Below are 71489 nucleotides of genomic sequence, written 5' to 3'. Positions count from 1 at the left end.
CTTAAAAGCTTGAGAATAAAATTCCATTTCCTATCGACTTTGCCCTTCTCTAGACAGCAAACATTGTATTTTGCTGTAGTTTTAGTGCACCTCTACCCGAAATATGTCACTCTCCTCTTTATTTGCTTCTTTTGAGCACTGGCCTGTATCATCATCATCAGTTCCCAACGAAGCATCTGCACAGATCTGGCAACAGAGGCAGGAGTCACTTTAGCCAAGCATCTCATCCAAGGACTACAGGAGCAAAGGGCTAACACAGAGGGAAAGCTACACTCAGGGCACCACGCTGCAAAGGTCATGGCTTATTCCACCCCACCAAAGAAGCAAAGAATAACATGCAAAGGGCAGATTTGTATCAGACTTGCTCTGCTGTGGCATCCCTGAGAGGACCACAACCAGCTCCCTCATGCACAAACCCTTCTGCACAAGCAGGACTTCACATGTGTCCCAGTGACCAGGGGTTTGCTGAGCAGCAGTGGTGGCTGGACACTTTTTGGCTGGACAGGATGCTCGGACATCAAGTCTAGGTTATGCTTTGCCAAGAAAGGTTGGACCAGATGATCTTTTGAGGCCCCTTCCAACCTGGGATTCTGGGATTCTATGATGCCTCACTAACAAAGGCAATGGGGACACTTGCAAGAGATGCACTTTTCATCATGCTCTAGAAATGACCAAAGGATGTCTTACATCCTTTCAACATTTCAAACGCTTACATTTAATTAGCATGGCATTTAATTAGCCATCCTTACACGTCCTTGCTGGAACAGCCTCCCCCTCAAGTCTGCTGCCTTACTGAACCAATGACACCTACACTAGTACCTAAAGACTGAAGGTCTGCTCTCCTGGGCACTGTGCAGAAGCTCCGGAAGGGATCACAGTAGCAACTAGGGCAGAAAAGGAATTATTAGCATCTCCATCTCACAGATACTGACTGAAGCACAGAAGAATCATAGAATCAACTCAGTTGGAAAAGACCTTAAAGATTATCATATCCAACCTTGGAAGTCTTGCGTAAATCCTTGCTGTTTTCCCTGATGTCCACAGATTTTGCCTGAAGGACTTTAACCTACCCTTTCCCTTCGCAAACAGCTGGGCAGAGGGGATAATTCTATGTCCTGTTCCAGAGGTTTGTTGCCTAACTCACACGTGTTGTACTGAGCATCAGGAGTAGTCTTGTGGGACATGCTCTAAGCAACACACTCAGTGCCCAGCTGTGATTTTGCAGGCTCTTCCAGCTAGTTTGTGTCAGCACAGTCACAAACAGCACCGTGTCCCTCACCTCTCCTTCTCCCTCCCTCACCTCTGCCCTCCCAAGATGCCACAACAGCATTTTCAATGGTTATGACGTGATGGTTTTGGCATGATACATCTGACAGAACAAAGATTTGAACCCAAGTTACTCGTGGTCCAATCCAGCACCAACTTTCCTCTTATCTAAAGGGAGATGTGTAATTCCTAAGGGCAGAGACCCAGTTTCTGTGAGGATCACAGTACAATTTGGGGCCCTGTAAAAAGGATAACAGCAAAGATTGCAAGGTTATACCTCCTGTGCAGAGGTACAATTCCCTGCAAGCAAATCATAAGGAACCTTGAAAACCCAGCCATGCAGAACTCCTCGTCACAGGGTGGACCCTCACTATCACATTTACTCGGTGGTTAGGCAAAATCAGGGTGATATCTCTTGCCAGTTCTGAAAGCAGAACAAAGTTCCACCTTAACTTCAATACCTCCTTAAATACTAAAACAATTTAGAATGTGCTAAAGCTGTGACAGATTGCACCAAAGCTTTGAATTCCAAATTAATGCCGACTTCCCACCCACTGCCTCCCGGGGCAAAATCCTGGAAGGACAGAAGAAGCAGATTAACATTTCAAAGCTGAGCCCCAGCTACCACTAGGTCTCCAGGGCAAACAGTCACTTCCCTTGTCCAGCATTCAGGAATGCAGATGGCCCGTTCTTGCTGTGGCAAAATCCCTTCAAGGGATACTGGGATCTCAGGGAACAGGAGTCGAATCTGATGTGCTGTAGGAGGGACTCAGTGTGAATCGGAGGTTAAAGGAAATGTCACACACTTGAAATGAAATTTGCAGGCAAATTCAAGAAGGGTCACACTAAGAGGTTTGGGAACATGAGCAGTGTAGTATTACCCACCGCCAATGCTCGAGTCATTGAAAAACAGGTTTTACTGGCATAAATCCCATTTTCTTTCACCTAATCACTCCAAAAATGGTCATCACTGGACCCAAATCCTAAGAATCGCATCTCCATCTACTGCAGTAATGTCACTACTGTATTTCAGATAACCCATACCCCTACCTCCATAAGCCTGACGCCTGGTGAGCACAGAGAACTCCTGCATTTAATTGGTTTTGGCTGCATTTATAATGCATGGAAATGTTCAAACGAACCACGGAGATTCCTCCAGAGGCAATCTCTGCCCTTCATCAACCACAGACAGCTCCCAGCCCTCAACAAGGATGACACCTCCCCTGCCACAAAGTGCTGTCATTACCTCCACAGGCCTGCCCACTGCCTCTGGAATGCAGTTCCATATCTCCTGCCCTGCTCTAGCTCTTCGTACTTCTTTTGCATGGCGCTTTGAAAGATGTAATTACTCCAGAGAATAGCTGATGGAAGTCCTTCATTTCAAACTGTAAACATGCCTCAAAGACTTCTGTCAGCATCCTCTGTCACCACAAAAATGGTTTCAGGAATAGTCTGAAGCCTCTATTTTTAAGTCCTGAGCATATTCAGTATTAAGTTCTGGATGCTTTTGACAGACAAGCCTAATGCTCAGCAAGGTGTGACAAACACATGTAACGTCACAATGCTTGAAATGGAAAACGCCTCTAAAAAAGGGAATATTTGCAAATGTACCTCCCTCCATGTAACACGTCACAGCCAGTCACAAAACCAGCGAGATGGTTTATGTACAAATATTGCTAGGTTATTTGCTGTTATAACTGGTTGCTAATGTAAGAAGCCATTTGGGTATAGAAATATTCATATTAATCAGAGATAATTAGTTATCTGGGAATACCAGAGCAATTTCTTATTAAACCCAGCAAGACACGAGCCTCCAAGGACAGGCAAGAAGAAGGTATCTTCTTTGATGACTAAGAATCATGTAATTTCATCAGGAGAGTATCTGAATAACACACAGACGTTGGTACAGAAAACCAAGGGCTGAGACTGATCTGATAGAGCAACCCTCCAATGAATTGTGCCAAAACTGAGGGCGCAGAGGCTGCGACAGTGACAAACTCAAAGCTCCATTATGAAAGATATGAAAAAGCCAAACAGTTTGACCAGAGACTGCAGAGGAATCACAGACTTCGCACTTCTGGCAGGAACACTACATCAGATCGGTGGAGATGGATCCCTCCGGACCCTTAGGGCTCACAAGCAAACCGTGGTGGCTCTGAACTGTGTAAGCTGAACCATGGTAACTGTGAACGTGCATGCTCTTCTGAGTGGAAAACACTTGGCACATCCACGTCCCAAATAGCAGTGGACAGTTTATCCAGTGGATGGATGGATTAACCATGAGACACATGAAGATGCCAGAGCTGGTGCTGCATAGAGCTGCCTACGACCCTCAGCTCAGGAGCAGCACAAGAGCTTCACCTAACAAACCACGCAAGTCCAAGCCACCTTTGGGCACAGACAGTCCCAGTGTCCATGCACCTGAGCATCCCCGAGAGGCCAGTATGAGCCCCAGCACCCAGCCAACCCCTGCAGCAGCACAGCCATCACCAAGTAGGTGTCAGCCCATTGACCCAAGCCCCATGGACCACACTGGATTTCCAGCCTCAAGCCTCTTTGCCTGCTGTTCCAAGCTGAGTACCCCTGCGTGGTGACAGCATTGGCCAAACTGGTACACAGGCTGGGTGCATCCACCCCACCTGCCTAGCCCAGGTAATAGAGACATGGGTCTCATTCAATTCAGCCTGGCATTATAAAGGCTAACAATGCATTTTAGAAGATGTGGATGGGCTGAAGAGGATCCAGAGAAGGGCCACAAAGATGATCCAAGGGCCGAGAAGATGTATGAGGAAAGGCTTAGAGAGCTGGGTTTGTTCAGCCTTGAGAAAAGAAGACTCAGAGGAGACCTTATAACCACGCTCCAGTATTATAAGGGTAGCTACAAAGAAGACAGCGACCCCCTTTTTACAAAGAGTCACATGGAAAAGATGGTGTGATGGGCACAAGTCACTCCTGTGGAGATTCCGACTGGAAACAAGAGGAAAAAGTTTCCCAACTGGAACAACCAGCCAGTGGAATGATCTCCCCAAGGATGTGGTGGATGCCCCAACATTGGACACCGTTAAGATTCACCTGGACAGGGTGCTGGGATGTGTAGTCTAGATCATGGTTTGCCAAGAAAGGTTGGACCAGATGATCCTTGCTGTCCTTTCCAACTTGGGATACCCACTGCTGCTTGCTGGGACCATGGCAGCACTAGCATGAAAGACTGCAGGCAACCAACAGGGACTTGAGACTGAATATTTTTCCATTGATTTGAATCCAACATTAAGGAATTGTTTTGCAGTTTACAGTATTAGCAGCATTTCCAGTACACATCAATTCATTTATGCGTTTGATTCCTGAAAAAGATGTGTCACAACTAAGTTTCATAAACAAAACCCAATAAACAAAACCCGAACCATTCTATAATCTTATTGTTAAACAGCATTTTTAGCCTCTGAGTATTTCTTAATAGGCCTGCCATGAATGCTTTGAGTGGCCAAATTTAGTTGGCATAATAACATTAAGTTAAGCTTAGTTATCTCTGATAAGGTGTGAACTGCTAAAGTTATTGCAGACTCACCAGCTCAACACGTAAAATGCTTGTGACCCGTACAACAGGACCCACGACTGATTGTAGAATTAGTATGTGGCAGTTTTCATGCACTAAAGAAAGTGCCTGCACCACAGCAGAGTTAAGTGTGAGCAATCCCTAATGGGAGGAGGCAGGGAAGAGGATGTGGATGTGGATGCCTCTCCCATCCTCCCTGTCTGATGAGGATAGACCATTCCGCAAGGCAGGGCAAAACCTCCAGGAAATACATATAATGGGAGTCACTTGTAAGCCTTAGTCTGCTTTGAGAGAGCATTAAGACTTGGCTCATTCTCCTTGTCGTTTTAGTGACTTTGGTGATAAAATTACTCAGCTCTGAACACTTCAAAACACCCTTTTCTGCACCACGCAGGACATTGTCACGTTTTCCCTCAGTGTTTTCCATTCATTTGCACAAATTACCCATTCTTCTTTTAAATGCTAAAATGAACAATGAAAATATACAAAGGAACCTATATTCTCTCATTGAATAATTAGATACCAGCTTTGAATACACAACCAAAGTCTGACATCCAATACATCCAAGACAAAGCTTCAACTAGCCCAGATAATGCCCATAAAGCCAGCAGTGCTTTACAAAGATATGTCAATGTCAGCACCTTTATTTTCCATGGAGAAAATGGAGCACTGAGATCAGACATGGTCAGATCACATCATGTCCAAGAATCCAAATCTCTTTATTCCCAGATGAATTAGCATCTCTGATATCTCACACTAACGTTCAGCTATGCCTTAACATACACCAACAGACAGGAAATAGTACCTCTCATCCTCTGGAAGCTGCTGTGATTTGTCTCTAAAACAAATGAGTAGGCATTCGTTCTTCTTATTTGTAAGTTCTGTGTTAAAATGCTGCTCTTCTAATTAAAATATAAAAATTAAAAAATAATAATTAATAAGATAATTTTCTTAAGGAAAAACCAAATAAATCAAGTTTTGGCCAACAACCAAAACCATTTCAATGACGATCCTCGTGTCCTTACACCACGACACCTTGGCACTCAGAAGTATTCGGAAATCCAAACTTCAATCTAATTTGAAAAATGTAAGTATCATTGATCAACAAAAGTTGCTGAATGTAGCACAAGACACAGAAACTTGTGTTGGGTCCCCAACATGAGAGGGACGTGGAGCTGCTGGAGCGAGGGCAGAGGAGGCCATGGAGCTGCTGCGAGGGCTGGAGCAGCTCTGCTCTGGAGCCAGGCTGAGAGAGCTGGGCTGGGGCAGCCTGGAGAAGAGAAGGCTCCTGAAGGGGAGACCTGAGAGCAGCTCCAGTGCCTAAAGGGGCTGCAGGGAACCTGAACAGGGGCTTTGGACAAAGGCCAACCTGCTCTAGTGGAAGGTGTCCTTGCCCATGGCAGGGGTTGGAGCTGGATGAGCTTTCAGGTCCCTTCAAACAAAACCCTTCCATGATTCTATGATCCTTATGAAACAGCTGGGCTGTAACTGAAGAGTGGTCCAGACATCCAGTGGGTTTTCTGTGTCCTTTGATAACATCATCTGCCCTCATAAAAGGGCAGCACACACAGGTTAAAAAACAGACTACAAGACCAAAACCCTTCTCTTCCTACACCAAAGCAGCCCAATAAGCAGCCATAAAACAGCAAACGCACACCAAAACAGCACGCACACCAAGATTCAGAGGAGGCTTTGGGTTGCTTCATCAGTAACTCATGCTGATCTCTGACAATCTGCCATCCAGCTTCACCCAGGTAGAACTACTGCAGAAATCCAGAGAGAGCAACTGGGCCTCTGCCACACCACAGCACGCAGCAATGACCAAAAATGATCAGTGCAACAGAGGGTGAGTTGAGAAGCACCACAGCACAAGGAGCTGCTCAACAGAAGAATAAACTTGGAAAGAAAAGAAAGTGGTTTGTCATGAGGGATTATAACAGCCCATAATAAACAGCCCCGTTCATCAAATAAACAAAGCAAAACCCCATCCTGCAAGACGCTTGGGGAATTCTTTGGGAGGAAGTGCAAGCTCTCTGCTTTCAGTGCGTTCCATCAGTGGTGAGGAGCTCCAGCTCCCATGAGGGAGTATTAGAATCACAGAATCATAGAACAGTTAGGATTGGAAAGGACCTCAAGATCATCCAGTTCCAACCCCCCTGCCATGGGCAGGGACACCTCTCACTAAACCAGGGCACCCAAGGCTCTGTCCAGCCTGGCCTTACCACTGCCAGGGATGGAGCATTCACAGCTTCCCTGGGCAACCCATTCCAGTGCCTCACCACCCTAACAGGAAAGAATTTCCTCCTTAGATCCAATCTAAACTTCCCCTGTCTAAGTTTTAACCCATTACCCCCTGTCCTGTCACTACAGTCCCTAATGAAGAGTCCCTCCCCAGCATCCCTATAGGCCCCCTTCAGGTACTGGAAGGCTGCTATGAGGTCCCCACGCAGCCTTCTCTTCTCCAGGCTGAAAAACCCCAACTTCCTCAGCCTGTCTTCATACGGGAGGTGCTCCAGCCCCTGATCATCCTCGTGGCCTCCTCTGGACTTGTTCCAGCAGTTCCATGTCCTTTTTATGTTGAGGACACCAGAACTGCACACAGTGCTCCAGGTGAGGTCTCACAAGAGCAGAGTAGAGGGGCAGGATCACCTCCTTCGACCTGCTGGCCACGCTCCTTTTGATGCAGCCCAGGATATGGTTGGCTTTCTGGGCTGCGAGCGCACACTGAAGCCAGTTCATGTTCATAAACATCCTGATGCACCGAAGACAAGCACAGCACATGGTTTACAACCCGGAACACAAACAGCAGGGTGCAGACACTCCTGTCATTCACCAGTGGATCTAGAGAGACTTACAAAAGCCACTTCGAAAAATAAAAGCTCCTTCATGTAACTCTAAGACCTTCCCACCTCCTGTGGCTCAGTAACAAACTGTCAGTGCCTTCTGCTCTGGATTCACAAATGAAAGCTCAGTGCTGCAAGGACTGCATCCTGCAAGGAGTCCCAGTGCAGTACGTTAGGTTCTACAGGAAAAGCCTTTGGACACGGATCTGTGGTTTGAGGAATGTGCCATTAAAATCAACTGCTCCTAAAAGCAGCAGAAGGGTGGAGGCTGACAATGATAAACCGCGAGCTCCGGTAGAGTCATTTAAAGGCAGCATCTTCTCCCCAGCTCTACCAGATACCAAATTAGAAGCAGTTCTGGCAGCATTTTGTCTGCTGCTTGTGAAGCTAAAGGGAAGAGACTCACTAAAACTCAGCTGAAAGGTTTTTGCATCCATCCCAGGTTCAACCACAGCCCTTCATTCACAAAACCACACAAATGTCTCCATTGGGCTGAATGCTGCATGTGATAAGACTCTCAGAGGAATTACCATAAGCAGCTACTGTTGGCAACTGTCAACAGAGAATCAGTGCTGACCTTATCTGGATTATATCTGTGGACGTGCTCAGCACGATGAGCAAGATGCACTGGATAGGAGCAGCCACGTCTGCACCACCATTCCAAGTCCTCCAGTTCCATGCGGCATGCTCAACAGTGCAACTCGCTGCCATGAAATAGTCACATGAAACTCAATCCTATGGCGTCATTAATATCCACAGTTTAGCATAGATTTCCAATTTAAACCCACACTATGTGCCCTTCTCTGGGTTTTCAAACCAGTACAGCTGCACAGAACTGCCATGCAGATTCAGGCCCTTCTGTTTCTAACACCACACAAACTTCTCCAGAGCAAGCAGCTATTTCAGCTCAGCAGCACTAATGCTTTCTCTCTGCATAATGTTGATTACCAAACCAGGACAGACAGGCAGAACAGATCCTGACGGACGCCTAAGGCAGGGAAATTAACCCAAAACTCAGTACAAGCGAACCTCTGTCACATTATGCAGCCTCAGGATACAGACTCATGACTTAACTAAATATACTTTTCCTCCAGACTATCTCCTACAAACTATCGCTCCATGTTAATCATGCTTCTGAAGAGCATCTCAGAGAGCACAGAATTTAATAAGACAAACCAGGAGCTTATGACACCAACCATCACGCAATGCAGTTTGACAGGAAAGGCCCAGAGCCTGCGTCCAGTTAGAATGACCTTTTCCAGGATTTGTATAGATTCTTGCATATATTTACTACAAAACACAACAGCAACAGGATAATGAGATAGCAGAACTGAAGACAGGGCTGATGATACAATGACCAACAAATCGATCCTGCATTAAGAGTTACACGTGAAGATGAGCAGGACTGAAGCTTTGGGCATGCACACTTTGATGATGGCAGAATGGAGAAACCTTCAAAAGAGGAAGAAGTGGAATCAGAATAATAGGAGAATGGTTATGGTTGGAAGGGACCTTAAAGATCATCTACTGCCAACCCCACTGCTCTGGGCAGGGGCACCTTCCACTAGAGCACGTTGCCCAGAGCAAAAGGAGGTGACACAAGCTAAAACAGTCATCAAAACTACAGCTGGAAAAGGAACAGCTTGAAGAGGGACACAGCAGAATTCTTCCTTTAAGAAAGCCCTGGGAGTAGAAAGGCAATTCGGCCAACTTGTTCCAAGATAAAACTATATGGGAAACAAGTGAGACATGGCAGCTTGCAGGATGGACACCGAATGGGTCCTCAAAGTAGGCAGCTGCTCCTCAGCTATCCATTGCTGCAGGGAAGTGGATTCCATGACCCTGAGTGCTCCATCCAGTCCTAAACCACTAATAGCAGGGGTCCCTCCCTATTGCCTAATACTGGATTATGCAAAAGACCATAGAGAACTGCCAAGTCAGGGCTTCCCATTATCATTCCACACCCCTACAGAGACTGCTGCAATAAAGCATTAGCCCCGGACACACCACTCTCATTAACCCCTCCTCCTTCGTGCTCATTCACCATTAAGGCTGAGCTCACAGCCGACAGATCCAGCCTTCTGGTCTCCCTGCACTCACACTGAGGGCAATGACAGGAATTCCAGCCCTCTTTGATCCCCAGTGACTCTGGCACAGCCAGATCTCCTTCACGATGAGCTTTCAGCCTGCAGCAAAGTCATTCTTTTAAGCTAGGGGTCAGCTGAGTCCTGGAGATCCCTTTTGAGATGGTTCTAGCTCTAAGGACACATTTGTGCTCTATAGGAGTGAGCTTTAATGCATTACACTGGACACAGAGCAGCGCATGAAATGAGAAAATTCTATAGGACCCTGCTCCAAAACAAGGGAATACTCTTGTAAACTCAGGACACTTGCATAGAGCATCAAATTCAGGGCACGCTTCCAGTACTGCCTGACCTAATCAACCCTCTTTGAAGAAAACAGGATGCTGTGATATTTGTTTTCTAAGTCGACTGCTGCAAAAGAAACTGCTATGACCCAAAGCAACAGCCCAAAGCAAAGGAACGCTTCCAAAGACACCATTCCAGCCTGAAAATGTGTCTGGTGAACTCTTGGAATGTTTACCACCGCGCTGAATACGTTTTGAAGGTTCCTGGTCGGACATGCAGGAAAATCTGATTCAGAAAAGGTGATTCTGACAATGTGGCCTGCATTTCAGCCCCTGCTGAAGGTGGACTGTAAACCTGTAAGTGGATATGTATTCCTGAGGACCAGCTACATTCACTTGTCACATTAACATTTAAATACCTCTGAAGAGTAGATGAGCCACTGTGGGCCCACTCTCAAGAGTGACAAAACCACAACAAAACAGCCACCTGAAGTGACGGAGCTTGCAAAGAGCTCTTCATGGAGAGAACCATGCATGCACATGGGATCTAATGCAAAGCCCAGGCTGTTCTGGGATAAAACAACCAGCATCTAGCTGAGTGAGTCCCTTGTCCTACAAAGATTCTGCAGGAACACAAATTCCTACCTATACCAACCGATTTGCAAGATAGAGACCTCCAAAACTAGCAGGTTTTGCATGGAATTGCTTTCCTTAGGGCCACTTAGGTCAAGAACCTGTCAGTGCTGCAAAATCTTTCCAAATGGTGATCCAAATAACCCTGCACACTTTCTTTGGTTCTCCATGCTCCAAGCGTTACTTACGGTTGTATGATGAGAGACGCTGCCTCCAATATTGAGGTTCTTGAGAAGCTGCGGAGAGCCTCCATACTGCCCCGAGATCTGCTTCCTGACTTCAGCAGCTACAGTTCTGAAAGGAGACAGGGACAACGTTATCACTGCAAAAGAACTACAGTGAAAAGGGTGTATTAAATATGCTTTACACTGCTGCTGGAATGGAACCAAATGCTTGGTGTGCTGGCTGGTGTAAGTGTCACCAGCCAGTGAGAACAGACCCTGGACATCAAATAACCAGAGAACCACAAAACTCTCACAAGGCTGCTCATACACGTTCTTCACAGCAACTGCATTCTCTTTCCTTCTGTGAACTGCTCTTTCGTGCACATCTGTGGCAGTAAAACGCCTGTGACCCTGAACACAAACAAACTGGTTCCCAGCAGGCTCTTTCCAGTTCCTACCAAGCAAAGCTCTCCTCCAGGGCTCTCCGCATCCCGCAGCAGCTCCAAGCCTGGTCACACATCTGCTCCTGTGCTCCACTCTCTCAGCTGAATCCCCGGGTATTTCCTTTCTGGGTTTTGCAGTCACAGAGATGAGGACCAGCAGACCCTTTTCCACTCAATATCCAACCCCTTCAACACCCAGCTCAGGGTCAGAAGAGCAATTCCAAGCAGGATGGGTTGAAATGTCCAGGGAATGACATACAGAAAACACCCAACTGGGTCAGAACTAAAACCTATTTCCCCTTTCACATAGGAAAGGTAGCAGTGGAACTGCAGTGACAAGCAGAACGCACACACAACACACTGGCTAGCAGGGCACAGGCTTATGGTCTCTGCCAGAGAGGAATCCCACCTCTGGGCAGCTTTCCTCAACAGGAAGGGAAAACATAGATCAACCCTTCCATGCCTGGAGGGTAAAACCCACACTGCACCCCTCTGGGGTCTTCTCTTTTCCTCAGTAAGTCCCATTGTTACTGGTAAGCCTGAAGACACAGCAGTTGGGTACACCCACCAAGGGGTATCTCAGCAAAGGAAGAGCACATCGGAGAGGGAAACGCTGGCTGTCAAAGACCGCTTGAACAAACAGCCACGGGTCAAGCCCTAACACAACCACCCGTCTTGTAACCCAGCAGTGAGCTCCAGCTCAGCGATGGCACTGGGATAACCAAGTTGTTGAGTACGGCAGAAATGGTTTTGTTTCAAAAGCAAACCAAAACCCCAGATCCTTTCCACTAAAAAGAGATCCCATTTTGCTGAAAAGCTGCTGGTTACCCCTGGTCTACAGGACCTCACCAACACAAGAGTGAGAAATCCACTCCCAACTGTTATTCACCACTATGTTGTTACGTGTTATAACGTGTTATGGCAGCACTGCAGCCTGCTCTGTCCCCCAGAACAAAGCCCCAGCTCCAAAGAGATGCTAACCAGTGTGTAAGAGATGCAGAGGGTGCAAGGACATGGGTGATTTTCTTCCTGTGTCAGCAATCTCTGTGGGAACAGCACCATGGTTAACTGACCACACTCGGGGCAACCTGCTGCGCATCAGTGCGGCACGTGAGCTGCTCAAATCATGGAGCCAGTGAATGGTTTGGGTTGGAAGGGACCCTAAAGCTCATCCAGTTCCAATCCCCTGCCATGGGCAGAGACCCCTTCCACTAGACTACTGCCTGTACAGTAAAGATGGTTAAACCTCCCCTGAGCAAAACCTTGGCATCAGGATGGGCTCCTCACTTCAGGACTGCTGTGAGAGTGAACACTGGGGGCAAGTGGAGCCAACTGATGTCAATGGAAGCAAAGGGAACTCTAAAAGGGAACTAGCTGGGACAACTGAGCCTACCATGGAGCGCAGATGTTTCCTCAGGCCAGAGGGTGGGAGTGAGATTAGCCAGAGGAAGCTTTATTTTGTCTTCTAAAGAAGTGGACTGCAGAAGGAAAAACAAAACTAAGAGTTCCGTGTATTCTGGCTGCAAGAAGTCATTTCCTTTGGGTTCGGCTTTATCCACAGGGGACCATGTCTTCTCTTCTAGAGGGTGGCTTCTGAAAGCAGAGCAAACGGCTCCTGCTGGGGATGGACAGCGTTCAGGCTGCCGGAACACCCTGGGGAAACCCATCTTCCTTGCTCCCACCATGTGCAGCATACACTCACACACACACACACGTGAGATCAAACCACACAGGCTGCTGGCAGCGCTAGGAAAATCTGGGATGTATTAAAACGGCTGCTTGGCATGGAAAACACCACGCATCCGTGGCTCAGGAGGTTTAAAAGCTTGGCCCCAGGACACAGGCGATCTCTGCTTTAAACCCGATCTCTTACTCAGTTTGGTGTAATGCCTGACGCGGAAGAGCTTATTGTCAGGGATTCAGCCCCTCACTGCTCGGCTGGCAGGAAAGATCACAGAATCACAGAATCACAGAATCCCAAGGGTTGGAAGGGACCTCAAAAGATCATCTAGTCCAACCCCCCTGCAAGAGCAGGGTAACCTACAGTACATCACACAGGAACTTGTCCAGGCGGGCCTTGAATATCTCCAGTGTAGGAGACTCCACAACCCCCCTGGGCAACCTGTTCCAGTGCTCTGTCACTCTTACAGTAAAGAAGTTCTTCCTGATGTTAACGTGGAACTTCCTATGTTCCAGTTTACACCCATTGCCCCTTGTCCTATCACTGGATATCACTGAAAAAAGCCTAGCTCCATCGTCCTGACACCTACCCTTCACATATTTGTAAACATTGATGAGGTCACCCCTCAGTCTCCTCTTTTGCAAGCTAAAGAGACCCAGCTCCCTCAGCCTCTCCTCATAAGGGAGATGTTCCACTCCCTTAATCATCTTTGTGGCTCTGCGCTGGACTCCTTCAAGCAATTCCCTGTCCTTCTTGAACAGAGGGGCCCAGAACTGGACACAATATTCCAGATGCGGCCTCACCAAGGCTGAGTAGAGGGGGAGGAGAACCTCTCTTGACCTACTAACCACTCCCTTTCTAATGCACCCCAAGATGCCACATTGCACCGTGCAGCGCAACACAGGAGAAACTGAACATCCTTCCCTGTTTTCAAGGCACACACGTAGTTTCCAGATGGGAAGTACAGCCAGAGGAGGAACCTCTCCTCAGCTGTGCAACCACAGGCAATGCCCGGCCATGCTACTCAGCGCCGCTCCTCTTGTATGAACGCGAGATGTGCTTTGTGACAGGCTCCGCAGGGGCTCCCAGTCCCTTCTGTATGCTGGTCTCAGCTGGGCAGCTCTGCAGTGGCTGGGAGCTGTGCTGTGTTTGGGGCACAGCTCATAAATACACCCTTGGCTCCAGCTACAACTCTGCTTTACCCAGCCTGAAGCAGAAGCAGGCTTGGCTGCAATCACAGTCAGGGGCACTGTGAGTAGCATGGAGCAAGCTGCTCTAGTGGAAGGTGTCCCTGCCTGTTGCAGTGGGCTGGGACTGGATGAGCTTTAAGGTCCCTTCCCACACCAACCAGTCTGGGATTCTATGGCCCTGTATTCACCACTGTTTTGAAGACCATCTGCCCTCACAGAAAAGCACTATTCTCCTGACACTTAGAAACCACCTTCCAATGTAATCTAATCACCAACCGTATTTTTGGGTAACCTATACCCATTTGGGTTTGTTCCAACGTCACCACTTAGGTTCAACAGCTCTCTTCCCACTCCTTCCTACTCACAAGGTGTTCACAAGAATTAGCCAGATCCCCCCCAACCTTCCTTCTACAAGGTTAAGCAAGGTCAGAACCTGCAACAGGCTTCCTGCTCCCCTGCTCACCCTGATGGCTCTCCTCCACATTTGCTCCAGTTGGCAATCACACCTTTAGCACCCTGTTTCCTCCTGCTCACTCACTCCAGGTACAGCCGGAGCAGGGCTTTGGAAAACCAAATGCGTATTTTCCTATTGAGAAAAGCACCCCAGCTGACTACTTTTAGGGCTGTTTTCTCACTTCTTCATCACAGAGGTTCACAGTTTCCCCAAAGCTGGTAAGACACTTGCCTTCTCCTCCTCCATTTCCAAAAGCTGTTTGTCCGTGACAAACGCCATCTATTCTAGTAAGATCATGTTATATTATAAACCCTGAGCATCATTTTTAACTAGAAGCTATGCTTCCTAAACCAACTCCAATTAAAAAGTGGATTACACCAAACCCAACCAGGGAAGAGAAATAAATCCCAAAATAGTGTCCAAATGGAAAAAATAAATCCATTTGGCAGAAGAGTCATTACAGCTCTTGATCATCAAAAGGACAAATGAAAAACTGCCTCTTTAATAACTGTCTTATACTCAACATGTAACCCGGGATCCTTAGACAAACAATGTAGTTAATTACAGCCCACAGCCTCATGAACGGCTATGTTTAAAGTACATCTTCCCGAGTCGCTTCCTTTCTGACCTTCTTCACTGGTTAATTATTGTGTGCGCATGGGGTTCACACAAAGGAAAACGACAATGAAGGAAAAACAATCCCCTTGGAACCGGCTTCTAAAGCAAAACAGGACCCGTCATTCTCAAAGTACTCCAAGCTGCAAATAACAAAATGAAACCATTTACTTGCACTTCCATGTTTCTTTACTACACACAACAATCACTTCTGTTTCTATGCGGCCATCACACCAAAAAGTGATGCCTTTTTCGTTCTCTTTAAGCTTAAGCAGCATCCTGGAGACATCAGGTCTTTGTTTTGCCCTTCTGAGGGTCACCGAAGCTTGTCCAGTTAGGAAGAACCCTTCCCTTTCACAGAAAAGGTGGCTCAGGACGCAGTCATCTAGCTCATCTGCTGCAGTGACTGGAGGAAGTCTCTCTTCTCCACAGCCCTCCCCGCTCTGAAAGAGCAGGGCAAATGGTTCATTCCAGCCCATCCTGCTCATCACAAAACTTACTCCAGCCTGTTCTTCATCTCCTGTGTCACGTGCAGTGACTCTACACCCGCAGAGCCTCTGCCTCTTGAGAAAGACAGCCTGGTACAGTGAGGCATCTGTGCCAAGCCATAGCATAGCTGCTTGTTCTCCGTCAGCAGCAGAGAAATCTCTATTTACATGGTTTAGTTTTTAAAGTGAAAGCATCCCGTTTGTTCAGCCAGCTCCCCTGCGTACAGCTCTGCACATAGAATCATAGAATAGTTAGGGTTGGAAAGGACCTCAAGATCATCCAGTTCCAACCCCCCTGCCATGGGCAGGGACACCTCACACTAAACCATCCCACCCAAGGCTTCATCCAACCTGGCCTTGAACACTGCCAGGGATGGAGCACTCACAACCTCCCTGGGCAACCCATTCCAGTGCCTCACCACCCTAACAGGAAAGAATTTCCTCCTTAGATCCAATCTAAACTTCCCCTGTTTAAGTTTGAACCCGTTACCCCTTGTCCTGTCACTACAGTCCCTGACGAAGAGTCCCTCCCCAGCATCCCTATAGGCCCCCTTCAGATACTGGAAGGCTGCTATGGCTGGAGGTGTCTCTCCTACTATAGTCGCTATGCTTGGATCAGGATCTTCAAATCCAAATGGCACTGGCCGGTTGTCCGTCCTGCTGCAGCAGTCGAGATGAGCTGTCAGTATGTCCCTACCTGCTCCCCCTGGGCTGTCCTGCCAGCAGGTCTGCTCCACTCACGGTCTGAGTCACCAGGTATGCACTGTGGTGGATGACGGAGAGCTCTGGCCCTGCCAGTTCAGCCGTGCCCTGGATGCAGCCTTCCTCCCAAACCAGAGCTCCTGTTTCCTGTGGAGTGAACTCCTTCCCCTCTGAGTGAAATGTGTTTGATTTACAACGTGACACTGAGGAAACACCCAGCCTGATCCTGACTGCTGCAGGGTAAATGCAGGTTCTTAAGTTAACACAGATGAGCAACAACATATTCCCTTTCCCCTTACCACTGATTAAAACAGAAAACACCATATAACACTGCCTGTGGTGCTCTTCTGATCATATTTGATTACTGAGGCTGAAAGCATCACCACTGGGCTGCAGTGAAGGGAGTGAGTCCAAAGACACCTTACTGTGAAAATAACCACAGGATGGGATTCTCCAGGGGAGATCAAAGTCACATCTCACACTAAAAACCCCAACCAAACAAGGAAGCCTTGCAAACAGCAGCAGCTCTGTAGGGATGAACCGTGCTCCCTGCCTTCCCGCTCACTTTAAGCCAACAGAGATTTTCCTAGGAAAAGTCAGTGCTGCTGCCTCCTGCACGAGGCATCCACATCAGCTGAGCAGGAAAAAGCTGCTCTGAAGCTTATTAAAACCAGTTTCTGTTATCTGCGACAGTGTTTTGACAATGCAAATGGCATCTGGATGCGCGAAGAGAATAAACTGCAGTGAGCATCCTGCTGCGACCACCACATCTGTGCCCTGATCCAGTGCTCAGGGGAAGCCAGCGACAGCTTTGTTATCAGTTTCAGTGGGTGCAGGTTTCACACATCCCTGTTTACCCTGAGGCAGGGCAAAGGCGGCTCTCAGTCCCCCTGACACATTGTTCAGGCAGTGTAAAAGGGCTTTAAATGATCAGGAATGTAAATTTATCCTTCCCAAGTCACCTTTCACAGCCCAACATAAAGGCAGCTTCAGCAGAGATAAGATGCTAGCTCTGAAGGTAGAGAACAGCAGTGTTTTCCCCTCCATTCAAAACCATACAGAAAACAAGCCGTGAGCACGCCGATATCTGTCTATACACAGTGTGAGGGCCCTGGAGGATGGGGAGCTCCCACATCACTGAACATCTGAGAGCAGGGTCACCCCCTTTAAGGGGGGCTCTGCTGAAGACCCCAGCAGCCTCAGACAGCAGCACCTTCACATGGTTCCCATTCACATGGAAGCACATCGGAAAGGTTGAACCCATGAGGGTGAAAACAATTTTCTTCAGATTCCATTGAGAGCTAAGGACAGGAAAACTTACAGCTCTCAGCAAGAGAATGGAGACCAGGGGTAAAGAAGTCACACTCCGGGCTTCATGTGAGACTGAAACGCACCACAAAACAGAGGGTAAGGTGGGTACGTTATTCCAAGTCAGAAGGATCCCCTTTAACTGTGGGAGAAGTGAAGGAAGAGACAAATTCTTTCCAAGGAAAGACGCTTTCAAAATGGTGATGTTCTGACCAAAGCAGCAGCTCTGGAATTCCTGTATAACCCAGTCTCAGGCTGGTCCACGAGCACTGCCAAGGCACTGAGACCGCAGCTCAGCCAAAGGCTACAGGAGTTTGCCTGAGCTGGGGATGCTGCATGATGCCTAAAGGGTGATTTATTTCTTTTTTCTGAATCTGAACTCCAAGAAACCTGCACAGCTTTTCTCCTGCTGCCCCTGGAAAGGCTGGAAAGACACAGGAGTGCTGCAATACAACAGGCTTCCATTATTGGGGCACTCAGGAAGCCGAAACCAGCCTTTTGGTGGCTCGTCTTCCACATCCCATTTCTCTGCCAAGCAGCTTCATACCCAGAAAATGGGATAATGCAAGCGGGAATGCAAAGTACGCACAGGTGAAGGGGTGTGTGCTCGGTGGGGACAGCACAGGATAACCCCAGAGGGGCTGGACACATCACTGGCTTGGTCAGTGCTAACCCCCAGCCCTGCTGCGAGCAAACAGGCAGCTTAGCTGGTTCCTCAGGAATAACGTATTCACTGCTTGGGTTTTAGTGACACATCTTAGAGACTGAGCTTTATGTCTGCTGGCATTGACCCTGCCTTCCCCTAACTCTCCTCTGGTCCCCCAGACACCATGCTGAGCTGATCAGGGGTACAAAACAGAAGTACCTTTGTTCTTCGGCTGAGATGGAAACAGCGTCCATGCAGCTACACAAGTACCATACGCAGAAGGGCATGTTCCAATATAGTTCAATACAAAATTTGTTACCAGTATATTTCCAATTAAAAGTTAACGATTTCAGGTCTTATTAACCCAGTACAGTAAGTTTCTGCAGTCAAGAAGAACTAGTAAGTACACGTGACGGCCAAAGTCCAGGAGAAAAATCTGTTCCGGTTTAAAGCCTTCCAACAAAAGGGCAGCAGGACCCAGTCAGGAATCTACCTTGTAACTTCAACAGACATTCTGAACACTGCTCTAGCACTCACTGGTAGCTGCCATCCCCCGTATTTAAAGACTCCAGTAGTAATAAACAGGCACCGCATGGCACTGAAGTTCTGTGTGTACCCTTGAGGTGCACCACACTGGCTGAAGACAGCCCAGAGAGTAAACCAGGGTTGTGAAGAGCACATCTGTGGTCTATCCAAGATACAGAACAGCTGATTTCACATTTCTTTTCCTACCACTGCTGTAATAACCAGCTTAGGAGCTTGCATCTGTTTGGTACATAGGTCTTGAAGTAGTTAACCTCTGTGGATCTGAACTGCATCACATTTGGATTGCAATCTATCAGGCAAACCAAGAGCAGCATGGCTGTTTCCTGTGAATAAGACAAATGCTATGTCTACCTCGATGAGTAAGCCAAACCGGAGGGCAGAGTGTGAAAATGGGATGGATCTATTCTTCTTTAAACAATGGAACTGGGGAGGGCTCCCAGCAGCCACCAAAACAGCTCTCAGGACTTCCGTATGCTGCCTGCTTGGATCTCTCCTCCCCTCAAACAATAACACAGCAGCTTCTTCGGTGTCAGCATGAGAAGGGCCACAGCTCAGCCTGGGCACATCTGGCTACAACATCTCTTCTGTCCGCAAGTTTTTGCCTTCACATGCACTGGATGTACAGCCAACGAACCAGGCACTTGAGATTTCCCATAAGACAACGCTGGAATATGGGAAATCTCAAAGAGGAACACAGCAGCATATACAAAATGAGTTTATTTATAAGATAAGCATAAAAGAAAGAGTTGGAGATGCAACAGCTCTGCCCTAGGAGGAGCAAATCTCAATGCAGACCACCCACGTCCTTCTGCGGGCACAGCCTGCACGAACAGCAAGCCCCCCAGTCAAACAGGACATGTCAAAAAGCCCACCTCTACCTGCACACACATCAAACGGATTAGACCCAAAGGTACCCAAAAGTGCACAGCTGTTGCGGTTGGAAGGGAGCCTAAAGCTCATCCAGCTCCAACCCCTGCCACAGGCAAGGACCCCTTCCACTGGAGCAGCTTGCTCCAAGCCCCTGTGTCCAACCTGGCCTTGAGCACTGCCAGGGATGGGGCAGCCACAGCTTCTCTGGGCACCCTGTGCCAGCGCCTCAGCACCCTCACAGGGAAGAGCTTCTGCCTAATGTCTAATGTACTGATTAGAACCTACTGCACCGAGCTAGTGCCCAGCGTGGGCAGAAACATGGTGTGCACCCGCAGTGGTCACTCCAAGGCCATTTTGTTCAGCTCCAAGGCTGCAGAACTCTTAGGCTCTCACTTCTAGTACTTGCCTCTCATGTGATGATTTCTATGACTACAACCAAGTTCCAGGAAAAACGGCCTGGCAGCAAATCCATCTCTCTCCAAGCCCGAGGCTTTGATCTGCCACATTAACCCCTGGCTGGTGCACATCAAGGCTGGCAGAAAACCACAAGAGAGGAGCGATGTTTTCAGCCTCTTCAGATTGCGAGTGGGGCGGGATTGATGCTGTTCCTCTGCCTCCTACACAGCCTTTTCCTTTGACCTCCTTTTATTTTGCCTGTGACCCTTCTCCACCACAGCTCCGGTACCTGCAACAGTTCGTAGCTGCAGTTTTCTCATTCAGTGGCATGAAAATGATACTTCTTCCACTGCTGCCCACAGCCTTCTGAATAGCACCAGCAAAACCAATGGCTCCCCCTTTCATTCGGCTGCTAATCACAGCAAGGAGAGGCACCACGGGCACCAAGGAGTAGCTGGCCAGAGCTGCAAACCTGGAACCACACACACCTAGCTTGGAATATAGATCTGCAGAAACCTGGGATTAGAAGGCAATTCCTATCCATATCCCTATGTAAAACAAACGCAAACACACACAACTTTGTGGAATACAAGGAGTCTCCAGCAGCTGTGCACGTCCAAGGAGCGGTGCTAACACCACCCGGCTGCTGATCACACACAAAAGGAAGGGAACCGTCTTCTCCATCTTGCGGGCGCAGGGAAGCGGGCGGGCAGGTTCCGGGCTCGGGGCACAGGGTGCGGGGCTCCGGCCGCCCGGCCCCGGCGCTCCCGGCCGCAGGCAGCGGGGAGGCGGCGAACTCGGGACGCAGCAGCGGCAGGAAAACACCGTCCGCGCTGCCGGGAGCGCCGGGCCGCCCATTGTGCGGCGAGAGGGGCTGCACAATGGCCCGGCCGGCCTTTGTTCGCAGCGAGCTCCATTAAACGGCTCCTTTCCTCCTCTTCTTTCCCCCCCCGTTCCCCGGGGAAGAGGCGGGCACGGCGCGCACACACGGCCGCAGCCCCCACCCCTTTGTTGCGGGCGGGCGGGCGGGGGGACCCGCAGCCCCGGCCCCGGGCGGACCCTGCCCGGCGGCCCGGCCGGGGGCTGCTCACGGCAGGCCCACAGCGACAACCCGGCCCGGCCCCGGCCCACCGCCCTGTCAGCAGCCGCGGGCCGCGCCGGGCCCGTTCGCCCCTCAGGGGCGCGGTAGCGCCGGGGCCCCCGCTCCCGGTTCCGGCTCCCCGCAGGCCCCGCTCCGCTCCCCCGGCCGCACGGTACCTGCTGATCTTCTGCGCGAAGGCGCGGCGCTCGGCCATGGCCGCGCTGCGGAGCTCGGCGCGGCCGCTCCTGCGCGCTGGCGGAGCCGGGGAGCCGCGAACGGGCGCCGTAATGCTCCGCGGAGGCGCGCACCCGCGCGGCGCGGCCGGCCCAGCTCCCCCCCCCCCCGCCAACGGCGCCCGCCCGCCTCCGCCCCCCGGCCGCGCAGGGGCCGCTCCTCGCAGACTTACGGCGGGGCGCGCGGCCGGCCCCGTGCCGCTGCGCACCCACCGGAGCCGGGCGCTCGGACGGGAGCCGCTGCGGCCGCGGCCCGGCCTGGGGCAGGCTGCGCCCTGCGCGCCCGGTCGGTGCCGTGGTGCGGGCGGAGCGCGCCCTGGGCTCGGCTCGCTCCGTTCCGCAGTGCAAAGGGAGCGGGCTGCGGGTACCGGTTGTGTTAGCGCAGGCCCGCCCGTGCTTAGGGAAAAGGCTCTTCCCCCGGGTCACACCAACCGGCCCCGAGGAGCTCAGCTGGAGGCCGTGGGCAGCTGTGGTCTCTGCTCAGCACTGCTGCCAGGGACCCACACGGGCTCACCCCCAAAACACTGCCAGCGTCTCACATGCTTACCCCAAAAACTCTGCCAGGGTCTCCTGTGTGCTCATCCCTAAGCCACTGCGAGGGTCTTGTGTGTGCTCACCCCTAAATCACTGCCAGGGTCTCCTGTGTGCTCATCCCTAAGCCACTGCGAGGGTCTTGCGTGTGCTCACCCCTAAATCACTGCCAGCGACTCCTGTGTGCTCACCCCCGAAACTCCTGCCTGGGTCTTGTGCGTGCTCACCCCAAAATCACTGGAGGGTCTCCTGTGTGCTCACCCCTAAACCACTGCCTGGGTCTTGTGTGTGCTTACCCCTAAATCACTGCCGAGGTCTCGTGCTCACCCCCAAAACCACTGACAGCGGCTCATGTGCTCACCCCCGGCAGGATCACAGCTTTGCAGGGCACTGCTGGCTTCTGTGGCCACCCACACACCCACCCAGCACGGCTGAGGGACACGCTTCTGCACACTGTAGGTGCTCACAGGGCCAAGACCAGGCTCTGGGTCTGCTGTACCCTAGATGGTACCATTTTTTCCTTCAGAAAGACTAAAAACCATCCCTAACAGGGATTCACAACATAGACAGAACAGCGAAATTACCGTCTCGCCATCCAAACAAGTCATTGCCACCAGTCTCTCCATAAACATGTTGTATTTGAGGTCATCCTAACGGGAAGAAGAGGGCAGGGAGTTAAAAAGGAACTATTTTGGGACTTAGAAAAAAAAAAATCTAGAGCCTGGGACACATTCTAGCAGATAATTTAAAGTCGCTGTTACTTGACATATGCTGTGCATTAATCTAAAGCAGAGAACTATTAATAGTAACCCAGAAGTGTCCAAAAGTAGCGTGTGTTAATTCATCCGATTCCATCTGTTTGCATTGTGCAAATGTTTCTAGCACATTGCGGCTGCAATCTGAGTACACCAGTTTTTCCACTCGCAGAAGCCGTCAGTTTCCAGCTGCACGGAATTATTCTGCTCTTCTGTTTGTGTATGTTTACACAGGGGCCCCAAAATCTGCAAATATATATGTTTGTGAGCGATCCCATTGGAGTTAATCAGGCTCTGTGCATACATAAAGCGAATCCCATGTGGGTAAGATTATGGCCCACTGCAGAAATGTGCTGTCAGGCGTTACACAGATGCACGCACGTGCACACAGATGGAGATACTGCAAAGCAAAGACCTATTGTACAGCACTGTGAAAGGACTGCTCTTCTCCAGGGGAAGGGGAGAAAATATCCCACAAACCTCTGCCGAGACAAAGACTCCTGCTCTTGAGCTACTGCCTGCATGTAGAATTGCACACAGGATAAGTTCATCACACAGAGTGGACAAGATAAGCTAATTTACGTGCTCACATCCACATAAACTGTGGCTGCCCCATCCCTGGCAGTGCTCAAGGCCAGGTTGGACACAGGGGCTTGGAGCAAGCTGCTCCAGTGGAAGGGGTCCCTGCCCATGGCAGGGGGTTGGAACTGGAGGAGCTTTAAGGTCCTTTCCAACCCAAACCATTCTGATTTAATGAGAAAATCCTCATACATTGTGTGTGTGCTTACAAGAACAGACCTAAGCATGAAGAACCACCACAAATGTTTCCCCTTTCCATCCCACATGGAATTTCCTTTCTGAAACAGCATCAGTCCAAGATGCAGGAAGGCTAATGTAGACCTCCTTAAGGGAAAATGGCATTGCCTAACTCTGATACTGAAACTGGGAATCCTGCATTTCAGAAAAGGGAAATTCTTATCAATGCCAGAAGGTGCAAAGAGCAGCCTGGCCCTGAAGCCCCAACACACAGAGCACAGCATATCTAAGTTCAATCAAGAGACCTTGGATTTTAGGTTTCATTTCCCCTCTGATCAGTTACCACAGACAGAAGAACTTAATGAAGTTTTTGGACACATAGAGGCAGCTCAGCATCATCCCCAAATCGACATATTTAACAGCTTATTTAATAGCCTTCTACCACTGATTTGTTAGTGTGGGCTGTCTGAAGACCCAGGGTACACTTCGAAATGCAGTCATGACATGGGAAACTCTAGGTCTGTGTCTGATGAGCAGGAATGGCTGAGCTTGAAACAGCCCCCACTACCCGCAGTGCCCACCTCCCTCTGCCCCAGCACCGGAGCTGTGTGTTAGCTGTTTCCTACAGCTCCAACATCCACAACAGGAGGGTTTGAGGTAACTAGTTCTGAGCTTTGATGTCACCTTTGCTCATCTGTCAGTGCCCTGCTCTTCAAGGATTTGTTCTGCAGCTCAGAGCTTGGCCAGATGAGCTCTGGCAGACTTGGCTGCCCACCTACCTCCATGCTGCAGGCGACCGATGGAAGGGCAGTCAGATGAGATGTGTCTGCACCTCAGCTGTGCCTGACAGATGTGCTCTGACATCTGCAACTGCCAGGAAGGAAAGCCTGCGTGTAGATACCAGGGCTTGAAACTGCTGTCTGAGGTGGGGACACTCATCCTGCTCTGCCACCCTTGCCAGAGAGGCCACAGCCTGGCTGACAGAGCAGGACAGTAACTAGGAGCAACAAAGCTTTAAAGCAATGAACAGTCTCTCCTTGAGAGTGAAGGGCCTTTGCACTAATCACAGATCATCACTGCACAAGGCTGCAAAGCTAAAATGGAGCAGAGGACAGGAACCCACCTCTTTATGAACGATCTCTTACGCATCTTCTTGATGTATTTTATACAGAAGTATCAACAGAGATAGAAAACCCAAAAAACCTCTAACTCTACCCTATCTAATATGGGACATCTGTGTACAAAAGTAAACAATCGATGTATTTTCAATTCAAAGATACAATATTAATCCGAACTAGATCGCCATCAAATACAGCATGTATTATGTGCTGTCAATGGGAGGGTATTGCTTTGCAAATAAGCAGGTTTTCTCCATATAGTTGGTCTAAATATGAATGAAATCCCCCTATTCATGTAAGAGTCAACATCAGCACGTGAGTTTCAGAAAACTAACAAAGATTCCTCATTATTTTTTGGACATTAACAGCCCAGTAAAAGTCTACAAAGTCAGTGCCAATGACCTTAAATAGTAAGAGATGACTGATGTTGGTAGAAATGTACACGTGACCTTGGAAAGAGAACCACTAACCAAACTAAGCAAAAATGTCAAGGAAAAAGCGAAGGAATATGGGGGGGGGGGGGGGGAACAGCAGCCTTTTATCATTGTAAATCCATTAATGCCAGACACTAGAATTCATGGTATCAACAAATCTTGCCTCCATATTGCTGTCACGTCAGTATGATTGATGCTGAGGTGTCGCTGTGTTATTCCGAGCAGTAAGGTGAGTGCTGCCACTGACAGGCACTGTGAGTCCCATAATCTGCCTGCCTCTTGTCTTCTCATCTTAAAAGTGAATTAAGTGAAGGAAATGAGTTACCTGAAGAAACAAACTCTTGCTTTGCAAAGAGGAGAATGTGACCAATTGGCTGCAAAGACCTGTTACATGGAATTTCAGTCTGCAACAAAACATTTCTCCAGGTATCTCTTCAGGAACTAGCACCTTCCTCTGATTCAAAACCAACTGTTGTGTGGCAAATTTTACCTGCAGTTGAAAAAGGAAGTGTTTTCTTTTAAATTAGGGTGAAATTGTGTGCAAGTGATGATGTATTTGGAGTGTTGGGCTGCTTATTCTTCATAAAGTTGTTTGTGCCTGTGTATTGTCCTCAAGGGTGACTGGTATCTCAGAATAAGGGTGAAGGCAAATGAAGACTAACTTCGGTAGAGAGACTATGTACACTGCAATTAATTCCTTCATACAGCCCAATTTAATTTAAATAAATGTTTGGAGAAAGGCTACGTATTTCTAGTAATCAATCTAAAACCTGGAATTTTATCTGCATTATGAAGATACTGAATAGTTACTCTGCATTAACACTTTGCAATTGTTCATCATGTTTTGGAAAGCAAAGAAGGAATCTTGCTTGTTCTACACTGGATTCCAGTGGTAGAATGCATCAGCCTTTGAAAAACATCACTGCCTCCAAAAAGGAGTTAGCCTTGGGTGGGATGGTTTAGTGTGAGGTGTCCCTGTCCATGGCAGGGGGGTTGGAACTGGATGATCTTGAGGTCCTTTCCTACCCTAACTGTTCTATGATTCTATGATTTATGCAGCTGTCATTGATCAGCATCTGCTGCTCTGAATGAGTGGTCTCTGGGAAGCTAAGGGGTGATCCTCACCTATCATGTGAGTGCTCCACCAAGATGAAAGCTGAGCACATATGAACTGTGAGTTGAGGGTGATGAGTGTGCACCTTAGCTGTTATATTTCCCTTTTAGTTACCTTGCTGATCTGGGGACTGGGGGAAAACCCCAGCAATTTACCAAGACATGGACTGTCATGTTGAAAGTCACCTTTTCATCTTCTCTGATAAACCATGAACAGAGGGGTGAGGAATAACCAGTTGAGTCTGCCTTTGCAAGCTGTACTTGGGCAAAGCACCTATCTAAAGAGCCTGGACACAGTGTTCTATTAACACACACGCACCTGTGAAACAACATCTCATCCTGATGGGGTATGAACGAAGAAGCATTTCAATCAATTAACCAGGGTACCTGTCCATAAACCACACAAATCCTTTAAAATACAGGACTAAAACGTTTCTATAATTGATAATTAACTTTACTTTGCTATACTCAGATGTGGTAAACGCATCCTGCAAACACAGATGATCTTATAATTATCAGGCTCGATGAGTTACAAGTCCTGCACAAGAAAAACCTTTTGGACTGCAGCCCAAAACCATTTTGCAAAGCAAACCAATCCTGTGTCTTGTTTGGTAACAGTCTATTTACTCAGTCCATTGCTTCCTTGTTCTTCTTACGTAAACTTCCTCCAAGCAAACACACTGGAAACATTTTCCATTGAAAATGTGTCCAACATCATTCAATAAACAACGTGGTAAATAAGGGACTGCAAATTTAGGGAGCCATCTACCGGCAGCCAAGTGAAACGAATTAAATTCATTAAGGGCCAAATCTCTGCCTCTCTGCAGGTAATTTAGTTAAAGGAGCTAAATCTGTGTAACAAGCTGTGTAAGCATAATCATCTCCTTAAACTATGTATGGCAAGAGTGAAGATACTGGTGTTCTTGGAGCAAGAAGGAGAAGCCGTTTGTCCAGTGCCCACATTCTGCTGGGAAAATGACATAGTAGGAGAGTAAAGGAGTAAGGACTCTCCAGGTGCCTGCAGCCTTCACTACATCTCTCATGTCCATGCTATCTCTCTTATAGATAGCTCAAGCCAGGCATGGCAAAAGCTGCTATAAGCAGAGCTGGAAGCAGAACCAAGGTGCCCTGACACAGCATTTCAAAGACCGGTTTTATAGGGAATGGTGTTCTTCACCCCAGACATCGGAAGTTCACAAGGGGTCCTCACAGTAAGAAAGGGAGATGTTTTGTAGTTCTGGATACCAAATCAAACCATATCAACTACTGCATGAAGTAGAATTGCTGTATGTAAAACATTCTGCCTTGAGCAGAACTTCCCAGCCTGGGAGCCTGACCCACAGCAGGATCACGCTTCCTTCTCCAGGGTGAAGCACAGCTCTTCCAGGCATTGGTGCTATCTGAAGATGGGAGAAGCAGAAATAGTTTCTGGTTCCACCCTTCTCCTGGCCTTACCTCTGCTCTTTCAGGTGGAGTGGCTGGCTAGGCCAGCAGGCACTAAGGTAAGAATGGTGGCCAGACTCACTCTTCTACAGCAGCAAAAGTTCCTTTTGGGGCAGAAATGGAAACTGAAATCCTCAGCTGCACCACAAACCTTTCTGCAGCCTTCTTTATGTGGCAGCATTTGATGTCTGCTTCATTTCTGCCTTTATTCTTTGTCTCCTAGCATTATTACTTCCAGGTTTTAATAGATGGGTTCATGAACTTGAATCTCCTCAGCTAAGGACTCAGAGTCTTCTTAAAGGAGCTTCCATTCATTTCTGCTCATGTTTATCATTTTCAGGTAGTTTATGTTTCTATCCTGAATACAGCTTTCAGTCTCTCCCAATTTAATACTCTGTAAACGCCACTAATATGCTCTTTATTTTCTCTTCCAGATATTTAACTAAGATCTCAAATGAGGGGTAACCTCGACACAGTTTCTTACAGGTATCCTACTGGAATCTCCTCTTCTCTAGCTTTATCCTGGGATAGAGTAAGATAACCTGGTTTTGGATGGAGTGCGTGGTATGAGCAGAACCATGGTGGTTCTAAATTGGTGGAGAGAAACTCAACAGCACTCTGATGAGGGGTTATGCTCTCTCTGTCCCCCATTGCTGCCTGAAAGGCTGGTGCACAAATTAGTGCCACAGCAGCTTCCCCAGGCAGATCAACACACCAGGCACATGTGAGCAGATTCACCCATTGGCAGACAGGTGACTCTCATCTGGAAAAGGACCTCAGGGCCACCCTCATCGAACAGCATAGTCAGAGTCTGTGCATGCAGGTGACAACCTCAAGAAGCAGCTTGGGAGAATGCTTTGTTCCCTGGAAGAATCCTTCAAGCCTGCATAATCCCTTGTTGCTTTACAGTGTGTGCATGTATTGACTATTAACCTTGAAGATCCCAACTTCTTTGTGAGACCCATGACGTTCTGGAGTAATGGGTTTGCTTCAGAGACAAAATAGTTGTCACAGCTTTAAGTTTTTAATCAATAGTGCTTCCCATCTTTATAAAGCTCAGTGTCATTTATCTAACCATGCTATTTCCAGTAGTGTTGCTAAGCACAAGCAACCCTTCCACAAGCACATCTGAGGTTTGCTGTTCTTAAATGGGTGCGAGCAATCATGTTGTAACTAATTTTAACAAGGAGTTGTGTGAGCAGCAGGATTAACACAGCCTGGATTCCAGTGATCTCCTTGTATCCTGTCCCAGGGTCTCTTTACCTGAGCAGCTATTTCCACAGAAACTCTCTCTGAGGCTCTGCAAACTTGATTAAGCTGCAGAGTGGTTTCAAAACTTTCCCAAAGGAAACAGGTCACAGATGGTTTACTTCCCTAGGAAATGAAACTAAAAATAAATGAGGAAAAATTCCCTTGTCTACAGCTCCTTGACCCAAGGTCTCCTCTGTTTAAGCAACAAGCAAACGGGTGTTTTGGATAGCACACACTGTCCACCGCATGTTTAATGGGCTTTTCTAAACATACTGCAGATCACTGATTAATGCTTAGATGACTTCCCAAAGGTGATCTATGAGGATACTGGCAGAGAGAGAAGCAGCTTCATTCCTAACTGCTCAATTCAGTGTTATCTTACCATTCAGCAGTGTTTGGCAGGGAAATGTTGTGTAACTGTGGTTATCTCCAAGATCCATAAAGCTGAGAGCATCTTCTCTAATTTTTAGTCTTCTTGCCATTGCTGCTTGGTGTTACCCACTGGGTTTACCTATTAAAAGAAGCAAAGACAAGTTATATTTTCTATGGACATAGATTTTAATTACCATACTAATACTATATTAATGAAGCACAACTAGAGCTCAAAGATGGCTTGCATGGCCTTTATGCCATTAAAATGCTGAAAGTATAAACTCTGTGGCATTTATTAGAAGTTTGTTGGCTGCAGCATGTTCTCTCCCACTCCTACGAAAACAGGAATTAGTGGATGTGGATAATTCTCTTTATAGATAGTTATGTACGGTTGCCTGAGTAATTATTTTGCAATCAAAGCATTGGTTTGCATGGTCTGACTGATGCAAAAAGCAGAAAATAAATATCTTCATTCTCATAACCTGATTGCCCGAGGGATTTACAATGTATATCCAGATGGCACGTTGTGTGGCCTATCAAACTGGGGCATGGTTATTAAATTTCAGAGCAGGAAGGTGCAGGCAACTAATTTCAGGCAAGGGAATAGCACTTTCATTTGATCCACTGACTAATTCTTTGTTCAACATTTAGTCAAACCACGTTAGCTACTCAGCTCTCATTATTCGAGACCATACACAAATAGACAAGCACATTCATCTTTGTCTCTGAGACCAAAAGCAAAGATAAAACTTTAAAGAACTATTATTGTATTATACTATTATAGGGACTGTAGTGATAGGACAAGGGGTAACGGGTTAAAACTTAAACAGGGGAAGTTTAGATTGGATATAAGGAGGAAATTCTTTCCTGTTAGGGTGGTGAGGCACTGGAATGGGTTGCCCTAGGAAGTTGTGAATGCTCCATCCCTGGCAGTGCTCAAGGCCAGGCTGGACAGAGCCTTGGGTGGGATGGTTTAGTGTGAGGTGTCCCTGCCCATGGCAGGGGGGTTGGAACGGGATGATCTTAAGGTCCTTTCCAACCCTAACTATTCTATGGTTCCATGATTCTTAAAACAGGTCATAAAATTCTGCAGGCAGGACGCCCGTTTCTTTCTGCACTGACAGATTACCCCCTGTTGTGGGGCCAGAGTCTTCCATGAGTTTTGTACAAAGAGCAACATGGGGTTTAGTTTTAAATCTTTACCTTTGCTTGGAATATAAAGACATATGGTGTGCCTGACACTGTGTGCACTACCTCTTCAGTTCTGAAGAGGAACAGGAGATACTTGCGGCCATTATTCAGGGGGGTTTAAATTTGATCATGGTAGCATTATACCTCTGCTTGCTGCTAGTCTGAAGGCTTCATAAACCAGATTAAGATTGTGATCACTAATTTACAGGAACACAGAAATGAAGTGCTGTTAGCAAAGGCAAGCAGAAAGGCAGGGCAAGGATGAGAAAGGCAATCTGCTACATCCACACTTCAAGCCAATAGCTAGACCTTTGGACCAAGGTGTTGTCTGCTTTGCACCTACAATCCTCTTTGCTGGTCAGCCCTGCTACATGAACTGCATTATATCCATGAGATTCCATCAGATAAAAAGCAACAAGTATCTGTTGTACTGGCACTGAAGCAGCGTGTTAGATCATGTGCTCTAACCGGGGGCTGATGATAAGCCGTTAAACGCAGTCTCCTCCTCTCTGACCGGCAGAAGGCACTAAAATCACAAAATGGACGAACCCCACTCATCTTCCTCATGAACCCAAACTTGTGCTGCCGAGCCCCGGGTACGGAGAACGCAAGGCCGTGTTCGCTAGCATGTTAAGCAGTACCGCCAGCTCCGGACACTCCAAGTCGCATCCTTCCCAAATCCTGCGGTTTGAGGTTCTGCTCTTAAACCCTCGGCTCCTGATACAGCCAATGATCATTTTAAGCAGCTTAAGGCCGATGAATGAAGAACCTACTTTACAAAAGCCTTTAAAAAAGGCAAGAATCCCTCAGCACATCTAGCTTAGGAGGGCAAGAGAAGCCACAGCGACTCTGATGTACTTATAGAAACGAATTAAAGCAGGAAACTGAATGGGAAAGCTCTGTTGGCCTGCAAACACACACAGAGATGTTCAGGCTGGAGATTAAAGTAGGCATGTGGCGATTTGGGAACCATTTTGCCGCAGCGGAGTTAAAAGACATAAAATTGATTAAAAAACCCCAAGGAAACCCTACAGCAAACCAACCAAACCTTCGAAAAAAGGCAAAACACCCCGAAACGCGGCGCCGTGAGAGGCCGCCGCTCACGGAGGGGTCAAGGCCCAGCGGCCGCCCGCCCCTCTGGGGGCTCGCCGCCCGCCGCGCCTCTTCCTCCTCCCTCCTTCCTCCGCCACAGGCGGCGCTTGGAAGCCGCCCTCCCGGCGGACTACAACTCCCGGCATGCCCCGCGCGGGCCCGCCGCTGGGCCCGGCCCTCCCCGGTGGCAGCGCCCGCCGGGAGCTGTAGTTCCGCGCGGTTCCCCCACACGGCCGAAGCCCCGGGCGGCCGCTCCCCGGGCGGGTAAGCGGCGGTGTCGCCGTGCTGAGCGGCTGCTCCGTGTCCTTCACGGCGATGGCGCGACCCGGGCAGCGTTGACCGCCCGCCAGCGGCGGCTCCGTGAGGGGTGAGCGGTTGACGCCGGCGGCGGGAGGCGGGGCGGGAGGGAGGGAGGGAGCCTCAGTGGCGGCGGCCCAGAGCAGCGGCGTCCCCGCAGGCAGCGTCCCGGGTCCGGCGCTGCGCTCCCGGCCAGCCCCATCGCGTGTGCCCCGCAGGGTGAGGAGCGCGCCCGGGCTCCCCCGCTGCCCTTCCTGGGCTGTGGTGCCCCGCGGCTGTCGGCGGGCTGGGGAGTGACCGGGGCCGCTTTCGCTTCCCGATGGGAGCGGTCCGGGACGGCCTCGCCGTCTGCGGCTGACAAAGCCCGCAGGAGTCGTCGTGAGGACACAAAGAGCGGCTGTGGAGGGCAGGAGTGGTAACGAGCGGGTGGAGAGGCGGCTGCTCGCCAACGGCTCTTACCCGGCTTTAAACCCTGGGTGGGTGAAGTGCTCGGTCTTTGCTACGGGAAGAAGACCCCCCGCTGGTGTTGTTCGCCTGCCCTTTACAAGTGTTATTTCCGACTGTTTTAATGCGTGTTCACGGCTGGAAAGGGGTAACTCCTTAAAAATGACCTCCTGGCATTGTGCTGCGTGGGATTTGCTGGTTCGGTTTCTTTTCAGGTAGCAGAAAGTACAGGTCTTTATTCTTCAGTAACGAGAGAGTTACATTTAGACTTCATTCATCCCTTTTGCGGTGTTAGGTCGCTTCTCTGTTAACGAAAACAAACGCACGCTGTTGTAAGGGAGGTTTTTTTTCTGTCTCTGTTAGTTAACAGCCGCCTCGCTGCAATCATCTCCCCTGTGAGACTGGGTAATGGGGGCTCTGAGAGCATCGAGCTTCATTTCTCAGCAAGAGGTGGGTCCTGCCCTCTGTGAAGTAACATCCTCCTAGTACTGTGCGTTCTAGATAACCTCTTAAAAGAGACAACTTCAGTATAAAACCATCAGCTTTAGGCTTAATAATGGGGTTCCTGTGCCTGTGGGGCTTGAAATATGTATTCCCTGTGCCCTTCTCCTGATGCTGTTCCATTAATTCCAGTGGAGCTATTACTGATGGCATTTTGCAGTGATGGGAAGAGCATGCATTTTTCCAGTGGGATAAATGTGCCTGTTTTGTGTTAGCATTCTTCTTGGAAGTCCTTTTCACATCTTTAGCATAATGCTAAGGAAGAAACATAACCGGATGAGAGAAAAATGTGCTGCGATGACCATTGTGTTTTAAAGGAAAATGAGCTTCTTTCTTATCTCAGTAATTTCTCCTTCAGGCCCTTTTGGAACAGGAGAGTTTGTTTCATTTCTAATTTTAGCCAGAGGGAGCTTTTACAGGTATTGGCTTTTAAGGCAGTCAGTGGCCTCTGCATAACTGACTGTTGCTGATTGATCATGTGAGGACGGACTGGACCAAACATATCTCCTGAGGAAGTTCATCTTGCCAGCTGTGCCATCTAGAGTCAGTGATGCCGTCAGCCTTTCTGTTCTTTTCCTAAAGACAAAAAGAGAGGGGGAAAGGCAGGAAATTGAAACCCAACCTTAAACTGCCTTTCTCTTCCGTCACCTGCAAAAGCCCAGCTTAACAGGAGGCTACGCATGGCAGGGATGTAGCCATGTGTTATTTTCACTAGCCAAAAAATGCCACTCTTCCCCCATGTTTGTGAGCTTGCTTTGCCTCTTGTTCCATCAAAAAGTTGTTGACCGATTTGTATACAGTGGAATAGCAGAAAAACATCTAGGGATGGCTTGGGCAGTAGATTCCTGTTTTCCTGGCCCTGCTTACGGATCCCAGAAACCATGCACTTCTGTGAATACCTTCAGGCTCTGAAGATGTTGGCACCTGGGTTGCAGTGATGTACCACTATTGATCAACTCTTGATGTCTCACAAGAGCTCCTTTTGAAACAGGAGCTCTTAATCTTTCAGCTATCTATGCAAATATAATCAAGAAATCCTGTATCAACTGTTTCAAAGCGAACCATTGACAGAGTACATGCAATGGAGGAAGCTCCATTAATAGCAAACATCCTGTTTCAAATGGTGCAGGTGGACTGCAGAGGGAGTTCTGTCCCATTTTCTTGGATTTCTTAGAAACAGGGATAAAGTATATATTGTTTCTGTATTACTACCAGTTTAGGTTGCTTTAAAGGTTTAGTCCTTCTTGTCTTGCAGTTCAGAAAGTCAGTAGAAGTGCATTTCCCTCCCACCACCCCACTTGGACAATTTATAAGCAGTTTTTACAAAATCAGGCTGCACTGTAGTGTTTTCTATAGCTGTTTTACAGCTCTTATTCCTGTGATACAGCTGGACTCATGTAGACAACACGCTCAAATCAGGAGAGAGCCTTCTTATGCATCACAAGTGATAATTAGAAGAGATGTGAAGTAAACATGGATTTTATGGCAATATTCTAAACATCTTTTGAGGTTATCTCTCTAGGACGTTAATTCTGTACGAAATTATGTCACTGTTACACATTTTCAGTACTGCGTGTTTTCTGCCTTGCATATGTACAGCAGAACATCTTGTGCTTTGTCTTTCCATTCCTCCAACGCCTGTAAGCTTTGGCTCAGAAAATTCTTGATTAGAAATCTGAAGCTAATGCTGTTCTTAAAACTGAGATTGGTTTATAGGTGCTCCAAACCCTGGTATGGCAAAGAAAAGTGCTTATTCTACTCAGCAGAAGAGCATCTGTTCTGTTTAGTGAAATTCATCTTAGCTTTTCATTTCACTGCCAGTTAAATGAGTGCACTCATATGCCAGCACAGGTTATATGCTCTGCATCAGTTTGTTGTGCAATAGAGGCTATTGGAGAACATTATATTTTATTTAGCTTTGTGTAGTATTTTTATTGGTGTATATTTGGAATTAAATTATTTTATTACTTATTCACGGAATATGTGATTGTTTCTCAGTCCTTGGTAGTAGAGAATACTGCAAGTTTATTACTGTTCTGGCCGCATTAGGCTAAAGTACTGAAGTGGGCTGGTGGTGATACTATACCCTGTGTTCTCAGTGCCCATGGATGTGTTTCTGTCTTGTTTTTGCAGTAGCAGAATTGAACGTCTTACAAGACAGTGATGGCTTTGTCTCTAGCATTTGAATATGGAGGCCACAGGGACAGATGAAGTAGAAAAGATAAAATCAAAGTTTATGTCTGCATGGCATAACATGAAATACAGTAAGTGAACCAGTGTATGGGAAGGTCTTGTCTCCATTGACAGGAATGGGAGGTTCCTGTTGACATGAATGGGAGTGCGGCTCAGAAACTTCGCTAATATTAATAATAAAAATGCAATATGGCCTTGAAAGCATTTTCATGTTGATATTATAAATAGCTCAAATAAATAAACTTCTTTGGCATTTTTTTTTTCAAATAAAGTTCGTAATTTTTTTTAAATGACTTTTTTGAAAGCAGTAAATTATGGCAATGACACAACTTTTGCAGAGACTTGAATAAGGGTTAATATGGAATCATCTGAAGCAAAGATTGGTTTTGTTATTATTTTTATAAGTACTTTTCTGGAAAAAACTGGCTGATGTGTGAAGTACAAACTCCACTGAAGAGTCTGCTTCACACACTTGAGTCTGCTTCACACACTTCAAACACTTTTCCACAGCTGAACATCAGTGATTTGTTCACAAGCAACCTGATTTTCAAATGTACCTTTTACTAACCTGTCCTTAAACTTCATTTTTCTACCATCCCTCTAGGGCTGAGGTTGCTCAGATTTACCACCAGCTTTCTTATAACTGAGCCTTGGAGCTGTCTGGCAAGAGGAAAAGATACTTTTCTTCTACTTTCTAAGGCTACCACGTGGCTGAAGGGGAATAATAGTTATCACACCCCATATGTGATAGGAAAAGTTCAAGAAACTGTGGATTTAGGATACTAAAGCCTCTACGATTTAGACTTAAGTGGAAAAGCTGCTCTCTGTGGACCCTGTCAAAACTGAAGAGCTGAGTTCTGGCTCTTTGAATTTGAATAGTATATTGTACTACCCCTTTTTGTGTGAAATCTGCAGTCTAATTTTATCATGATGTTTAATCCTATGGCAAAAGCAGCACACTGCATGCATTTTCATTGGTCATAAATGAAGCTTGTTGTTTATTAGTGTAGGAGTTGGAAACCTCACAGAATCAAACTATCCAGTAATGAATCGCAATAGAGACAAAGCAACTTGAGCTGTGCTTTAGCATTTTGCATCCTAACAGTTTCTGTGCAGTAGTACCATTATATTAACATTCTAACAGGCACATATGGGTAACATCATTACTTTGAAACCAGAACTCTAAGCTGTGTTTTGTAGCACCATGAAACTTCTTGTTATTTACGAAAGCAAACCCCACTATCGGTACATTTTCTCTCCATTCCCCTCAAAGAAGGTTATCTTTGGCTTAACCAGATGCTGTTAGGAATTCCCTTTTGGAATGTGTCAGTCACAGATCTGTATTTCTTTTGCATCTATTTTAGGTTGGGTGTTGAAAACAAAAACTTACTTCAGTAGAAACTCTCCAGTCTTTCTGCTGGGAAAGTGTTACCACTTCAAAACTGATGGTATGTACATAGCACTTAACTCATGTGAGTCTCGTTCAGCAGGAGCTCTGTGGAGATACTTGTAATTGTCTAGAAAGCCTATCATTAACAGTTACCAAATTCAAAATGTAAATATGGAAAGCTTAGGGAATGCTCATTTGAATGTCCACCATCACCACAAATGCAGCCCATCCTAACCTGCTTTATTCAGATACATTTATTCAGTCTTGTTATTTCTGTAAATACTAGTGTTGTAATTTTCCCTCTTCTTGTTTTTTTTTCAGCTGCCACGTTTCTATTACGTTTGCCTTCCAATTTTCCTTTCATGTATTTGAAGCAGTCATTACATTTTGCAAGTTTGCCCTGTTTTTCTCATAGAATAGTTGTATGTTCTTTACTTTCCTTCTAATAACTGAAGTTCCATACGAAGTTAGAACTTAAATTGTCTCTGCCTTACAGATTCTGGTGAACTCTCTACAGATGGGTCCAATTTTGATAAAATCAACACGGAGATTTCAGGAAATGTTGAGGAGTTTCGTAAGGATTTTATTTCTAGAATCTGGCTGACTTACAGAGAGGAGTTCCCTCAAATAAAGGGGTCTGCATTGACAACAGACTGTGGTTGGGGTTGCACACTGAGAACTGGCCAAATGCTGCTGGCCCAAGGTCTTATGCTTCATTTTCTTGGTCGAGGTAAGTTATGAGAGCTCTCTTTAATTTGTATGATAAGCATGGGTGTTTTGTAGAGTGTGTGGTGGTCTCTATGTAGACCAGACCATGCAAGCTGGGTTTGATTCTGGACTCCTCGTTGACAATGGAATTGTCACATTGCACCAGAGCACTGATCTGGCTATCCTACTCTTCCATTCCTGAAAAACGGAATGCCAAAGCAAAGGAAAATACTGACAGCTCCACAGAAGCTAGCTGTGAAGTGAAACACCACAGAAACTTGTGATCCTGTCCCTTGGTATTATTGTCCATGCAAGTGTCCAGTTCTCTTGAAACTTGCTCTTTTCTTGAACTCAAGATGTGGAAATGAGTTCCACAGCCCATAGCTGTGGGCTATGGCAAAAGCAATGTTCTTTTACCTGTTCTAAAGCTGTGCATTATTCAACCTCTGGTATTAATATATTGAGTTAATAGAAGGATTCTAATCTTAACTTCAGTACATCATTCTTTGTGTTGAAATTTTCAGTCTTTCATTTCTTCCCTTCCCCTCCACGTACTTACAGAGGAACTTCCCTTTTCCCCTTATCATTGTCTTATCTCAAAATACTCTCTTAGTCATAGCTGTTTGAAAGAAGTAGCTTTAGGAGACTTGCAACACTTTCTGCTTTCAAAGGAAAACAAAACATGCACACCCTCTCCATTCTTCCAAGCTGAGCCAGGTCCTGCAGAGATGCATGTTTGGTTCTCAACCACCTCTTCTTTCCATCCTCTTCTCAATCTTTTCCATAATTTACCACATTGCCCCTTTCAAACAATCAGTCATGTCCTCTGTCACCATGACTTGTCAAAATGATTTAAGATATGGGCCTGAAGCCACCCGTGCATGTTAGCTGGAGAGAATACAGTGTATTGTTTACTCAGCCATTTGCTGGATCCCAGGAACACTTTAGTGGGAGATAGTTCTGAAAGCCTGTTTTGATAATGCTTTGTACTTACTGTGCAAATATGATGTAAGCTGTGAACATGATCCCAAACCAGCTGCATCACAAAGTCTTCTTTCTTGGCAGTGTCAGGACCGAGCTGTCAGATTGGCTTATGTTCCTTTTGCTGTAGATATTGAAGTCATAAAACATTCATTATCCCTTTGAACTGACTACAGATACCAAAATATATTGAAACACTTCTGCTGAGAACACAAATCCCTTAAATATAAAACCTGATCAGAAGACTACCTGCAAGTAGGAATGTGTAATGGCTCGTTCTGAAGTAACCCCAAATAAAAAAGCCCCAGGTTTATATCTTTAAAATCTGTGGTTACAAAGAATTCCTTGCACTCTCCCCCATGCATCCTAATTTGGGAAGTGATTTGGTGATTCCAGAGTGCTAGTGTTTCTGTGGTAATCCAAATGCATAGAAAAATGGAGTATGTATGGTCTTTCAGGACTACTTTTCTCATCACCTACTCTTCTGACAGGTGGTGAATTATCTTTTGGAAAGCTTTTTATGAGGTCTGGGTAGCTTTTGAAACATATTTAAGTGTTTACATGAAGTTTTTCATCGCTGTTTACTCTTTTCCCAGAGATGTTTTCATTATAGTTTAATGGTATTGTTTCTGTTACAAAGCAAAACTTGACTGCAGTTACTAGCTGGAATACTTGCTCTTCCACAGCTATGTGGAATGTTCCAGATATTGCTGAATGATGTTATAAATGAGCTTTTATTGTAAATACTAAGGTGCTGGTAGGTTTTACTTTGAAATGCTTGTGCTTAAACACTGACTTAAATTTGAAACTCACAGTATCATAGACTCCTGGAATGGTTTGGGTTAGGAGGGAAGTTAAATCTCATCCAGTCCCAACCCCTGCCACGGGCAGGGACCCCTTCCACTGGAGCAGCTTGCTCCAAGCCCCTGTGTCCAACCTGGCCTTGAGCACTGCCAGGGATGGGGCAGCCACAGCTTCTCTGGGCACCCTGTGCCAGCGCCTCAGCACCCTCACAGGGAAGAACTTCTTCCTTATATCTAAGGAATTCCAGTGCAGGAGTAGCGAGGCCTGTGATGTTGTTACACTGAGCTTACAAATGCATCTGTCTTGAGTCTGCAATGAAAAAAAGAACATCAGGTTTCAAGGAGGAGTGCCACTCGTGGTAAGAGGCACTGGGGAGGGATGGTTGCCACACTATAGAAGTGTGGGTGACATGGATTATGGCTATAACCAGCAGTACTTGGTGCATGACTGGAGCCCTAAATCAGATTTTAGAATTGAAATATAGTTGCCCCTGTTTTGTTTCTCAAAGACTTTTACACGGATTCTTCAGTAACAGTTACCACAAGGGCTGCAGCTCTTGCTCTCTGTCAGAACAGGTCCCTCTTCCTGCAGTAATGGCAGTTTTCTGAGCCTCCAGGAGCTTACCCAAACATGGCTCACCGAGCAAAAGCACCTCATCTGTAGGGTTTGTTCATTGCTTACACATGGCAGCCTTCCCCTTTCCTTCTGGGATGTTTAGTACGGACCTTCAGGGTGTGTTCTACTCTTAACAATACACCCGCTGTGTGTTTCAGAGGTTTCCTCACATGCTCTGTGTTGCAAGTAGTTGTTTGAACTTGTGGGAGAGACTTTGAGTCATCTGACAAGGAAAACGTTGCTGTTCTCTAGACATGCTGAGCCACCATTATGCAGGAGGAGGAACGCTGTGTGCAGGGTGCGTTGTCAGAGAAACCTTAGCTGGAAATGCAGGCTGTAGATACTGTGCTGAATGGTATTCAAATAAGTTTGTCATTAATCTTGGTAAAGCATTCACAGATTTAGCGAAGAAATCTTGTTATTTTTGTGCTGATCTGCTTTGTCATTTTGCCAGGAAGAGGTGTTTGTTTTTACATGAATAATTCCTCGGGTTTGCTTATTTTCTCTTAATATCTGACAAAGCAGAAGAATTAAAACCAGCTTTTGAAACTTCTTGTTTGATGTGGACAAAGCTCTTTTTAGCTGATACTTTTATATGTAAGATAATTGTAACCTGTGCCTTGTAATCGGGTACATTTGTATATTTAACTGACTGGGATCATGGAATCTGATCTCTATCTCAGTCCATTTGCTAGCAATTTACGCTGTTAGGATTTCATTTCACCTGTTGTTCAGGAGAAGATATAAGCAAATCATACTCCACTCGAATCCTCTGTTTACATTTTGACACTGACATTTGCATCTCAGTATGTAAATTACATATTATTAGTCAGGAACCTGGGGGAGGAAGGAATGAAGGAATGTGCTTTGCTGTTTATACCCAACAGTTAATATAAAGCCTAATATGCCTCTTAAAATTCCTTGCCCGCAGCTTGGGTCTGGCCAGATGCGTTGGACATTGACAATTCAGATTCCGAATCGTGGACAGCCCACACAGTGAAGAAGCTGACAGCATCATTCGAAGCATCGCTTACAGCAGAAAGAGAACCCAAGATCCTGTCAAATCCTCATCGGGGAACATTAAAGAGAAACTGTGATGACAGTGAAAGGAGAAATGAAGTTTATCACAGAAAGATAATTTCTTGGTTTGGCGACTATCCACTAGCAGCTTTTGGCTTACATCAGCTAATAGAATATGGAAAGAAGTCAGGGAAAATCGCTGGAGATTGGTATGGGCCTGCAGTTGTTGCACACATTTTAAGGTAAAATACCTTTATTTGTTGTTACGCATTACAGGAGAAGCATTTCCAAGTGTCATGAGATTACTTCAGCTTAATTTGAGCATCTAACTGTTCATTATTGGCTGTGTAAAACATCCTTATTACTAGAGGCTTTTCAGAGGCAGAAAGGGAAATAGCAGTAGGTTGCAGGATCTGAACTCTGAGCTGTTGTTCAGTCTTATTTCAGGAGAGAAAACAGACATTCCTGTTTTCCTGTACTTTGGGCTGCAGAGTCCCACGTATTTCTCCCAAACGCAGGCTTTTAAGTAGAGCTGCATTTAATGAAATGTTCTAAAAACTAACCACTCTTTCAACCTTGGAACATGCATAACATTAGAGATTTCTTTTTTTTTTTCCCCACTGTAACCTGGGGGCTGTAATGTACTGATAGTGTAATGAAATGTCAGAGCTAAAATTGATGTTTTCAGCATTTCTTTGCACATATCACATTCTTGTGAACCTGTAAATGTATGGGACTATTAATATTATAATTAGTTCACAGTAAAAATAAAGGGGCTGTGACATTCAGTGTGCCTAAAAAAAAAAAGTCAGAAGTCAAATTTCTCCGTATTTTGTGCCATTTCCTTAAATATTGCCTTTTGTTTCCTTTTAATTTTCTTTATAGCCCTATGTATACTTATGTTCTTAGTGAATTCCAGTTTACCTATAAACGGAATCACTGGTAAGTCGTTTAAGCAGCAGAAGCCAAAGTTCATCTATTTATCTTCCTTTATATATATGTGAAGAGCTGAATTTGGTGTTTAGCATAAAAGTACATTAATCTGAAGTGAACCTGTACTGAAATAATCAGGTGTGTACGTGCATACATGCAAATGCATACAATGATGCAAGCAGTCAGTATTATTTATGTGTTCTCCTCTTTTTTTCTTATGAAAAAGTCAGAAACAGAAAAGAAACAGTTAGAATTTGTTTTGCTTCCTTTAAATTGCAGTAGCCTCTTTGCCTAATGGGAGAAGGGGGAGGTTGGTCCAGAATTCGACACAAACTGACACTGCAAAGGTTTCCTTTCCTGGATCTCCCTCCTCTCTTACAGCAGTACTAACAATGTACAGTGCTCTCATAACTTCAGAACGACTGTATTAAATGGTTCCTCAGAATATACTGGGAAATAAAGGGATAGGGACCATGTAATGCAAGCCTGTATTGAAGTCAAAGGCTCATCTTCTATTTTGAACAATTTAATTTCTTTACAAATGTTGTCCTTGATTGATGATGGTGCTTCAGACTATGGACATAGGTTTTCTTTGTAGTTTTTAGCTCCAGTACTCTTACTCTGTTGAGGATACTGCAGTTGAAAGTTTTGGTGAAACCTCACAGCTTGTTATGTGCTAACCTTTCTATCCACAGACATGAGGCGCTAATTTGTGGCTGGTTACTTGAACTGAGGTTAACTGAAGAGATCTGTTGAGTTGAAAAGAATATTTTGGTCTGCAAATTTAGCCTTTATTATCTCAAAATACATGACAGAAAACTGTTATAAACAGAATTATGTGGTGAATATGAATTTCATTGGAAGTTAATGTGATGCTTTGGGCTTTTTTTGTGGTTTTCATTGTTTCTCCTGAACAGTCAAATGGTTTTGACTTTGCTTGGGAAAAACATGTTGGCGTATAGACCGGATTCCACAAAAAACCCACCCAAAACCCCCAACAACGATGAAACCCAAGCTGTTTCGAAAGATCGACTGATTTCTGTTCATTCATTGTTAGTTTCCTTAATGTCAGAGATGAGTTAAATAGCTTTGTGTTTGTACTTAGAAAAGCTGTTGAAGAAGCAAGAGACCCTGAGCTACAAGGAGTGACAGTCTATGTTGCTCAGGATTGTACAGGTAAATGTTGTGATCAGGTAGAGTTCTGCAAACATTTTAAATGCTTTTTATGCCTTTCAGTAAGCACTTAACAAGAGACCTGTGAAGCAGAAAAGTCAACTCAAAAATGCATCCACATAGTTGAGGTTATATAGACAATCTTGATATATGCAGATGTTTGTTCTCTTTGAGAATCAGATACCACAGCTTGAAAGCTTTGTACATTGCTTTTTGCGTCTTACAGTGGTATTCCGAATCCTGCAAAATGATTTATCTTGACAATGTGCCCTTTGTCACTTTTAATTTTCTATTTAAATCGGTTGCTAATCTGTTTTGTACTTGCTTCAGTGTTGTTTTAGCAATAAGCTAGTTAGAACTTCCATATCTTCCTAAAATTAACCCCCAAAACCCAGCCAAACAAGTGGAAAATACTTCAGTTAGATTTGTTAGCATCATTTTGTTTGTCTTTTGCATCACAGGATTCTGGTTTTTCCTCTGCTCTGAAAGAGCAGAAAATGATGACAAGATAAACTAAATGTATGGTGAACTCCACACTACTGACTAAATCTAAGCATAATGTATTTCTTCGGTAACCATGTTTAGCTGCTAGAAACCTTAGTTATGTCACAGCTGATCGGGGGATAGGACAGCTGAGACTGATGTCCCTGGGGAATCAATGAGACTGGTTTTAAAGAGGCACTGTTTCGTCATATACTACAAACCAGTTTCACCTGACTTGCAGTGACAGCAGAAACTTAAACTTCTGTTAACTTTTCACTTCTTTGTTCTGGTGATGGTTTTCACATCTCAGTTTGGAGGGAGTAAGCAGTAAGAGTACATGATTCTTTTTCAGTCATTTTCAATGGCTGCGTTGTGTTAACTTTACACAGTGAACTTGGGTATTTATTAAAATCAGTTACTGCCTTTTAACATGCAGATGTTTCTGTTAATTGTAGGCTTTCAAATGTTAAATTACTCCTTTTAGAAGACGTTTATATGAAGTGCATAAATATTTATCGGCTTTCTCCTAACCTCCTCCTTCTGCATTTCCTTGGCAATGTATGTTGCCACAGCAGCAGCAGCAGATTACCAGTCTACAAAATACTGCTGAAAATAAGGAGGCTTAGCACTGGTTTTAATCAGAGCCACTCAGGACAGTAAGATGTTGAAGGACTGTGGGTTTAGTTTGTCAGACTAAGTGCTGGCTTGTTGTAGGTGTGCCTTTGTCAAAGCAGTTGTGTTTTGAGTATTGATATTTCCATGTGTTTCCTTTCAGTCTACAGTTCAGATGTTATTGACAGACAGTGTTCTCGTCTGGACTCTGGAAAAGCAGACACAAAAGCTGTAATTATATTGGTTCCTGTGAGGCTCGGTGGAGAGAGAACAAACCTGGACTACTTAGAGTTTGTAAAGGTATGAAATGAGAGTTCAGTCATTTCTCAAAGAGTAGCACGAGGTGAGATGAAAAGCGACTTCATGATGGTAATCTTCTACCTATTAAACGTGTGGTGGTGATTTCACAGTTGAAGGTTGTAAAGTTTGACTTTACAGATTTTAAAATTCCCTATTACAAGATCAGACATAATTGCAGAGCACATGATGTCCCTTGGTGAAGCAGTGATAACTGTCCTACTCCTGAAGTAGCTACCTGAGAAGACATTAATGCACTGGCTTAAATTACAAATGGTAATTTAATATAGCACCACTCTAATGGCATACGTAACGAAGTATCAGTCAGCATTTAAAAATACAAATATACCAAATTCCTTCTGTTTCTCATTTTATTAAATGTCAAGCGGTTTAAGGTTCTCGCTTGTCAATTCCTCCCATTTTCGTTTGTCGTTTTCTTTGCCTAAAGAAAGGGGATAGCATTTTTTCCTATCTTTAGTCACTACCTCAAGTATTTTGTCGCTGTCTGGACATTAAGATGACTGTTTCTAGGGACAGTGATGCAGGAGCAGCAAGCAGTTACCACAAGTAAAAATGAAGTGTAAGAAAGTGAAACTCGAGGAGAAAGCAGAGAGGGAGAAGGTCTGTGCTGTCCTTGTCAGCAGAGGTTCTGCATATGGTGCTAACACCAGAAGATCTCCTGTAATCCTACCTCTTGAGCTCAAGAATACTTCTCTTAGGGAAGAGATTGTTCTCTTAGCCCTGCTTGCTCTACCATTTTCTATGCTGCAGTTTAAATTCCTTAAATTCTTGGTTTCATTTTTAACATGTCACAGTGTAGCAGCATGAACAAAATCTGAGAGTCTGATGATGTCTATTTCTGTCTAATGATCGTCTCAGATTCCCTCTAAGATTCGTGAAAAACATTTGGGTTTTAACGGCACTGGGGAGATGGAGTGACGAAGCCTTTTATTTAAGTGATGAACTATTAAACTGTGTTTCTTTCCTGATTCCTTATATTTTCAGACAGTTGGTCTTGGAAAAGCTTTGGTTCTTTTCTGATGAATTCTGACACATGAAGATAAGTCTGTGGTCTCAGACATGACCTGCAGCCACCTTACTTTCAGTGTTAACTGCAAAGAAGCCCTTGAATCAGTCAGGTCCAGGAAAACACATAGTACCTTCAATTGTGAACTAACAGTTCTATTATTGATGAGTATCTGTGGCTAGCTTTAGTTTCACCCTGCAAAGGCTTTCTCACTTTACTCTCAAAGCCACTCTTTTGCCAGAGCACAACACGTTTGTGTGGCACTGGGGTTCATAGCACAGTCACAGTATCCTGGCTCTTGTATCACAACTGGCTTTTCCAGGGTGATTCCTGCTGCTCATTTACTAAGACTGGTAGTGCCTTTTGCAGCCTGGGAATGGAGGTTGTGATAAGAGGGCTTTCAATTGCATCTATTTGTCACTCCAGTGTCTATCTTGACTGTTCATAAGAAGTGACTGAATTTCTTGGGGTCTGGATTTAAGTTAAAAATGCAGATTTGAGAACATAGTACGAGAGGTAATTTTTACAAAGGATTTTATATTTATGGATGAAAATGGATAAATTTTTTATAATTCACTTTTACAAGAAACTTCCCATAGATTAAACAGTTATTCATTACTCGGAGTAGCTTTGCTCCCTTTCTGTCTCACCAGCAGAGGATGTGTCCTCAGCTCTTTCAGCCTCTGATCTGCTTGGATGTTCTGTAACTGTCAGTCACTGAGGAGCACTTGCTGAAAAACCCTTCTCATTCCTATTTTAATTAAGCGGCACCTTCTGTTAACCTGCCTAAACCATGCTGAAGTTGACTTTGTTAGCATTTGAGGTGAGAGGTACAGTAGTTTGTGTTATGTTACATTGTCATTGTCTAAGCAGAGAAAATTTTATCTCGAGAAGGTTTGGTCTGATGAGTACAGGAAATATCAATCATTTTGTTGAGAGAAATTTTCCCTACTTATGATAATGTAATGGTTATGCTTTTAATGGCTGATCTCTTAGAGGAGAGGATATAGATATGACTGCCAGCTAATGAAGATTTCACTTTAGCTCAACTGATAATCTTCTGGCTTGCTGTCCAGGTTGGGCCAGCATCCAAGTTTTTGGACCCAGCACTTGTCAAGTGCCACAAGAAAACCACTGTGATTTATGGACGTTAAAGGCTGTTCAGTTTTCAGACCATTTAATGGTCTTGGGCTTCAGGTGCATTAGAACAGTTGGGCTCAGCTTTCCAAAGTGTTCAGTGTTGGCAAAAGCCAGCTCCCACTGGAGCTGATGGGATAACTAATGGAGAACTCTGTTAAGCCAAGAGTGAATGGTCACAAAAAGAGGAATTTCAGTCAATTAAACTACTGAAATGTTCTTACCTTGACAGGATTGGGTGTATGCAGGTAATTCCTCCCCAGCAATAGAAGGTATAGCCATAAAATCAGCATTTCTAATGTAATAAGTCTGCTAGGTTTCTGTGCCAGCGCAGACCCATGGGTTACAGAAACCAACTCTCCTAAACCTGAATGAACAGAAGGACACTGGCAGCACTAGTGTGACTGCAGCCCACAGCTGGTATCCCACTTCCTCCTGTCCCTAGTGGCTCCTAGCTTTGCTGTGGGTGGAGGAGTATGTTATTACACCCCAGACTGAAAAGATTCCTGTATTTCATCCCATGTCCCTCTTTAAATCCTATTAGGGGTATTTGTAATACCTCTTTCTCAAAGTCTCTACTTATTGATGGTTCTGATTCCTCCACCCTCAGAGTCAACATCCAGTGAGATTTATGGGGCTTGTCTGTTGCGTGTCTCCTCCCATACTTCAGGCTGTTGTTTTTAGAGCTGTATCTTGTAATTACTCTTGCTTCAACTGGCATTTCTCCCTGCGATGTCAAGGTTCATACTCTAGACAGACTTCTGCATTTGAATGCAGAAGAAGAGACCCCCAGGGCCACGGAATGTAAATGTATGTGAACTCTGTAAATCTGAGCGCTTGATACCTTTCGACTAAGCAACCTGGACTCAGTATGTGTAACACCGTGTCTTGTCTCCTCCCCAAAACTGACACTGCCAATTCTCTCAGCACATGGGCATCTCATGAAAAGGGAGGTCTTTCTCTGGAATATCTGGTGGTATTTTCTCTTTGGTCAGTTTTAAATTGAGTCAAGCCCCAGTAAGTCGAATCACTCCTTATAAAGAAAAAAAGCTGTTTGTCTAAAACCAGTAAAGAAACCATAAAGGTTTTAATTGAGTTTAATATTTACTCTGTTTAGCACTCTCCTAATTGTTTAATATTCCTGTTGTAGGGAATTTTAAGCCTGGAGTATTGCGTTGGTATTATTGGTGGCAAACCCAAGCAGTCATATTACTTTGCTGGATTTCAAGGTTAGTGTTTTAATCTGTTATGTCTTTTCAGTATTTTTCTTTCCGAGTTAGGGAGTTAATATTGAACCAGTGGGAAATAGCATGATTAAAATAGCAAAATGAGTACCTTATTAATTCATCATATCTAGCCAAGTCCAGTCATTTGTCATTTATCCCATATAGTAATTGGATTCTGTAAAATGTACGTTTAATTTCCCTTGTTGCATAAACAAGGCATAATTTATCTGATTCACCAAACCTGAGGACCATTTGCTGTTCCTAGCTGGCAGCTCTTATTTACATATTTACTTTTTAGTAGTTTAAGTGCTGTTAGGTGATGCTTAAATGACAAGCAATATATTCTTCTTGTCAGGATGAAGTAGCACAATACATTTTTCATATGCAAACTCCAGAATATAATTGTGTGTTTGTAAAAGTAATTTTATCACCCAAAATTAAATGACAGTCTCATCACTTTATAAAAATTCTGCTTATACAAGCATATTTGATTATGCAAAAGTTAATCTGTCCTGCAAAAACCTATGCTTCAGTCAATGAATATCAGCCTGGCAAGCAGTTACTTGCTGGGTTGCTCTTTTTTTTTTCCAGCTGTTCTGCATAGAAATTGGATTGTAAGCAGTGTAATAATAAGGTGTTTTTTGAATTACTTGTCTTCTGTTTTGTCCTTGTAGATGACAGTTTGATTTACATGGATCCTCATTACTGCCAATCTTTTGTAGATGTCAGCATAAAGGATTTCCCTCTTGAGGTAGTATGGATATAGACCTGGCACTGTTTTCTTCCCATATGAATCAAACACTAATTATTTAGAGATGTACTAGCTGGCTGCATCTTTATGGTTTTACAGTTACTTGTTATTTATCAAAGTCCTGCCCTTCTTTATAGGTCTATAATCGACAAAAATGACCAGAGGTTAAAAACTCAATATGGGGGTTTAATTTTTACTGCATTAATCTTTGTCTGTTTCTTTATAAAGGTAAGAAAACCTCAACAAGAGATCATGGCTTCATTTAAGGAATTTTCCGTTAAAGAAAACAGACAATCTCTGGAGCTCTTAAACCTGAGTTAATTGGATTGGTTTTGTTAGTTTGCCTTTTGGTAGTGTCTATTTTATTTTAATTCAAGTTGCAGGCAACATCATGGAGAGAATTACTGTATTAGTCAATAGTGAAAAGCCTGTTGTCAGTTTGGAACCAGAGTTACTATAGCTTTACTTGCCACTCCTTCTTTATCCAGGAACTGGATATTGCATATATATGATCATTATATTTCTATACTGGAGTAGGTGGTTGTCGTTTTAAATGTAGCCTTTGCTCCTAACAACTTTGCAGGTCACTGTTTTAGCTTCCTACGAGGCTTATCTGTGAGGTTTGTGGTTGAGTAGATGAATTTTACTTAAGTCTTCTGAACTGTTTAATGAGTTTTAGTACTAGAAATTTTATGGGGTGGTAGTTCCCAAGAAACTGTCTGGTCTGATGCTGTAGGTGCTGTGTTTGTTCGTTCTTCCCCTCCCTCTCCTCCCCTCAGCAACAGCTTTATTGACCACGAGTTACTGGGCTCACCTAGAGGTAGTGAATGCACGAATCTATCTTTTTAGGCTATGTCTGGGTCTTAAAAATCATGCTTGTTTGGCAGGGGGGTGTTCACCTTTTCTTTAACCTCTTGCCAAATAACTTGCTTTGAAAACAGATAGAACTAAAGGAGGTTCTTGATCTACAAGTATCATGGGAAAACTTCAATTGCCGAAGTGTTCCAATAGCCACAGTACTCACAGTAGACACGCTTGGTGCCATCCATACAGACTCTCCTGGATCCTGAGTCCAGCTTCCACCTTCTTTGGAGCAACTCTTCATTCAGTGTAGAAACACTCTCAGGTGCATCCACTGCTTAGGACAGCATCAGCTGCTCTAGAACAGCGTTGGTTATTCGTAGTGGTTCATCATGCCCTTTGTTAATGGAAACACTGCTTCAGAAACAACATATTGCATTCACATAAACTTAAACTGAGAACAGCAAACTGCAGTGCTCCTGTCATCACCATGAAAAGAAAGGTCTGTTAGCAAACATTGATCACAATACCTTGATCAAAATACCATCAGACAGTATTTAGGAAAAGAGCATGCATGCATCAGAGGACTTGCACAAGGCTAATGTCAAACCCTAGGGCTGACTTAAAGCAGACACTACGTATTTTTCAGTATTAATGCTTTACAAGATGCTTTAATTAGCATGACATATAATACAGAAGTGCAAGGTTCTCTAGGAAATGAGAGGGTTCTGAAATAAAAGGGGAACACGGCAGCACAATGTATTAGAAATATCTTAGACAGGAACTTTCCTTATTTAGAGATGCCTTTAGATTTACTGCATTGAGATATTTGGAAGAAAGTTGGTGAGTCCCAGCTCTACCTATTTGTATTGCGGGAGCAGCCAGGGATTATAACCAAGATCCTTGCTCCTTTATGCTAATAACTGTAGTAAAATACTGTGCCTTCTCTGAGCATTTTACAGTTTAATTGGGTAAAGCAGACAAAAGACAGGAAGAGCACAAAGAACCAGAGCTGAAGTGACTTCCTTAAGGTCACCCTGTAGCACAGTGGCAAAACTACAAACAATACACATCTTTCTGGTTTCTGTTCCCATGACTAATTCTCCAGCTTGTGCTGCAGATGTATTAATATGAATGTCCAAATAATAATCGTGTTTTAAAATGTATTTTGAAGGTCTGTGAGCTGCCAGCCTGGCTTGATCGCATCTTAATGCTTTTCTGCAGACAGAAAATATATTGCAATTTAATGCTTAGTGCATTTAATAGTATTATATCTTTGTCTAGAAATGTCAAAAGTAAACAGAAATTGCTTTCTTAGTGTGGATAGTTGCTTGTTAGATTTATCTGTAGGGAGTATTTTCCAAATTGACAAATTGTCCAGAATAAGTTGGAAATCAATCCACTCTGTATTGGCTTCCAGAATCCATTTGTTTGGAGGAGCGAAGAGAAAATAAAAGCCTACCCGCTTCTTTGTTGAACAGTGATTCGTGCAGCGTGAGGAGTATTGCCCTCAACATTCCAGCACAACTGTGCTGTGGCTGAAATGGGGTCTGGAAGGCAGGGTCTGATTTATGTGTTTGACACAGGAATGAATATTCAAAATACAGTTTGTGCATGTAAAAAGAGAATTAAGAGAGAAAACAGTGACTGAAACCAATTGTATATAAATAGCACTTCTCATCTTTGCTTCTATTTCTTAGCAGAGATTTAACAGAAATACGTCTCAGGTTTGTAATCGCAAGTAAAGAACAATATATTTCAATATGTACAACTATTACACTGGCAGGCTTAGGTTGGTAACTAGTGCTGTTGTCTTCTGTAGGTTGACTTTCCTGACTGGGGGGGGGGGAGTGGGGGGGGGAATAAAATGGGTTTCCAGCACACAGACTGTTTGTTGTTTGCTGTTGCTATAGTCAAATGAGATTGTAACCATTCTTAATCCTTCGCAGAGGGAGCACAGTGTTGGTAAGAAATCTGCGTTGCTCTGTCCTGGTGTTGCTGTCCTAGTCCTGTGCTGAGCTAGGAAATGCCTGAGCTGAGCACAGCTTATGTGTCAGTGTGGAAGGAAACAGTACGGAATATTCACTGGAGAATATTGATCACTGGGGGAAGTTCAGGAAAACGGGATCTGTTGCAGTGTGGTGCAGATGTGATGTGTTAGTAGTTGTTACTGAGCTGCTGCAGCAGCTTTGCTGGGGTTCGATAGAAGCAGGATGATGGGGTAGTCCTGTGTGTTAGGAGCAGAATGAAAAGGACTCACAGCCTTGGAGTGACAGGCAGCAGTAACTAAATAATGTCAGGCATTTGGCAGCGAGCTTCACCAAAACTACAGTTCCTGTCATAACCACACACAGAATCAGGGCAGTCAGCATATACTTACCTTTTCTGTCATAAACTGTGAAGGAGTGTGGGGAAGAGGGTTTTGTATTTGTTTCGTTTTCCTTATGTCATGGCTGCTGATAGGATCAGTTCACAGCACTGTCAGAGCATCATCTGTCATGAAAAGAGATTTCACATTAGGAAAAAAACATTTATAAAGCAGGGCATGTTGTTTGCTTTATTCCCTACCAGTGGATTATTGTAATGTGGTTTTTGCTTTCATGGGGTTTGTGGTAGTTTTAACCCATTTTATTTCCTAGAGGATAACACATGAGGTTGGTTTATTCCATTATGGCTCTTTCACAGAGGCAGGGGGAGGGAAAGGGGCAATGGGCGGTGGTAGTAAAGCAGTAAGATAGTGCAAAAGCTGTTACAAATTCAATTTGCAGAGAGCATTCTCCTCCTCTGCCTTGGGAATATTCATAAAGTACCGCTCGGAGCCGCAGACCTTTGACAGATTCAAACTAACGTGGTGGTGCGTGCAAGTTTGGGGAATGCAGCATAAACAGCAGGAGGCTTTATAAGTGTGGAGAGGAGTGGAATTACTTCAGTGTTCGGGGGGTGGTGGTGATGGGAGAAGTGACTTCTAAAGTGTGTGCTGGGTTTTAACTCAGGTGATACAGGGGGTTGTATGTTAAAGCTGTTAGTAGAAAACAAAGTAAATGCGTTGGTCTGGACCATTCTCAACCTTAACCGTGTCTTTTGTGTCTTTTAATCTTGAAACTCGCAGTCATTCCACTGTCCTTCTCCCAAAAAGATGTCATTCAAAAAGATGGATCCAAGCTGCACGATAGGATTTTACTGTAGAACTGTCCAGGACTTTGAGAAGGCTTCTGAAGAGATAACGAAGGTAAGCGTGGAAGTGACCGACTGCATTCCTCAGCCACAGCGGCGTGTGTGGGTTGTGTGTGGATAAGGGGAGAGAAGCGGCTTCTTCCTTTTAAATAGGCGTAATTCTTGATATTCATTCCTGCTTTTATGCTCCTGAGAGACCCGGCTTGTTTTTCATCTCCTCTGATGTTACCTGGGTTGTGTTGAGAGAGGCTGTGCAGGAATCGCGACAGGGCAGCCCACGAGGTGGCACTCTTGAAATGGGAATATTCCCGCAGCCAGCATTCCTGCCCAGCCAGGGGGGCCGGGAGAGGCTGGCAGCCCCTCGGGAGGGACGGGCTGGGGTTTTAAATGGAAGCGTTTGATCGAGCCCAAATTGTGGATTATTTCCTGTTAGCGTAAGTGCGTTTTGCGATGGTTTTTAAGTGTAAAGCGGTGCGTTTATGATATGATAGTGCTGGTTTGAAGACTATGGAGCAGGTATCACCCGGCAGATCTGATTGTGTCCTTCCACTTCAAAAACACTGCTGTAGTGGTTTTGAAATGGTATAGCTCATTTAGCTCCAAATGCGACTGACTTTTTCCCCTTGATGTGAGTGTATGAAATACAGCATTAATACTTGTTAGAGCTGTGGTAACAAGTAACTGTGTTTTGGTGATTTGGAGAAATGGTCTATGAAAAGGATGCAGCAGCAGGAGATGGTCACAATATTAATATCCTGACCACAGCAGTTGTCACAACAGCACAAAGAATTAATGTTGGTGCAATATTTGAAATGTCCTGTTAGGTGGTATTAGTATTCTAGCCAAAAAACATTTTTAAACATAATACTGTACGTAATCTTTGGTAGATATTGATTGATGCTGAAGTTTTCTTTGATTCTTGCACAGAGAGGTAGGAAATAGATCTAAAAATGCAGAAGCTCCTAAGCAATGGTTTTATGGGAAGTTTAAATAGTGAAGTTACTGTTCTTCCATGTTTTCCTGTTCTGTCATGGATAAGAAAGCATGTAATAACATTAGGTAAAAAACACTCTGAATTATGAAATCAGTTGCATTGGAACTTCTCTTTTTCTTTCCCTTCTTTCTTTTCTTTCAAGTTTGGGACTGAGCACATTTCTTTTTCTGAACATGTGTTGTGAAAATACTCATGGCTGATCCAAGTCTCTTATCCTGTTATTTTACATAGAAGTTCTTTCATATTAACGACAATATTTTATAGAAATATATTTTGGGCACAGAAAGCTTGAAAATAGAGGAGGGTTTGGTTACAAATGCAATGTGAGAACCATGCCGTGATTTTTCAGTCCTTTCCTTCACATCCTTTGTTTTTTCCTGCTCTTCTGTTATTTCTCCCTATGTTTGCAATTTGAGTGTGTGATAACTCTTGAATTATCAAGCACAGCATACTCCCAGTGTGCCCTAGGTAGGCTAGGCTCAAAATTGAGGCTCTTGCTGCTTTTGTTTCCCTGTCAAAACCCATCACAGCAAATAAATCATCCACGTGGGCTACACCTGCATATGCCTGCTTGTAGTCCAGGTTCTGTGCAGAAATGAGAAGTTCTCTGCAGAATTGGACTGAGTGTTGAATTTGGATGGAGTTCAGCACAAAGAATTAATTGTTGCAGCCACAACAGTGGCAGACCGAGTCTAACACTAAAACACTCAAATAGATTGATGGGTATCAATAAACTCTCTGTAGAAATCATCACAGACGTTGCTAAAGAACTTGCAAGTTCTGATGAACTGAGATGTGGCTTGGTAATAATTAATCTCAATGGAGTCCCCCTTGACTCTAGTTTAGGCCTTTTCTTGTCTGTCCAGCTCGTGTTGTGTGTTCCCTTAGTGCATAGAGATGTTGCATGTACCTGTAGAGAAGGAAGGTTCAGGGAGAGTTAAACCTGGACAATGACATGGGAGCTGCAGGTGTATTTCCGTCCTGCTTTGGAAGGACCATCTCCATGATGAGTTTTCTGTAGCAAACTTGCAGTGAGGAGCTGGCCTAAGCACACCCATCCACTTCAGCCACCAGCACCCAGCATCCATGTGGTCATCAGTTTCTGTCCTGCCAAGCCAGCTTGTATTCCATCCCTGGAGATTGAAAGGGTTTGCATCCAGCTATCTGATTTCTCAAGAAACAAAGCATTTGTACATAGTGCAAACCTTTTTCTTCCTGATGCTCATCTGTTACTCCTCTTTTGCTTATCACTGTGTGCATCTCTCCTGTATCTCCATGCTCTTTCACTCAGGTTTCACATTACAGTAGCCAAATGCAATTAAAATAGACAAGAATAAAGTGGGACATTTCAGACCACAGTAAAAATCAAGGATTTTACTGTGTGATTGATTTATTGTTTTTTTAAAGATTCCCCTCAGCCCCTGTCTTTTGTTTTTAACATTGTTCTTGTATTTAGGGTTTTTTTACTGGTTTAGATGAATGGTTCTCATGAAATCGTGTTTAGTGATTTTAGTTCTGCACACTGCATACCTCGAGGCTAATGTAGTTCTGTGTCAGTGCATCAATGTGCTGGGGTTTTAAAGCAAATAAGAAATTATATTTAAAAAGTAAAAATCAGTGAACATTTAGGTGTCCAAAAGAGCCTGAAAGGCTGAAATGTCTTTTAGTATTAGGTGGATTTTAACTGCTATTAAAGGTATTTTGCTGAATCTGGTTTAGTATTTATCATTCCCTACCGCCCACCTTCTACATGCTCAGTTTTATAAATCTATGAATGTGGATTTATATCTATATATATATCTATAGATGTAAATTTTTGGCAGCCTGGTACTGTCATCAGTCTGCTTTTAGCCATGTGCTCTTGATTGGCTTATTTCCATAGGTGTAAGTGTTGAAACTGTTAATAATAACGTTGATTATTGTACGTGCTGATTCTACAATAAAAACCTTTCCCTGAGATGCAGCATTTGTGCAGCTGGTGCAGTGCTTCTGTTTTAATATGATTATAATAAAAACTGTAAAATGCCATCATCAGATCAATAGCACTACTTACTGTGGTTCTTCATTCCCAATTAACGTTTCATCTGGTGTTTTACATTGTAGATGCTGAAATCTTCATCTAAGGAGAAATATCCCTTGTTTACTTTTGTAAAGGGTCATTCAAAAGACTATGACTTTGTTTCCAGTCCGCTCCATGAAGAAAGACACCTTTTCCCTGAGGATGAAAAGAAAAGATTGAAAAGATTCAGCACAGAGGAGTTTGTCTTGCTTTAAGGACGTTTTACACAAGATTATTGGCAGCTGTCCTGGAGAACACTTGCTTTTTAGGAAACCCCAAATGTTTGTGTCCTCCTTCCCCAGAAAGGCAAGCGTGTGCTGAAGTGGGTCTATTTTCATAGAGATGAGAATGTTTTATATGTTAATAGTCTTTAAAATGCCATTTATAAATGCACTTACTAATTATTTTTGTTCACTACCTGTTGGATGAGTTTAATGTCACGTTGTGCTAGTGAAAGATAGAGGCCAGAGTGTGCTGAAAGGTGCCCACAGACAGCCTGGTCTTGCCCCTCTTAAAAAGCTTGGCCAGTCCGCACAGCCCAACTTTTGACCCTGATGTCGTGTCAGCCCAGGACACATTCCAAGCAGAGGCTGCTGGATTTGTGTGGGTTTTATGTCATGGATGTGTTTCCATAGGTTTTGAGACCACATCATTTCTGTTTGCAAGGGAAGTTTGAGCTCTGTATCCATGTGGGAAGGGGAAAACTCTAATCTGTCTTGCTAAGTCCAAATAATAGTTAATGCTGTAATCGTGATGCACATCCCGAGCAGCACAGTGGGAGAGGTAAGTTTGATCTATCAGTAGTAATTGTCAGTTGCAATCCTGATATAATTATATAGGCTGAATTGTGAGTTAAGATACTATTTAGCAGTATGATTTTATAATGGTTTCTCATTAAGCTTGCTTTGGAGCCTTAATATGAGGAGTGAAGATAAAGTATTACCTTTCCCCACTATTTTTTAAGGTTATACTATTAATATTAACTGCAACCAATCAAAGCAGCTAAAGACAATTATTAGAAGAGTATTTGTTTCTTGTTTCAACTACTGTAACGTTGAGGTTTCTCTCCTGTTCATGCAGCTTTTAAATCAAAGCAAATGGGGGAGTGGATGTTAAAATTCTGGGCTGTGATTCTTGGTTTCCTTTCTTTTTGGCTCTGTGTTATTGCTGTACAAATGATTCCTTGATGTTGTATGTTCTCAGATTGCAACCCAATGTACCTACATAGTTTCATGTTTTAACAAAGTAAATGCAATATTTAAAATACCTATTAACACTGCTTGGAAAAATAAAGAAGGTGTGAAAACATGAAATGCATGTGCCTTTTATATTAATATTAGATCCTCTAAGAATGAATATAATCCTGCATCTAAACCAATATTGTAAGGTGTAAATACTCTGTTTATCTGCAATAAAGGCAGGTTTTATTGTTGTGTTGTAAACCAAATGTTAACCTATTCTAAGTGCTGTTCAGGCACAGGAGACACAAATGTTGCTGATCCAAATAATAAGCATCACGTGGATTCATTGAAGCACCTTTTTCCCCTTTTATGAGAAAGAAGTGCCTAATAGATAGATTTGAGGCAGAACCAAGACCTAGTCTATGTATGTGTCAGGGCTGTGGGGTGTGTTAGCATGTGTTAATTTGAGTTAATATTCCAAAAAGCCAAAATGAGATTGTGTTTGCTTGTTTTCAGGAGACAAAACCCCAACCCACACATCATTTGTCTAAATTAGTAACCTGTACACTGTTGAATCCTGCTAATAGTTGGCATAATAATACTTGTCGATGCTGCATGTGAGGATGTTTGCCTTGATCTTCCTTAATATTTTTCATTAATAGCCCAGAAGAGGGAGTAAACAACGTATTTATGGAATTTAGATGTCAAAATGAGGAGAATTGTGAATGTCAGTGAGAGCTGGAAAATAGAAGGCTCCTGTGTAGTGAAGCACAAGTTAATGTAGCTCTAGCAAAAATAATGCCAAACTGTTGAGTGGTTCCTTTGGGTAACAGTGGGCAGGAAATTAGACATGAAGTTGTACTTTGCTTTCCCATTTAAACACAAAAAAGCAGCCCTATGCTGCATCATTAGAAGCTTCTGTCACAGAGCAGGGGGATATAATTGGTGTAATCTGGTTGCAGTGATGCTCTCCTTTCTGCTTACCTTTCCATGAGGAAGGCATTAACTAATTAAAGTGCACAGAGGAACAGGAAAAATGATGGGGAGCCTGCAGGGATGGATTTAAGGAAGATTAACTTGTAGCTACATGCTTTTGTTAATCTATAGCTGAGGAGTGAGGGGAAGGAGAGAAGCACTAAGGTGTACAAGTACATAGTGTGGGGAAAGGAGTTGGGATAGGAAAAAGATAGACATTGTTGGGAAAGGGTAAAGTACTCATGGAAAAACTGCCTGCAGAGGGATGCGAGGCTGTGTCACATCCTCACCCAGAAGTGTTAGTCTCATGTGTCAGGCTGTTCCAAAGCAGACTGGCCCATTGGTAACAAAGGCATGGGAAGGAACAAGTGGATTAGTTGAATCAATAACGTCTCTTCCATTTACAGCTTCTGTTGTTATAGTAATAATAATAAGATGTAATAAGCTTCAGAGGCTGTAATGCACCGGGGACTGTGGTGTTGGAGTGAAGCTGAGAGTGGTGCAGAGCTCTGTGAAGCTAACAAGATGTATAGCTGTGCAGTGGGCTTTTCCCCCCAGTTATGTGATGTTCTTACTCTTTTAATGAAACATTGATACAGGACTCGAGACATATATCAAAGACCCACATCTCTTTTGAAAGACTTTGTCCATCCCACCCCACTGCAGACCTCAGCCTTCATCACAAGTCTGGCAACAGGGAAAACATTAAAGTAATGACTCTTCACCAAGTACACTTGCGTTTGTAAACGGGCAGGGTGAAAGCAGATGGGTGTTCTGGAAATGCACATGGTAAAATGGTAACGACACTACTTGGTGGTTGTGTTTTGGCATCTGATTAAACCAAACCTGCTCAGGCCTGATCATTCTCCAAGTTTTCCATGCCTAGGCCTTCATATCTGTTGGGCTGCTGCAGTCTTGCAGGTGCCTCATGGGCTGATCTGTCCTGCTGCGGTACCGGCGGTACTGTCTGTGATGGGACCTAGGGGATGAGTTTTCCTTCTTCCAGAGCTCCACTTGCTGCAGTTCAGGTACCTTAAAGAAACCCCCATGTGCAGGTACCCCCTCAGCTGTGGCAGAGCGGAGCTGCTAATCCAGAGACCTTTGCTTTGGTATTCTTGGAACAGAGCTGCTCAAATGGAAACGTGAGAGCTATAGAAGGTAAGTATTAAAAAAGACAGACGTAGTTCTGCCATCCCAACAGCAAACTTCTCTGGAAGGGTGAAATAGTTTCATTTGTCTCAGTCTTTTTGCAGCTTGTTGATAAAGAAACATGAAGCTTGAAGCACCTTTGAATTTATTTAAACAGTGGATTATTTTCTCCTCCTTTTCACTAAAGGTAAGAAACACTTCAGTGCTAGAACAGCTGGGTTTTGGTCCTTTAATGTTAGCACATCATTTAGTGGGCCACAGTGGTGTTTTAATTGAGGCCTGGTACACATAGTTAAAAATTAATGACCATTTCCATGGTTTTCATACAAGGCTTAGGCATGGGCAAGCCCATGAGCAGCCCTGGTGCACTTGGGTACAGTGGTGACACAAGTTAAATTACCAGGTTACTAGAAATGAATGTTTTTTGGTAACGACAGAGGACTTTAATTGGAAACTATGTTAATCACGTAGTAATTCTCTTTACCTCTTCTGCATTAGCTCCTGAAAACCATGCAATTAATTTGTGTCATCACTGTTGCTGCTGCTGCCTTCAAACACAAACCAAAGGAGCATTAGTTACTCACACACCCAGCAGTGGCCTATTTTCTTAAAGGCCTTCCACAAATCACTGCCTGATTACTCGCTTGTCTGACAGAACCAGACTGCACGTACCAGGGAAGGGGGCACAGAGTAGCTCTTCTCCAAGTCTGAGCTTTTAATTGCAGCTCTACTCCTGTGAGATCAGCGAGGTGGGGGTCCCACAAGCACGTCTCCCTTGGAAGGGATGTTTTTCCCTTAGTATTAATTGGACATCCCTGAATGACAGGAATATGAGTAGGGAACTGTAAGAACTATGTGAAGGCAGCTACTGGATTTCCTTACCAGTACAATGGCAACTGGTGTTGAGGTGACACCACGCATCCCTCACCTGATTCTTAAAGCCAACAGTGGCCTCGTGCTGGATAAAACCTGCTCTTCCCTGGTTTCTGGACAAGGCAAGGCTGTGTGAGTCTGGATCCGTTTGTGGTGAGTTCCCTGCCTCCCAGAGGAGACTACACCACCTTGCACTTTTAGAGTGATGTGGTAAATACACCTGAGTGACGTTTAACATGGTGACATGCTCCTTAGTTAAAGCAGTAACAGCAAACAAGTGGTTGCTCTCCTTACATTAACTGGCTCTTGAGCATCAGGTTCATTTATCAGTCACCAGTATGAAAACACAGTTGGAAAAGAGTGGATGTGAAGGAAGGAATCTCCCTCCTCCCCTGAGCAGTGGCCAGAGGCAGTCTGTCACTGCCCGGCTGTGCTAGGGAGACAGCAACAGGCCCAGTCTTGGGTTTTGCCCTTGCCCTTGGCTTACAAAGTGTTTATTGTAAGGAAGGTCTTTTGTGTGCTTCTTTTTTCTTTAACTTACCCCTCCAAAGCCAGAAGCGTTGGTGCTGAGAAGCAGGCGAGTGGTTCAGTTATGCACAACACAGCCAGAAGGACACAACAGGGTGTTTGGAGAGGCAGGGCAGGGATCTCCTGTGTGCTGTTAATTACAGTAAGAAAAGGACTCGCTGTGGAGACCTGATTTATTTCCATGGTTATTGACAATCTCTTAACTGGAATGATGGAATGAAAAGCAACTATCGGTGACTGATGAAAGGTCAATAATGCCACAAATTAATACAAACAGCAGATCTGAAATCCATCCCGCCCCACGTTCTGTTTATGCAACAATTTCATCCAAGGCAATACAGCTTTTCAGGTTGGCTGGAGCACCAGCTCTCCTTGGGCTGTGAGGAGCCTCCAAGAGGGCAGAATACACTGGGTTTCTTTATGGTCCTTTACCACCCTAAAGTGGGTTACTGTGGGATTATGGATGCTTTTCATCTTCCCAATGTGTAGAGTGCATTTCCCTAGCACTGCATGAAAGGCTCTGGATCATGGTAAGGTATAATAAACACATGGCAGGATTTCAGTTTAACTCTCCAATGGGACCCCTATGGCTGGAGCCTCTTTCAGCCGATGCTGCTTTCTGGCAGCACAAAGGTGTTACAACCTCCCACTGTCTTCATTAAGCCATGCCAACATTCTATAAGGGGATCTTAAAATCCTGGTGACTTATTTGCATTGACAAAGAGACGTAAAGAGGCATTTGAGGGAGTCAGGATTGGGCCCAGAGTACTCATCATTTGATCCCAAGTTTGGGTATCATCAAGAGATGGCTTCTGTTCCCTGATTGGATGAAGGGAGCTTTATCACCAGTTCCCTTCCCTGTTTGTAAGCAGTTCACGGGCAGCTGTAATTGTTTGAATCCACGGTGTGAATAGTAAAAAGAGCTTTACTTAATGACTGCAGCAGCCCTGCTCGTGTGAGAGCTCTCTGGTATTTATTCACACCAGAATTCACGACGCTTTTGTTTTCTATGAACGCTCCTGCAAATAAAAACTTGCTCACTCTAATGTTTATGAATAAATGTGGTCGTAAATGCCATCAAAGCAAATCAGCAGGGTTTTATTTATGCAAGAAGATGCACAAATAAATGTTTGCTGTTTTCGCCTAGCTCTAGTGGGTGTTCAGGCATGTGTTAAAACCAAGGCTTTGTGGGCTCCCTGCTCAGCATTCATACATTATTCTTGTTTTCCATCTTCTCCTTTCCTATGCTGAGATCCCACTGGTGAGCCTCTGTGCCCCAAAGGAATGTTGTTAAAGTCAGTGTTTTAGGTATTTATCCACATCCAGCAGCTTGCTGGGTCAGTGGATAAGGTTGTGTGGGGTAGTGGGATCACCTGTAGGATGCCCAGGACTGGGGCCCCTTACTAAGGTAGACAAGGGAGTTGTGGTTGCGGCCACGTGCTGTTTTGTGTGTGGCACACAGTAGATAGCCACAACTGCTTTATTGGCATGTGCTGATTCAGGGAGCGTGGTGGGGTGGGTTTTGTCTAGCACAGAAGTAGTGCAGGAGGTTGTTGCCATCCTGCCCCAGTCAGTGCCCTAATTAAGTACAGGAGAGGATTTTCTGTTTTAAATGTAAACTTCAAGCCTTGTTAAAGAAAATTAAAATGCCCTGAAATGAACGTGGCAGGAACTGCAGAGGTGCTTGAGCCAGAGTATCTGGATATATTAGAGAGGGAACTCAAAAGGGAAGTCTTTCATGATCAGAGTTCAATCCTTAACTGGGCCATCTGCAAGTGGCTTACAGAATATTCTTCCCTGTGAGGATGCTGAGGCGCTGGCACAGGGTGCCAGAGCAGCTGTAGCTGCCCCAGCCCTGGCAGTGCTCAAGGCCAGGTTGGACACAGGGGCTTGGAGCAAGCTGATCTAGTGGAAGGTGCCCTTGCCCATGGCAGGGGGTTGGAACTGGGTGAGCTCTAAGCTTCCTTCCAATCCAAACCAGTCTGGGATTCTATGACTATGAGGCTGTTATGCAAGTTTACAAATTTCCCTTCAAAATCTGCAGCTAGGGACTGGTTCCAGGGGTGAATTCTATGCCCCACCTTCTGAAAACTATAAAGAATATAATCCAAGACTTACCTCTTCCCAGGATTTATCTGTAAATCTCCCTTCTCTTACTCAGAGCATTCGGGGTTTTGCGCTGGCCACACTTTCAGGGGTTGGATTTGCAGTCTCACATTGTTCTGTTCCATTCCCTTGTTCCCTTGGGTTCAGCAGAGCACAAGAGCACAGAATTTTAAAGACCTACACTGGGCAATAGGATAATCCCCATTTACAAATAGCACTATCTAAAGGCATCTGACTACTTCAACCCACAGAGAGCCTGAATCACATTTATGCATCAGAACTTACTTATCAGAACGAGTCAAAACCAAAGTCTTAGATACAAACATATTAGGATGGAGAGTTCAAACAGAAAACTGATTTTTTCCAGAGGCTTATAGAGGAGAGCTTCAGCTGACCACAGAGAGATGCTTCAGCCCTGAACAGTGATCTCAACCTGACCAAGGTCAAGCTTCAGTTCAGACGTGTTTGTGCCTCCCCTGGAGCATGTGAGAAGATGTGCCATTGTACGGCAGTGCAGAAACCCAAAATCTGGTGTTTGTTAAATCCAACAAGCTCATGTCTTTGCAAAGAGATGAAGTTTTTTGGCCTTCACAGTTCACCCAGCGGTTTGTTGTTTTCATGCTAATACAAATTCTTGTATTAATAGGAGCATGGCCTTGGGTTTCTCCATCCGTATGGGAAAAAGTTACTTGTCTGATGGTAAACAAAGAACAGAAGAATTGATTCACTGTCTTCACTTTGAAAAAGATGGTATGAAGCAATAGTGAAGCAATTTTAATTGTGCCTGTGTAACACTTGCGATCAGTAAGATCATTTGTGTTCTGTTTTTAGGAATTGGGGGACTAAAGAGTACATAGAGCATTAGAAATGCAAAACATGACCGCATGTTCTCAGGATTTTGTCAGTGTTACATGAAAGAGCACTTGTGCTGGGATGCTCAGCTCTGAGGGTATTCTCTGTTCAGTGTGTATTTACAGAGATGTATGAATATTTGATTAATGAGTCATGGTCTCTGGAGAAATTTAATAACTGTACTGCTGTACAAAGCCAGCTCCTTAACTGTTAACACAGCTGCCAATAGTGTCACTGACACTGAAGCCCTTTCTGCATCTAATATATTCTGTGGAGTAAATTCCTTCGTTACAAGGGAATCCATGGGACACATTATTCAGTTATCTGGTTTGAACTGTTGCAGGCTCAATTTGCAAGCCCTGATTTGTAAAGATTTTTCCAATGGAAACAAGCAGTGACACATGAGCCATGAAACAGCGGTTTCACGAGGATGTGTTGTTACAAAAGCTAGTTGGAAAGTCAGGCCTAAAGAAGAGTTGCTTTAAAAGTTCTTGTGTGATAGGTAATAAACCAGGTGTTATTATAGTCCAAATTGCTATTTTCACCAAATAGTTTTATAATGTAAGAGCATATGCAATATGCTGGTGAAATCTAAGCCATCAGAGCTACTGGTTGTGTGTGTGCCTTATGTTTGTGGAATCCAGTTTATAAATATTAAATGAACAATGGATGAATATACTCATCTAAAGCAGATTGATCCAGCAAATCCTTGCCACCTTAGAACTGTATTTGGTGGGAGCACTCAAGTGAGGAGAGGTTGTTCAGGGGTTTATGATTTGCAGGATGGGGCAGAGGTTTTCTCCCCCCCATGACACCAGACCAGAAGCACCCTTCATTTTTTGCTGAGCATCTTCCCAAGAATAATTCTCTCCTAATTTTATTATTTGTCCATTTTGATTCCTAATACCTGTGAAGAGATCAATTGCCACTGATGAAGTCAGGTGTATATTTTAGTGGTGTTACTCCAGTTCAACTGCTTTAAATAATAGGCAGAAAAATGTCAGAAAAAGATAAATTTAGTGCAGAGGCTTTCACTGGAAGCTTTAACTGCAGGTTAGAATTATACATGCTATGCAGAATTTCCTGCAACACTTCTCCTTTGGGCCACAATGCATTACAGCAGACGTATAATGAAGCTGCTATAAAATCCTTGGTAATTAAGGGGGATTTGACAGTAATTGCAACAGTGAATCAACTTAATTATTACCTGCTTCAAAGAGAGCTAACCTGATGTTATAATCTAACCTTTCCTACTTTGAAAATGAGAGATTAAGCAAGTATATGTAGCATTTAAGAATTAAATCTGTTGAGATAGAATGATATTAATATACTTTTCCTATACATTTTATATATGTGTGTGTGTGTATAGGTACAAAGCAGCTAAATGAGCAGCACCATAAGCTGACAGACTGCAGATACACTGACTGTATGCATTCATAAAATAAACAGAACCCAGTCTGCATCGGAGGCGAGCCAGCTTCTCTGGTATTTGCTGGAAGCATAGGGACCCATAGAAAGACCGTTGCTATAAACCGCTACAACACACACAAGCCTAGTTCCTTGAACAGCCTTGTAAAGGGGAGATGATGAATGTATTGTCTTCCTGTGCTTGATTTTAAGCAAACTATTCTGAAATACATTTAGGGTAGGCTGTAAAGCTGCAAAAGGGAGAAGCTGCCTGAGGACTTCCCAGCTCTGCAGCACACAGCCCTGATGTGGCTGCTGTTGTGATCACTAAACCATGTATTGGAGCTTCCAGTGCTACACAGCGTAGAGCAGATTCTCCTTTGTGCAAAACTGGTTTGCTATTTTTCAGTGATACGTGACTTGCCCTTGAACTGAAAAGAAGCTTCTTACAATGCCTTCCAATTTGAAACTGGGAGATGGGCTAAAGAGCTCCATGATTACACAGCAGCTATGTCCAAACCTCTGGCTGCTTTCTTACCCTGCCTTCAGGCAGTCACCATAAACCAAGGAGAAAGTAGCTTAACAGAGCACTGGTCTTGTCATTCCTAGATCAATCCAGCTCTTTCACCTACTGCATCAGGTGTACTGAACACCACACCACTCACTCAGGGTCTGTTGGCTGAGCCCATGACCACAAGCATCCCTTTTGCCTATGTTTTCAGAGATTTTGAGGTGTGTTACCTGAGAGTAGGGGGTGTCAGAGGGTCACTGATCCAAACCCTTCTCAGAACTCTTCCCACTGTCATACCCAGCTGGTACATGCAGTACCATGTCCATAGCAGGTGCATTTCAGCAGTAGCATTCTGGAAGATAAGAGGTGCAATTGTAAAGCACTAGCTCTGAAAAAGTGGGAATCATCATTGTCACCATCATGAGAACTTGCCACAGCAACTTTCACGTGACGTTCATCTGCAAAGCTGACAAAATGAGCTTCAACTCTTGCTCTGAGGAGGGGTTTGACCATCCAAGAGAGGCACCGAGGGACTGACTTATGCATGCCCTTAGAATAAATTTGCAATGTTTGCTTCTTCTTGCCCTGCTGTGAAACAATAAATTAGGAAGACTTCTTGTTTGTTTTCTCGTGTTCTGGCCCATCACATGCTACTATTAATAACTAATTTTTATTACCATAGACCTCAGCTTTCAGGGAGTTAGTAAGCTGACAATGTTGAATAAACAAATAGGTTAGAGATGTCACCTGCCATGGATATGTAAGTGAACTCTATGCAAGAGCAAAGTCTGAAACTGCATTAAGCCAAAGCCATCTTTAGGACACGTGTTCTTAGAATATTACAGCTGTTGAATCTGCCTTAAAGTAAACTTGAATGTCCGCCAGGCTTTGAATAGTGTTGTACAGTAAAAGTGGTAGAAAAAGCCAATTCAGCTTGGCAGTAATAAGAAAATCTCATTCTATTGCTGGCCTTGTGATTGTAAATTAAGAATAAACACGTAACTTGCAGGGGAACACAGGCTATGAGTTCTGAAGTATATATATATATTTTCTTTAAATATATGTATATATATTATATATATAAAATATCTATGTGTATGTATATATATGTTCTTTATATATACAAAAATATATATTCTGTATATATATATATATAAATATCTTCAGAACTGTTTCATTAAACTGTGGAAGTCTCAAGGTACCTAGGAACTCATCTTGGGACACGTGCCCTAAATGCATCACACCTGTAGCTGGTACCAAGGCTTAAGATGCCCCTTCCTGAAGCCATAGAAAGATCTGCTTCTACATCTCTTATTCAGTTAAGAATAAGACATTCATAGAACCGTAGAGCCATAGAATGGTTTGGGTCAGAAGGGACCTTAAGCTCATCCAGTTTCAACCCCTTGCTGCAGGCAGGGACACCTTCACCTAGACCAGCTTGCTCTAAGCCTTGTCCAACCTGGGCTTGAGCATTCAGGCTCAGCTTCTTTGGTAGGATACACACCCCAAAGACTTCTGATCTGCCCACCATCATATGTTTCTGTCTCTTAATGGGAAGTCAGAACAGTGTACTTCTGTGAGGAGGATGCTCATTTCAATATCCAGCTGAAGAATTCGACCTTCCCTTCACTGCAGTCCCTGAAGAAGTGGATCCTATTGAGAGACCTGCCTGCTGTGGAGACCCAGGAAGCATTCTCCTAGGAACTGACACCAGCATTGCTCCAGTCTGGAAGCTGCTTGTGCGCAATGTGAGACAAGCCCATGCTAGGAGATACCAGGGGCTGTCTTTCTGGTGCAGTATCTCTCTGCTCATATGTAAGTAAAGGAAATGGCAGCCTTTAGATAACAAATTTTCACTGATGCCTGTTGCTATTTTTACAACGCATTTTAAAATAAATGAGAGATTAACACAGAGAAAAGTACTTAAGGTGCATGCTCAGTAACTATTTTTTCATAACGTTTTAATGGATTCAGGGTTGAGCTCCACTAAAATCTGGATTTATTAGAAACGCTCCATGCATTTCAATGGAGTTTTTCTCATGAATCTGGATATTTTACATTATTTCAGTAGAGCTGACCCTCTGATTCATTAGAAATGCTCCAATATAACCCATGGAGCATTTCTAATGATTCTGGTTTTACATCAAATCCAAGGGTCAGCTGTACTGAAAACAATAGTGCTAACCCCTAGGTTTATTAGAAAAATGCTTTCTGTCTCAGTGGAGCATTTCTAATAAATCACATAAATAGGGATCTCCCACAAAAATGCTCCACTGGTGAAACAGGCAAATGGGTTTGTTGTTATTGAGATCTTTGAAGAACAAAGATTGTTTAACAGACTTCTTTTGTTCCTCTTTCTTGTGTTATCCTTCTTGCCTAGAGTTTAGGTCTTCACCATTAAAAACTTAGTAAATATTCCTCATCATGGTGGAGGAGCTGTAGTTGCCAGGTGGGAGTTCAGGGGTTTGGTGCTGTTGGCTGGGATGGTTCCTTTCACACTCACTTTCACAGAAATGGGGGGGGAGAAAGGGTAAGTGTTAAAACAGCTCAGCAGTGGGTATCACCGTTGATCCACTACATCATGCACATGGTGTAGCACACATGAAATTTGTCTGCAGCAGATGACACTGAGATTTTTTGAGATGTTTAAGCTAACTTTTTAGTCAAAGTTCTTTGAATTTCACCAGCAAATAATGTCATGAAATGCATGGGCCGTTGCGCCAGGGCACAAGGATGATAAAACTAACTCACACATACCATCTCGATAGGCCTCTCTCCACTTACCGGGCTGTTATGTCATGAAGAAGTTACAACTTCTGGGCTGAAGCTGTGGAGACCCATCAACATCTTTGGATCCTCCTCGCCTGGAACAGTTCTCCTTATGTCTGTGCCTGTGTATAACGGAGTGTCCGTACATACATGGATGCACAGGCTCTTCGGAGGCTGTTGGAAGTGTGGCTGTGTTGGAAGAGCCTCAGCAGGAAGAGGTTCTGCATGAGGGTGCTGGTGGGAACAGCAATCACAGGCGTGCACTGTTGAACTTGTGTTGATCCAGTCCAGGAGGGATAAATGCCTGTGCTGTGAAATGCAATAAAAGCCTTGGTAAGCTGAGACAAAGCTTTCTGTTTAACAGAAAAGGCCAGTGAGATAATTTCAATGACTCAAGATTTAGTTAGAATGTTCCATATTTATTGAGAATATTCTGTACTGTCCAGACATTTCCCTGCAGTTCGAATACCCTACATAAACCACAGCTACTGCTTTTGGATTCCCTCTTCTCTCTGTGTGAATTGCAAATCCTGGGCTAAAAGCCAGTTAGTCTCAGTTTGACCAGTATTCCAGCCCTCTTCCCTGCACTTCCCAACAACTCCAAGAAACCTGCTGACTGGTTTCTCTGAAAACCTGAAAATAAACCATGCTGAAGTGGTGACAAATTCCCTAAACCAGAAACTTCGCTTTAAAACGATTGGTGTGTCTGAGTGGGTCTCTTTTTTCCTTTGTTTTTTATCCAGTTAGACGGTTTTACCTAGCAGGGAAAACTGAGAAATCCAGAATGGAGTCATATTAAAACTAAAGGAATTTTACTTAGAGGGTGCTGGATGTCTGCCCACCTGCCTGGTGCTTGCATACAGGGTGGTTTCTTTGCCTGAGTGTGGGAAGATGCCGAACCTGTCTGCTTAAGTTACTGAGAATCCTTCATGAGGGTTGGATGTGTGTGACCACCAGTGATTACTGTGCTGTGAGGTTTCTCCCACACACAGGTTCATGCTGCCAGCATGGTTGTCCTCTAAATGATAAGCAAATTCTTTAGCAAAAATTGGAGGTCAGGGTGGGAGCCTGCTTGGTCAGGGGGATTACAGCAAAACAGCAATGGGATTTCAAGGCTTTTCCTACCCCGAGGGACTGGCAATATCACCACCAGGCAACCTCCCCCCTACCCACTCAAATGAGATACAGCAGTTTATCATGTCAAGCCTTGCTGCTGAGCGCTGTGTCTAGGGCCTCTGGCTGTCAGAGGCAGGATTTCATCTTGGGGTCCCTAAGGCCATATAGAAAGCCTAAAATGTTCATTTATGTTTCTTATTGTCTGGCCAAATCTGTGTGTGCTTAAAAAATATCCCAAAGTTTAAAGACTAATCCCTGATTATTGTGGTTTAGGAATTTACTTGGCATTATAAAAAGTTAAATACATTTATTGTCACAAACAGCAATGTCTTTGTCAACTCTTAGCTACTCGATATAAACTGTTTGTATACAAAATGTTTCCTTCTGTGATGTTACTTTCTGAGCTCAATCTCTCATTACTGTTTTGCAAAGCAGCTGCATTAAAGGTAAATATCACTATACGGGTCTAATTCATAGAGGTATCTGTAAAGACGGATGTGCAGTGCACGAGTACTTACGCATAGGGGAATTTGCACCTTGGTTTATCAGAATTTGTGATATGTTTGTGATCACAGATGCTGCGGACAGCATTCCTGTAATCATCACTGTGTTTACAACATATAGATTTATGTGCTTTATGTATATCTGCAGCGTATCTGTGTAGCCATAACTTAATCTGCTGTTCAGAATTTATTTCAGCTTTCCACATGAGCTCTTTAAAACCATGTTAATTGTTGCAGAACCCAAATCGTTGACGATAACTCTTTTAGGAATTGTCATGTTGTCTATAAATATTTAGCGAGTGGATTGTATTTGCCGGTGTATTCCTGTATTACAGATGAAAAGGTAGCATCTGCTGAAATTAAAAGTGGCCACATTTTCGCTGTAGCTTAATTAAATGCCAAAATTTATCTACATTAACAACAAAGTGCTGAAATTTATTGATCAATTCACATGATATAAGTTGACAAATGGCCCGAGCAATTTCCATAATTTTCTACACGTGTTAAAATTTGTAATGAAAAAAAAAAGAAGAATACTATATTAACATGAGATGTGAAATGAAAGGGGGGTTCTGTAATGGGAGCGGGTGCCCCAGGGCAGTAAGCTGTGTTTTCCGTGCCCTGTCCAGGCGGAGGCTGTTTGAGCTGTGTACAGATGGGCCTTTGACAGTCCTACAGCTGTTCTCCTAATTGTCCATTAAGTGTTCTATTGATTCTCTGATTCAAAGTACATGTCTTTCAGCTCAAGCTATCGTGTGAAGTGGCAGACACATTCCTCCTAGAATGACAGAGCTGCTTGAAACCTAAAAATGTGGGCTGCCAGTTTCAATTGAGGATCCCGCTTTCAAAGGAGAAGGCTTGGTTAAAGGAGCTTTGTAATAGCTGGTTAGATTTTCGTTTCTAAACTTTTAGCATCAATCAATTAAAGCAGCAGCAGCACGAGAAGTTTTAATTCCTTGGTAAGCATTACGGATCACGCCTGCCTGATAAAGTGCTGCCCGAGGATCCCGGGTGGTGATAGTAAGGATTAGATCTTGTTTAGCTGTATGCAGACTTTTTCCTCAGACCCCTTTGACATGTGTAATGATATTCTCATTTGAGTTGCAAGTTCACTTGCAGCATTTTTTTAAAGGAAGATCATCTGCAATTCTGGATTATGCCAGTCAGAAGCCTGTTTAAAATCATCTTCCTTTAATCTGAAGAGCGAAAGATAAGATGCGTATCTGTTGCAAGGACCATAAATCTTCAAAGAAACAAATAGCCACAGATAAAACTGTAAAAGTTATTTAGTTCTCTTCTGAAAGAGGTTTATTAATCTAAAATTTCCAGCCCATTGTGTCATGATTTGGTTATCGCACTGTATCTCATTTCTTGCAATTGTATAAGCCTTGTGTATCAAGCAAAGAGATGAGAGCCTCATAGCTTAAACTCGATCGGTTGTATTCAGATATATCACTAGAGCTAGGGGAAAAAAACCTGAAACATAAAAAATAGCCAGCTGAGCAGAGATTTGGACTGTGCATGGATTTCTATTCAGGTTTCCTCTTATTTTAGTGAGATGTGTGTGAAGTGATTTTATTATTAAATTGAAAGTGGATTTTAGATTCCTGTTTGTCTTTTTAAAGCATAATTCCTGGTAGAAAGAACACAAACAAACTGTTTATAGGCTTACTTCTCGGGCACCATCCGCAGTAGCTGTGCACAAAATGAGCTTTCCCCATATGCCATCAGATCTATCTGCCTTTATATTTTATTTTTTAAAAATCCCCATCATTTAAATGAGACATGAAACTGTTTCCGATAAAGCTTAAAATAAGGAGAATTATTTCTCTTCAAGAAGATTTTTATCCTTTATAGTTAATGCAAAACCACTCTCCTGTGAACGTTTAAGATCTGCTTATTCTTTAATCATCCCTCCTTCTATCATTGCCCATGTTAGTTTTCACACCACAGCTACCTCTGCGTGGCTGTATTTCTGATAACCTTTACCTCCGGGTCGCTGTTGGTGGGGATTCAGTATCAGCTTCACCAACATGGAGGCTAACAGATGACTTGGACCCATCAATCAAATTAGTTACAGCCTTTTAATTTAAACAAGAAGCTTGCTGATTTGAACAGAATTAGGTTTCTTTCTTAACCTTAACCTATTTGTCTTGGGGACACTGAATTTACAAGCATCAGCAATGGTTAAGCCCAAGAAGTGAAGGCACTAAACTAGATGGGATTCCAAGAATTCACACAAAATTTGTACTCATGTATCAAATGCAAACAAAGGGAAAAAAGAGGGGAAAAAAGGGAAGAAAAGGGAAAAAAAGAATGGTATGTAAGGAGAGGCAGTTGACATTTTATAACCACAGTTTCTC

General features: G+C 44.3%; 2 protein-coding genes and 1 long non-coding RNA gene across 15 annotated transcripts in view; 2 read left to right on the top strand and 1 right to left on the bottom strand.

Moving 5' to 3' along the window:
- The window catches only part of DOCK7 (dedicator of cytokinesis 7), a 110843-nt gene extending 89327 nt beyond the window's left edge, over positions 1–21516 (bottom strand). For all 8 annotated transcript variants that reach the window (XM_065673180.1, XM_065673175.1, XM_065673176.1 and 5 more), the window contains exons 1-2: positions 21424–21516; positions 10852–10957 (exon numbers count right to left, since the gene is read on the bottom strand). In XM_065673180.1, coding sequence (XP_065529252.1) covers positions 10852–10957; positions 21424–21461 — 144 coding nt within the window. In that variant the 5' untranslated portion in view covers positions 21462–21516. The remainder of the gene's footprint in view (positions 1–10851; positions 10958–21423) is intronic.
- Positions 21517–27506: 5990 nt separating this feature from the next.
- Positions 27507–29648, top strand: LOC136011418 (uncharacterized). Its single transcript, XR_010611370.1, has 3 exons — positions 27507–27689; positions 27854–27970; positions 28065–29648. It is a non-coding gene; the product is annotated as an uncharacterized LOC136011418 (long non-coding RNA).
- Positions 29649–31686: 2038 nt separating this feature from the next.
- ATG4C (autophagy related 4C cysteine peptidase) lies at positions 31687–56469 on the top strand. Of its 6 annotated transcripts, none has more exons than XM_065673168.1 (11): positions 31687–31903; positions 34912–35042; positions 36336–36419; positions 36858–37091; positions 40401–40731; positions 42528–42598; positions 43854–43990; positions 47302–47380; positions 48052–48128; positions 52039–52158; positions 55201–56469. In XM_065673168.1, exons 2-11 carry the CDS (start codon positions 34967–34969, stop codon positions 55369–55371), a joined length of 1380 nt encoding a protein of 459 aa, XP_065529240.1. In that variant the 5' UTR covers positions 31687–31903; positions 34912–34966; the 3' UTR covers positions 55372–56469. The 6 variants fall into 6 exon arrangements, with proteins under 6 accessions (XP_065529240.1, XP_065529243.1, XP_065529241.1 ...); XM_065673171.1 differs by lacking the exon at positions 31687–31903 and adding an exon at positions 31981–32052; XM_065673169.1 differs by lacking the exon at positions 31687–31903 and adding an exon at positions 32059–32309.
- Positions 56470–71489: the final 15020 nt, after the last annotated feature.

This window comes from Lathamus discolor, chromosome 3 (assembly GCF_037157495.1).
Source record: "Lathamus discolor isolate bLatDis1 chromosome 3, bLatDis1.hap1, whole genome shotgun sequence".
NCBI lineage: Eukaryota > Metazoa > Chordata > Aves > Psittaciformes > Psittacidae > Lathamus > Lathamus discolor.
This window is presented reverse-complemented; position numbering and strand designations above follow the sequence as displayed.

What these genes read in the sequence shown, in the direction of transcription:
- ATG4C (XM_065673168.1), top strand. Translation starts at nt 34,967, where the DNA reads ATGGAGGCCACAGGGACAGATGAAGTAGAAAAGATAAAATCAAAGTTT. An exon ending in TTACCACTTCAAAACTGATG is followed by an intron (nt 36,420 to 36,857) that starts GTATGTACATAG and finishes TCTGCCTTACAG; the next exon opens with ATTCTGGTGAACTCTCTACA. An exon ending in TGTTGCTCAGGATTGTACAG is followed by an intron (nt 42,599 to 43,853) that starts GTAAATGTTGTG and finishes GTTTCCTTTCAG; the next exon opens with TCTACAGTTCAGATGTTATT.